The sequence below is a fragment of the Coptis chinensis genome, chromosome 5, assembly GCF_015680905.1.
Source record: "Coptis chinensis isolate HL-2020 chromosome 5, ASM1568090v1, whole genome shotgun sequence".
Lineage (NCBI taxonomy): Eukaryota > Viridiplantae > Streptophyta > Magnoliopsida > Ranunculales > Ranunculaceae > Coptis > Coptis chinensis.
The window spans coordinates 67,343,883-67,415,971 of NC_141460.1; the positions used below are offsets into that span (position 1 = coordinate 67,343,883).

The following is a 72,089-nucleotide window of genomic DNA, read 5'->3' on the forward strand; positions in this document are numbered from 1 at the left end:
TTGGTTTTTAGTTAGTGAATGATAAAAATACTTAGTTTTAATTCATTAAATTAGTTTTTATAGATTAATCTAGTTAGTTATCAATTTTATTAGTTGTTAGAACAAGTTTTGAATTTTAGAATAAAATACTTAGTTTATATTTCAATATTTAATTTCGAATTCAATCTTTCATTCATAGATTTAGTTGTTTTAAATTGATAATTAGTACTCATAATCTTAGTTCTAAATTAGTTTTAAATTCAGTTTTAATCCATTTTGAATCTTAGACTATTGTTAAATTAGATTAATAAAGTTAATTAGTTATTCAATAATGACTTGTTTTGATTGTTCTTGTTTTAGAAATGATAGTATAATGATTCAAGGTTAAAACCTCCATTAAAGGAGTTTGAGGAAGCCTTGATGAAATTTGATTGTTGTTAATGTAGAATTGTTTGTAATAATCTATTCCATTCTAGAAAGCAATTAGTTCACCATGAGAATGGGTTTGATTGTTTCACATGCTAGCTGTTAGTTGGTAGAAATTACCATGGACAATTAGGGATTAGAAAGACCCAATTGCTATGTGAAAGCATTGCAATTCGGATTACGGCAATTCCTTGCTAGTTAATTGAGTCAAATCAAGGTGGAATAAAATTTCCCCTAATTCCTCCTCATATTGTCAATTTAGTATTTCTGTAGTTTGAATTATCGTATCTTGATTAGTTGAATTACCATCGTAGTATAATTTCTATCGTTACTCTCATTGACTTTGATAGACTGATTATCGTAGTTAACGTGAATTCTAAAGAACTAGGAGTGGAACAAATTCTCTACTCTAAACATATTGCATTGATAACGAGAGTAGATAACTTTGATATATAGAATAGAAAATAGTTTTAGTTTTACTTACGTTTGAGTTTCATCGCTTATTCGTAGGTAAAACTATCGTTTTACATTTTATCATGAATCTCAATTAAGTTTGGCAGATGGAGTCAATCTCACAATGGACGAGATAGATGAATTCTTTAAAGATGCAAATAAATACCACAATTATATGGATGTGAACAACCTAGATGAGGAATTCGATGAGTTTCTAAGAGCGTGTGAGGATCCACCACCAACCAACCACCATCAACCTGAGTTACAACCTCCTGAAATCCAACCATCTACCATAACTAAGCCATCTATTCGTCCACCATTTCAACAAAACCTCAAAGTTGCACTAGAGTCTTTTGCCTCAAAGATCCTCTATAATTTTTTCAACCCTCAAGATTAAGAGTTTTTGCCTAGAACATAAACCCATGAGTACATCATTCCTGTAGTTGAGAGCCAAGCTTTAACTTAGTGTAGTGAGAAACCTAGTTTGTCTTATTTTTCATCATCTGAGCCTCATGAAAGACATCAGGATCCATACTTCATTATTTTCTCACCTAAAGTATCACTAGTTCATCTTTTGAGTCATTATAACTCTTTAAAACTAGCTACAACATGATAGTCTGCATATGTTCTTTGATGTATTACATAAATTTTCATTTATTCTTCTACATAATTACTTCCAGTTATACCACTTCATTCTGTTTGGGGGTGCATTTAGTATCATGTTTTTATGGCTAGACCCTTAACTCCTTCGACTATTAGTTTATAGTTAACCGTGCATCATCCATCTTGTGCCACCCCAGTTTCTTGCTTGTTTGGGGGTGTACACAGTCTTGGAGAATCTGACTTAAAACGACCCCACATTAAGTCTAGGGAATCTAACTTTAAAAGACCCATATAATTTTTTGTAACATACCACCTTTCTAGAGTATAGGCCAAACAAAATTTTTCAAACTTAAAAAGTGTTTTCAAATTTTGTTTGGGAGTAGCGTATTTTGGTCTTTCATTTTAAAACTTTTTGCCACCTTTTGCCTGTCATGTTTACTCTAGTAGAGTCTAAGTTAGTTAGTTAAGTAATTTAATTGTGCTATTGAATTATTTCATGAACCCCTTTCTCCCAAATTGTTTGGGGGTAGTATATTTAATTTTAGCATATTGTACGTTCACGTATTAAAATTGCATGTATAAATATCGAAATATTGATGAATAATGTAATTAGGTACCTTAATTTCATAAAATTTCACTATTTTGCTGAATTTCGGAAGCTAATCCTATAGGAGTCATGATATGTGCATGCTTGATTTGTGAACGTATAGTATTATTGTTTTATTTATGTTAAAGTCCGTTTATGTCCCAAACGCTATTTATTATTTCATGGAACTCATATAGGAGTTGCGTATGTTTTTATTTCTTTATATTATTATAGATTAACCTTTTTTTTCAAGTGCTCCAATTTACAAGCATGTTTCTATGGTACTCTCTATCCTTTATTTTCATTCCATACTTTGGGGACAAAGCATGATTCTGTTTGGGGGTGGTATAGAAACATGTTGTAAATGTTTAAGCACATATTAGGTTGTATATTACGTATCATTTATCGTATAAAAATGTTAAAAATCATAAAAATAATTTATACTATGCACTTAGTGATAATGATATTGTTTCCTTCTCCATGATAATATTAGTCTAGAAATCTCACGTAGTACTTGAATTAGGATTTAATTTTTGAAACTTAGATTAATATGTAGGTAATAGTCATTGCATTTTTTCTTGAACATCTTGCATAAACATCTATGATTGTACTTGACAGTATTTTTCTGAGACCTAGGTTAAAGTATATAAATATCCTGTGAACATCTAGCCTAAAAGCCTTATATGAGTGAAATATCTGAGTAATGACACAAGAGAGAAGTAAAATCCAAATAGAGAAATCACACATCCACTTGCTTGATCACCACATCATATCCTAAGCGAGAATTTAGGCCCTCTTTAGATCGATATAGCTAAAAATTCATACCTATAAATAATTATCAGTTAGTCGCCCAACTGAGCCTTTCATTTAGCTTTTTCACAACCACAAATCCTTTACTCATCTTTTAAACCAATAAAAATAAAAATAGGCCTACCCATCTTGAATGAGTCTGAGAAATAGGATGAGTAAAGAGAATAAAGAGAACGACCTGGGGAAAACCAAAAATTAGTTAGTTGCTTCAAAAAAAGAAAAAGAAAAGAAAAGAAAAGAAAATAAAATAAAATAAAATGAAAATGAAAATGAAAATGAAAACTCTAAAAAAATAGAATAAAATGAGTCAAAAAGCCAAAACAAAAAGGCTAAGGATGGAAACTAAGTATAGAAGCAAAGTAAGAACAAGGTTTTCTCTAGTTACATGTAATTGAAGACCCTATTATCTCATACTTGTTTATTTGAATATCCATTTCGTTTCTTCTTAAATCATCACCTCATCCCCGTATCACCTAATAAAGACCTCCAGCTCAATTAGGATTAATTTGGTGTGATAGTAAGTGGTAGATGTGTTTGATCGACCTCGGCTTTCTTGGATTGTCATTGAGAGTGTGAGGAAATGTATGCCCACTGCACACTGGAGTTAGCAAACTTAAGTGGAAAAGTCAGAGTGTTATGTGTCTTGACACATTCCTTGTGAGAACCTACTTAAGGCACGCTATCCAAAAGTTTTAGAAATGGACCTGCCATTGCATTTCATAGCATAGTTCATTGTATAGTTGTTTATCTTAAGATGATTTGATTATTATGCATGTATTAATTTAGGAGTTAGATTGATAATCCTTGTTTAACTGCTAGTAAGATGTATAGATATCTGAGATAAAATTAGGGGACAATTACTTTTATTTCTTAGTCATTATAGTATAAATGAAGTTTGTGAGTATCTTCTCTGGAAAACTCTCACGAGGCTATAACTTGTCTATTAGGGAATTCCCAGTAGTTTAAGGCCTTATTGCATATGGTCAATGCAATCGCACTCTGCAAAACGAGATTAGTTAGGACCACATTTTTTGCCACTTATCTATTTTTATTTCTCATCTTTGTTTGAGGACAAACAAAATACTGTTTGGGGGTGGTTGATAAGCACTTAAATGTGTAGTTTAAACCCTTTAATAGTATTCTATTTAGGCCAGTTATGTTTATAATAAATAAGAGTTAGTATTTTTTTTTTTTTTTTTTTTGTATTTCAGGTCTTGAAGTTGTTTATGCGCTTAAAGATGTCATTTTGCATGGAAAACGAGTCAAGATGATTGCCGAGGAAGTTCTACATTTAAAGCCCAAGAATCATGAAGAAAAGCCTTTTTCAAGCCCAGTCAAAGCCGGGAAGTCAAAGTCAATTCGGGTTGAAAAAAACAGAAAAGTCAACAGAACTTCAAATGGGTGTATCTTTGGACTCGGGCCTCGGAATTGGGCCTACTTTATGTCAAAATGACCGGCTCGGAATTGGACCTAGCCTTGACCTAATCAAAGTTGTAAAAGTGGATGAAAAAGGCACTAAAGTAATTTTTAGCAGATGTGGCCCCTTTAAACTTAACCTAATGGGCTTTGGGCTCACATTAGAGACCCAAAGTCCTCCTTTTTGGCCCATGCACGAAAATGTAACCCTAACCCTCTCCTATATAAAGAGGGTTAAGGCTAAACTTAATAATCATCTTCCAACACCTCTTTCTTTAGTGTAAAGTAGTTTAGTTTAGTTTAGGGTTAGAATTAGGTTAGAATAATTTAGTTTAATTGTAGCCTCCAGTATTCCCCATCAATAAAATTAAGCTTTAGTGTACTTTCAATTATTGTTCTTTAAATTATGTCTTCTATTCAATCTTTAGTTAATATGATTCCTATGATACAAGGCTAAACCTCCATTAGAAGAGGTTTATGAAGCCATGTGAGGATGCTTGGTAATTAGTTTTGTCATTGTTTTGCAAAAGAGTTTTAAGTTTGATTCTTATGATTGTTTAGAGATAAAGATCATAAGAGTTGAACTAGAGTTTAAAGTCACCATCAAAGAGATTTGTGGTGGAGCTAAACTCTCATGCTAGTAAAGCAATTCGATAACCAACCTAATGGTGGATTGAATCTTCTCTATACCCTTTCTCATCATTTAATCTACTATTTCATATCTATTATTTACTGTTTTCATAGCATATTATTACTCTCTCATTAGTGCAATAGTTAGCTAGTCTAGATTCGTTACAAGTACGTGCAAGCAAGAATGGAGAATACGATTACTCCCCTTTATCACATGATATTTGAGAGTATTATTATATATTGATATGCATGATTTAGTACTGTTTTAAACACTGTTTTTACACTATTAAATCTATAGTTATCAACGTACGTGAATGAAACACGAGCACCCAAAGACTTTGGGCGGGACAGAGAAAAGAGGGCAATCATGACAAAGAACCCCAAGAGGTGTTTTGAACTCCAATACACTCGATGGTATTCTATTAATGAGGAAACACGTAGTAAGGATAGCTTCACTCCATAGATATTGCGGAACATTCATCCCAATTATGAGCGCTCCTGTCATTTCTAGCAAATGTCGTATGTTTTTATTTCAACAATACTGTTTTGTTGGGGAGTAGAGACACATGAAGTTTGGTGTTCAATGTCATGCATGCTCAGCAAAAATATTTTCTAAGCTGGCCACTATAGGTGTATTCTCCGCCATTGCCAGACCTTAATATCTTAACCTTCTTCCCATACTGGGTATCCACCATTACATGAAAAATCTTAAAAATTTGAGTTACCTTATTTTTTTGTTTCATCATAAACATCCACATGTAACAGTTGTAGCCATCTACAAAGGTAACAAAGTAACGAAAGCCAAGTAACGATGTAATTGGGGAAGGTCCCCACACATTAGAGTGCACAGTGAAAAAGATGAAGAACTTCTTTTATTAATACTGGGTGGAAAAGAATACCTACAATGTTTTTCCAACTAACTCACTTCACATTGGAAGTTAGACAATGGTTGAGACACAAATAAAGAAGGCAAGAGGCACTGCAAATAAGGAAAGGAATTGAAACATGACCGAGACGAATATGCCATCGCATTATTTGAGATTTATTAACATCACGATAGCTAGTAGACAAATTTACGTGTGATAATAGTTGATTCAGAGATATGTTTAGCAAGTACAAGCCATCCACTTCACAACCACTGCCAATCATCTTCTTTGTTGCCAAGTCCTGGAAAACACAATAAGATGGATAAAAGGTCACATAATAGTTAAGATTTTTTGTGATACTCCTAACTGAAACCAAGTTAGTTGTGAGATTAGAAACATGGAGAACATTGTTAAAAGGAAGACTAAGTGAGACACTTATGGATCCTTTCCCTGTAGCAGAGAACAAGGAACCATTTGCAAAGCGGACTGTATCTTGTCCTGAACAAAGGTTATGGGATTGAAAGAAGGAAGACATACCACTAATGTGATCGGAAGCTCCTGAATCAATTATCCAGGATGGGGATTCAGATTTAGACATATGGAAAGCAGATGTATAGATACCTGAGTGTGCAAACATGGAAGTGGCAACAGGGGAACCTTCTAACTGTGACATGAAAGTCCTCAGACACTCCAAATTAGATTGGGAGAATTGTATTGGTGTCACAGGACTTGTTATGGCCGGGTGCTTTCGACGCATCATCTCGATGATTGGGTTTGAAACTAGAAGCGCTATGACATTGATGGTAATAGCTCTTTTTTCCTGATGTGAACTTTTTATTTTTTGTTTCCAGTGCCTACTTCTTCCTCTCCACATCGTATCATCGCTTCTTCACAACTGGATGAACAGATCATTTGTCTTCAAGGTAAATCATGAAGTAGTAATGTAATACAAGATAACATTGTTAGTTGTCACTACCAGTTAAGCTAACTCAGCTTCTTTATTGCTCTCAGGCTGACCATTATATATGTTACTAGCTAGGCTTGGAGGGACTTATCTTGTAGGGATGATAGTTATCTCTATAGAGATGAGGTAAACAAATTTTTATTTATGCTTTTCTTTTATACTTTTACATGTCGTTATTGTTTATTATTGAACTGAGCTAGAGATTATATTATTTTCAGTTTACAGCTGCACCAGGGGAACACCTCTGGTCGGTTGACACTTTATACTCGACATTGTTTTTGTCCTGTCCAACCGAGTATGAAAGGATAAGTAATCTTCAGAATTTTCAGTGAGTAGAAGCATGACCAAGAGCATTTCTAGAATTTTCAGTGAGTAGAAGGATAAGTAACCTTGTTTCCAGAACATGTAAACTGTAGAGTTTTTATAGTATATATTTTACACATGGCCGGGTTTTTCATTTTTGAATTGAATCAAACTGGCTGACTGAAAAATACCTTAATCTACAAAATTTGCACATTTTTGCGGCCCTAGACTTGTAGCTTATAAATTAATATAAGTTTTGCATTGTTATGATCTCTTATAAACATGGACTGAATCAGGATTCTAAGCTAGGGGTCTTGAGATTATGTGCACACCCCACCCCACAAAAAAAAAAATGCAATTTTTATTTTATTTTATTTTATTTTTGTCAGAAGGTCTAAACAATAAAGATCAACAAAACTATACATTTATTTCAATTTACAAAACTAGAGTGTGTTGACTACTAAGAATTTAATATGGACTGACGAAGTTAACTACTTAAGCACTTAAGTCATTAATTGATACTATTATATCTATATATATCTACATAATCTAGTCTACAAGTCTACAACAATTCAACAAATTGTTAACTTCTTATAATGCTATAAGTCTATATAACCCTACTATCATGTAGAGAAAAGTATAAAAGATTAACATTGAAAGTAAAAATTTACCTTGTTTTGTTTTTTTTTTTGTTAAGTGGAAATTTTATTGATAATGATAACGAATTTTACAAATAATTAGGACAAACGTGCAACAAGTTGCGCCGCATGTTCTTTATGAATTTGTTTTTTGTTTGTTTTTTTTTTTTTTTTTTTTGGGTTGAAGTCTGACGCTTGTTTAAGAATTAAGAGTGAAAGAAATGAGGGAGAGCTTACGGGTTTGTTATGGGTGATTGGGTTCGAAACTAGAAGCGCTATGACATTGATGGTAATAGCTTTTTTTTCCTGATGTGAACTTTTTATTTTTTGTTTCTAGTGCCTACTTCTTCCTCTCCACATCGTATCATTGCTTCTTCACAACTAGATGAACAGATCATTTGTCTTCAAGGTAAATCATGAAACAGTAATGTAATACAAGATAACATTGTTAGTTGTCGCTACCGGTTGAGCTAACTCAGCTTCTTTATTGCTCTCAGGCTGACTATTATATATGTTACTAGGCTTGGAGGGACTTATCTTGTAGGGATGTATAGTTATCTCTATAGAGATGAGGTAAACAATTTTTTATTTATGCTTTTCTTTTATACTTTTACATGTCATTATTGTTTATTATTAAACTGAGCTAGAAATTATATTATTTTCAGTTTCTGACTACACCGGGGAACACCCCCGCCGGTTGACTCTCTATACTCGACATTGTTTTTGTCATGTCCAACCGAGTATGAAAGGATAAGCAATTTTCGGAATTTTCAGTAAGTAGAAGCATGACCAAGAGCATTTTTAGAATTTTCAGTGAGTAGAAGGATAAGTAACCTTGTTTCCAAAACATGTAAACTGTAGAGTTTTTATAGTATATATTTTACACATGGCCGGGTTTTTCATTTTTGAATTGAATCAAACTGGCTGACTGAAAAATACCTTAATCTACAAAATTTGCACATTTTTGCGGCCCTAGACTTGTAGCTTATAAATTAATATAAGTTTTGCATTGTTATGATCTCTTATAAACATGGACTGAATCAGGATTCTAAGCTAGGGGGTGCGAGATTATGTGCACACCCCACCCCACACAAAAAAAAAAAGTATGCAATTTTTATTTTATTTTATTTTATTTTATTTTTGTCAGAAGGTTTAAACAATAAAGATCAACAAAACTATACATTTATTTCAATTTACAAAACTAGAGTGTGTTGACTACTAAGAATTTAATATGGACTGACGAAGTTAACTACTTAAGCACTTAAGTCATTAATTGATACTATTATATCTATATATATCTACATAATCTAGTCTACAAGTCTACAACAATTCAACAAATTGTTAACTTCTTATAATGCTATAAGTCTATATAACCCTACTATCATGTGGAGAAAAATATAAAAGATTAACATTGAAAGTAAAAATTTACCTTGTTTTGTTTTGTTTTTTTTTTTTAAGTGGAAATTTTATTGATAATGATAACGAATTTTACAAATAATTAGGACAAACGTGCAACAAGTTGCGCCGCAGGTTCTTTATGAATTTGTTTTTTGTTTGTTTGTTTGTTTGTTTTTTTTTTTTTTTTTTTTTTTTTTTTGGGTTGAAGTCTGACGCTTGTTTAAGAATTAAGAGTGAAAGAAATGAGGGAGAGCTTACGAGTTTGTTATGGGTGATTGGGTTCGAAACTAGAAGTGCTATGACATTGATGGTAATAGCTTTTTTTTTCCTGATGTGAACTTTTTATTTTTTGTTTCCAGTGCCTACTTCTTCCTCTCCACATCGTATCATTGCTTCTTCACAACCAGATGAACAGATCATTTGTCTTCAAGGTAAATCATGAAACAGTAATGTAATTCAAGATAACATTGTTAGTTGTCGCTACGGTTGAGCTAACTCAGCTTCTTTATTGCTCTCAGGCTGACTATTATATATGTTACTAGGCTTGGAGGGACTTATCTTGTAGGGATGTATAGTTATCTCTATAGAGATGAGGTAAACAATTTTTTATTTATGCTTTTCTTTTATACTTTTACATGTCATTATTGTTTATTATTTAACTGAGCTAGAAATTATATTATTTTCAGTTTACAGCTACACCAGGGGAACACCCCTGGCCGGTTGACACTCTATACTCGACATTGTTTTTGTCATGTCCAACCGAGTATGAAAGGATAAGTAATTTTCGGAATTTTCAGTAAGTAGAAGCATGACCAAGAGCATTTATAGAATTTTCAGTAAGTAGAAGGATAAGTAACCTTGTTTCCAGAACATGTAAACTGTAGAGTTTTTACAGTATATATTTTACACATGGCCGGGTTTTTCATTTTTGAATTGAATCAAACTGGCTGACTGAAAAATACCTTAATCTACAAAATTTGCACATTTTTTGCGGCCCTAGACTCGTAACTTATAAATTAATATAAGCTTTGCATTGTTATGATCTCTTATAAACATGGACGGAACCATGGTTCTAAGTTAAGGGGTGCGAGATTATGTGCACACCCCACCCAAAAAAAAATGTAAGTAATTTTTTTTTTTTTTTTTGTCAGAAGGTCTAAACAATAAAGATTAACAAAACTATACATTTACTTCAATTTACAAAACTAGAGTGTGTTGACTACTAAGAATTTAATATGGACTAACGAAGTTAACTACTTAAGCACTTAAGCCATTAATTGATACTATTATGTCTATATATATCTACATAATCTAGTCCATAAGTCTACAACAATTCAACAAATTGTTAACTTCTTATAATGTTATAAGTCTATATAACCTTACTATCATGTGGAGAAAAGTACAAAATATTAACATTGAAAGTAAAAATTTACCTTGTTTTGTTATTTTTTTTTTTGTTTTTATTTTTTTTAAGTGAAAATTTTATTGATAATGATAACGAGTTTTACAAATAATTATAACAAACGTGCAACAAGTTGCACCGCAAGTTCTTTATAAATTTGTTTTTTGTTTTTTGTTTTTGGTTTTTTTTTTGTTTTTGGGTTGAGGTCTGATGTTTGTTTAAGAATTAAGAGTGAAAGAAATGAGAGAGAGCTTACAAGTTTGTTATGAGTGATTAGAATTATACAAACTGACCGTTTGGACTTTGGGCCTTTGGCTATTTGTTTTAGTCTCATTAACTTATTAAACATTCAAAGACACATTTGACCAGTTTTAATGGTTTTGGACTCAAAATAAATGATAAATGATAATTTTGTAAAGCAAAAAGTGAATTAAAAAAATACGTTGGTTTATTGAAATGTCTTTTATTAGTTTTTTTTTATTATTTATTATTATATTTTCAATTTTAGGAATACGAGTATTTATAGTTTAAAGATTTTTATAGACATGTAGTGATATGATAGTGGAGCTTTTCTAATCCCCCCTTATAAACTTCTCAACATAAAACCCCATCGGGTAAACATCACTTTTACATTTTGTATTTGCAAGCCCATAAACGTGTAATTCTTGAAACCAACTTCTCATATTTTTTTGGGTTATATTTCGCTTGCTAGCTAGCTCGCCGCACTGGCTGTTTTTCTGTGTGTATTCTCTAAAGTCTAACCTGCCGGGTCAACCATAGTACAAAATATCAAGATATAGCTATATATCGATCTCTAAATTATGGATATGTATCGTGGATATATCCTCCTATGTAGAGATATTTTACATTGGGCCATCTGCAGATATCGTAGATATATCGCCAAATATCGCTAAATATCCAAAAATATCCCACTTTTCTTTCATCTTGATTCTTAAAACCCCAAATACAAACAACCCAATTCATGTCCCAAAGATTTATAACGTATACGTTTAGAACTTATGATTTTATAAGTTATTTAATACTCTGATTCAAACATAATTAAACACAGAAGGCAAATGAACCTTAATCAAAGCAGGCTCAAGGTTTCGCAGTCCTTGTAAACGACATTTGATTCCACTTCGTCGTATGAAAACAATCCTTGATAAATAAAAAATGTAATAAAAAACTTACATTCCATCACCAAACTGCTCATTGATGATATCCTTGGTGCTCTCCCCAAAATGCATAATTGCTTCATTCAATCTATTAACAATATATCAAGAAAAAAAAACACCCCCCTCTCCCCTGTTGTTTCTAAACATATTCCAAAATTAAGCAACCCCCAAACTTTGATTATATTATCTGTAAATAGCAGGTTCTTGAATGAGAAGAGAGTCATAAGACCTCAAAGGAGCCTTCATCATTTCATCAACAAGTTCATCAGACAATGAATCTAAACTTAACCGAAGAACCATTAATTTTAATTTCATTGCGAATCAAACCAAGAGAGAATAATTTGAAGAAACAATCGAGTGCGGGTTCGATGATCTTGAGAGAAGTGGTATCAATCAATTGCGAGAATTAAAGGTTGGAGAACGAATTCGGTATCGGGAACGAGAGAAGCCGAGAAGGGAAGAAGGGTCAGAGGAATCAATTAAGGTTTCTATGGTCGTCAGTTATATTGAGAAATTGTTTTTGCTGATAAAGGATGATTAAATATCACGATATTTAGAAAATGTCGACTTATTCCTATAATATCGCGATATATTGAGAATATTTACAGTTTTATACTTAAAAAATATCTATTACATATTATAGATATTATTATATCGATGGCTGAAATCTCGATATATATCGCGATACATCGGGATATTTTTTACTATGGGATCAACTATTCAACTGACACCCTATGCTTCACCACCTTATAGTTTATTGTGATTAAGCTGGTTGGCTCTTACCCACGAACATATATCAAGGTTGTAATTATTAATATATCAATATACACAATTATGTATAGGTGTATAACCATGGATGGTTTGGGTGGCCACTGGACAATAAGTTCTTTGGGTGTTTTGCAACGCCATGAGAATCTCAGAAGATACCTAGTACTTGGTGGCATTCAAGTACAATGTCATTTCTCAATATAATATAAGAAATTGTCTTCTATGCTGAATAGTTTAATGGATTTCAATAATTTTTTGAGAACTTCAATGGAATCAAATTGAAATATAATGAGCAAACAAGTGATCATATATTTAACAGTGTTAACAGTTAACCTGTCATTACGAGGTTACACAAAGAACAGGACATGTCCTATGAGCAAATATAGTTGTACTTAGTTTCCTCTTGTTTTATTTTATATTCTTGGTAGTCTGATTTCCTAGTGCATCTAGATGCATATATTTGTAATATTTAACTTGTTGGACACATCAACATGTTTTTTGCTCTCATACCCTTGTCTTTATCTTTATATTTAAAAGATTCTCATGAAATCATTTTGATCAATAATTTTAGATCCAAGTGTCATTTAAACAACCAAACTTTCGTCATGCCATGACTGCGATCTGTAACATCATGAAATCGGTGTAGGGTAAGTTATATAGGAAACATCATGTTATTCAGGACAATTTCATCATATCTCTCGGTGTCTTATTTATTTGTAGCAAAAAAAAAAGTGTCTTATTTATAGATGGAAGCAAGGTATCATAATTCTTTATGTTCCAGTCGTTCATCATTTCATTGTACGTTATACTTCTTTGCTGTTTTGTAAATTGGATTGTTCATTGATCACATATATCATCAATGAGATCATTTCTACAGCTAAACTGAGAGACCAAGATATCCAACAATTGAGAAAGTGTCTAGTCATCTACATATTGATATGGCAAATGTTTTCTTTTCTTTTGAGCCATTCGAATCTAGTGCTTTTCAAAATGGCTATGATTCTCTTCAAGGTGATATGAGGGAAGGACTGAACAAAAGAAAACAGGCTTATTCCTCTGCAGTAGAAGGCTGTGGAGTTACTGATCATATAACTTACAAGCACGGCTTCAACCAACATAAAGCTCCAGAGGAAACGATCCAAATTTCCAGATATCACGAAGAAATGTTTTCAGATTTTGAAATGCTTGATGAAACAGTTTACTCTCAGTCATCTCAAGAATCTCCGAAGCTAGAATCCATACTCCATGAAATTTCTGATATTGCTGAACACAAAAAGGAACAACAAATATCCTTAGCATCACTGAAGCTTCTAAGCAACTATAGAAGTGAATTAAGGAGGTCGAACGAGGATAAACTAAATAAGCAGCGCCCCACAAGTACTACTGCCGATGGCAGAAGATTATCAACTGAAGAAGTCCTGAGGGTTGCGGGAGCACGCTACATCCAATTATTTGTTGAAAAAGATGATGATCTTTCCATGCTTGGACATCCCTTTGGTTGTGCACTTTTTGGTCTCAGTGATGAAGAAATCAAGGATGTGGAGCTTGTCCATTTTCTTTTAGGAGCTGTAGAGAAGGTTGGTAACAAGCAGTTCGAGCGAGCCAGCAAATTGCTCTCTCAATGTTACTACTTGGCATCTAACACTGGTAATCCTGTTCAGAGAGTTGTTTACTATTTTGCTGAAGCTCTTCAAGAGAGGATTGATCGAGAAACTGGGAGAACACCCTTCGGTAAAAGAACACAAGATGTAGATGTTGAAGAAGCAATGATGAGTCTTAACCCAGCAATTATGGGATATTACCAGAGACTTCCCTTCTCCCAAATGTTGCAAGTTGCGGGAACTCAAGCCATTATGGAAAATATAGGCTTGGCAAAAAGGGTCCATTTGATTGACCTCAGCATTAGGACTGGGATGCAGTGGATAGTCTTAATGCACGCTCTTGCAGCAAGAAGCGAGTGCCCTGTTGAGCTTTTCAAGGTAACTGCTATTGGAACAACTTCGCAGCAGACTATTGAGGAGACTGGTAGGAGATTATCAGGTTTTGCTGAAACCATAAACTTGCCCTTTTCATTTAAAGTAGTGATGGTATCACACATGAAAGATATTAAGGAAGACTTATTCGAGTTACAAGCTGAAGAAGCCGTTGCAGTCTTCTCTCCAATGGTTTTAAGGACCATGATTGCGCAACCTGATCACTTGGAAGATCTAATGAAAGCTATAAAACACATCAATCCATGCATAATGGTAATCTCCGAAATGGAAGCCGACCACAATTCACCAATATTTGTGAGTCGTTTCGTTGAGACCCTCTTCTTCTACGGTGCCTTCTTTGACAGCTTTGATGCATGTACCGATCGTGACGATCAGAATAGAATGATGGCTGAAAAAATCTTCAGTAGTCAGGCAATACGAAACATTGTTGCAACTGAGGGACAAGAGAGGACAATACGACACGTGGGGATCAATGTGTGGAGGGCATTCTTTTCGCAGTTTGAGATGGTGGAAACAGAATTAAGTGAGTCATCATTGTATCAAGCAAGGCTCGTTCTTGAAAAATTTGCTTGTGCTAGTTCATGCTCTCTTGACATGAAAGGCAAGTGCCTAACTATGGGGTGGAAGGGAACTCCATTTCACTCTCTTTCTGCTTGGAAGTTTCATCAATCAGATGTGTCCATGTGTGAAACTGCTACCTGAAATTTCATATATAAGTCATAAGTGTGTGAAATTGGTTTCCTATTGTAAATGTTTTATCTACATTCTATAGCTCCGGACTTAGATGCTGGATTAAGTGAGGCCTTTATTAGTTTTTCTAACTTGTGATCTCTTCTCTCAATCAAATGGTATTTGATATGGACTTTCATTTTTATATAGGTCCGGATTAAGTGAGGTCTTTGTTAGTTTTTCTAACTTGTGATCTCTTCTCTCAATCAAATGGTATTGATATGTGTAAAGGGGTGTTTTAGTTTTCCTTTAGATGTAGTGAAGAAAGGGGAATGGGTTGAGGTTTTCTGGAGAGACCGAGTTCGCTGATGAGCGAGCTGCCTACGTATCCTCTCTTGGTTTTTTCAGGGGAGAGAGGAATCAGGTCTCACGTAGTTCAAGTAGGTGGTATTTATAGGCTTGTGGAAGTGTCTATCCTAGAGACACGTGTGTCTCTTGCACACGTGTAAGGTGGAGATTGTGAATGCGTGTTGGGCTGGTTTTAGTAGAAGTCGTGTGCTGATTGGGAGTTGGCGCGGTAGTTCCTATTTCCCAGTGGTGGAAAATACAAGTAAGATTTTGGTAATGATTACCCCTGGTGGTGACTTTATCTGAGGCGTTCTGTCTCTGGCCGTTTGTTCGTACTGAGACATCCTTGATCAACCTTAAACGTACCACCTACATGAAAGGAGCTGCTCACAGATCGGTCTTGGAGGTCGATGTCTTGGGTTCGCCTATATTGCGCGCGTATGTGTTCACAAGGGCTGCTCACATATCAGTCTTGGAGGTCGATGTCCTGAGTTCGCTTATGCTACGCGCGTGTGTGATATTCCTTAACGAGGATATTACTCCCCTACAATATGGACTTGCATTTTTGTATAGGTGCAATCGGGCTGGTATGACAGTACCTATTCAGATAAAATCTTAGCATTTTTGAGTATTGATGTGAACAGATCTAAAATTTTAAAATTCTGAATAAGTTGTTTTGTTATTGTTAGCACATACAGAAGATAAGTTGCGTTGCAGCTTTACATTCATTGCCAGCATGATCAGCGAGTAGAGACTTATACAAATGGATTATAGCTAACGTTGTTTCATTGTATTATCGGCATTATTTTTTATGACGTATGACTATTTTGTCTAATCTATATCAATATATCAATATCTATCTATATATTAATATTAAACCTCCCACAAATAATATTTTTCTAGCTCTCTTAAAATTTCACGTCATCAACTCCTATTAAAACGGATTTTAGAGCATCTTCAATGGTAATATATTGTTCTAGGTGTAGAGTGGGCAGCTCAAATTTTTCACACCAACTCATACTCTATATCAAGTTGACAACTCACCGCACTCTATTTTGGGGGTCAAATATAGAGCTTGATTTACTTTATCAAATGGCACCATAGTTCCGGATTTCGGAATTCTCGGAATTCCGACAAATCCAAAAATCGAAATTCATTAAATTTCGACCCCTATCATATTTGAAATATCGATTGATTTCGGAATAATCAATATTTCAACTCTATATTCGGAATTCCGGCTTTTTTAAAAACCGAAATATTGGGCGAAATTCCGAGGTTTCGTTCGGAATCATGAACACTGCTCTATACTAGCTGCCCAAATTGCCCAAATGAGTAAGTAGTGTTTGATCTTGATTTGACTCATCCATCTCAATTTCATGAAGAGATGAATTTACACCAAAATTAATTGTGCTAAAATTGGGATTATAAATAGGTGGAACTAAGTTTTTTTTTTTTTATTTGTAGAAAAATGTAAGGTAAAGTGGTAAGGTATATGGACGAGATATAGAGTGGTGGCAAAAAAATAGGAGTCGTAACACCGTAAGTGAATTGTGTTTATATGATAGATTTCATTATAAAACAATAATTTGGACACTACACCATAACAAAGATTTTCTAACAATTGCAATTTCTCATTTGTAATACATATACATCCGTTAGTAAGTTAATAACAGTGAGCTCCGTTACATAATTACTTAACCATTAGTAAATTATCGGAATTATTTGGTGACATTTATAGAGATATTAACTAACGGATGTAACTAATGTTAAAATCTAATTAGAAAATTTGAGACCAATTAAAAAAATAAAAGAAAGAAGGCGAAAATTTTAGCGGGATTTTTTCACTGGTCAGTACCCGGAAAAGAGTAAACAAAACAAAAGGGTAAAAGGGATGAACCACTGCCAGATGGGGTATTTCTTTTTCTTTTTCTTCTCAATCAATCTCAATTCTATTTCATATATGATAGGACTAATGAGAATTTGTTTTTTTGGTCGATCTACTAGGTTTTTTGAAGTTAGTTGGTTGTGTACCCAAAGGACAAAACTTTCATTATTTCAACACAAAATTGCTCGATCTATGGAAGAAAGCTTGCTTTAACCAAGGTAACAACTAATTATGGGTTCGATTTTTTGAAAATGGGGTTTTGGCTAAACATAAAAGTGTGTGATCTGTTCATTCAATAGTTGTTTGTTGTGCTTGTTTAACCTTAAGTAAGTTAGTTATTAAAAGTTAAGATCTTTTTAATTTCGAATTAGTTTAGTTTATTTGTTATTGTACTTTTCAGTGTTTGATTTTCTGGTTTTTGCTAAACGTGTTCTTGTACTTATCTTGAATGGCCTTGCTTTGTTCTTGAAGCCCTTCGTGATTTTAATGTATTATATACATCAAGATGATAAGTTTGATGGAAGAAGTCGAATCTGAAATTTTGTTTGAGTCTGGGGATGCTGAGCAGGTTTTTAGGTTGGGTCTTGCTGCTGATATTGCTTTGGCTTCTCGAAAAGCACTTACTGGGTACTTGTCTGGAAGTATTGCTATCATTGCTGACGCAGTTCATTCCGTGTCAGATGTCGTAAGTTTTAAGTGATTTATTTGGTGGAAAATAGGTTTGGGCTTGTATAGAATTTGAGTGATTGGTATTTTATTTGTTTTCTTAGGTGCTTAGTGGTGTGGCATTGTGGTCGTTTAAAGTTGCAAGGGCTCCTAAGGATAAAGAACATCCATATGGTCAGTTTTGATCCGTACCCACGCGCTACTCTATGAATATCTTTAGTGAGTATCAAATTATGTGAGTGTTTAACTATTGTATCTTTTATCCTGTCCAGGGCATGGTAAATTTGATACTCTAGGAGCTCTTGGGATTTCTTCTATGCTTTTAGTAACTGCAGGAGGTATTGCGTGGCATGCTATGGATATTTTACTGGTAAGGATCACATTAAGCGAGGCAATGAGGTAGACGTGTAGAACATTGCAGCCAGAAGTAGTATTTTTAGTTATTTTAGTTTTTCGAGTACTTTGATTGGTTTCTTCATAATGTAAGTTCTTGAAAATATGCAGGGACTTCTGGCATCAAATCCGGGAATGTATAGCCATGGCCATAGTGGAGGGCATCATCACGGGGTTGACATGGATCACCCCATCTTGGCTGTGAGCATGATGATTATATCAATTTCTGTTAAAGAAAGGTACTGACCAAATCTAAAGGTTTTAACTCTTAAATATTGCTGGTCTTGTTGGTCCAAAAAGTGGACTGAATCCGGCTAAAGTCAATAAAAAGCACATGGTGCCAATGTGTAAAATAGGTTTTTGTGTTGTCTTTCTGTTTTATATGCCAAGCATTCAATGTGTACTGATGTGTATAATATTGTAGGGGTGCCACCAATTAAGGGGAAGGAGGGCTGGATCATCTATATATCTTGATGTACTCATAAAGGTGTTACGTCTATATATGTAATTTTTGTTAGTGATACAACCGTCATGTTTATAATGAGTAGGTTAATTCATTATGTAGAGAATAACAATAGATTAGGGTTAATGTTGCAGGTAAATCCTTTCTTAAGTGTTAGTGATGCACATGACATCGGTGAAAAATGTTCGCTGTCAAATTCAGAAATTGCATGCTGAAGTAGCTGAAGTCTTCATTCACATAGGTAAACTTTTTTTCCTTCCTTACCAAAAGTCTTTCTTTTTGACAATAAAAGAAAATAAAAGATTATTTGTTCCAAAGAAATCTGGGTAAGTCTTCTATATAGTTTAAAAGTTTCATTTTATTGAAAAAAAGTTTAAAAGTTTCCAAATTTGTTGTTTTAAAATTGTTTTTCTCCCTTTCATACAATTTCATATTCTTGTTTTCTAGGTTACATTGACACGGGCAAGCGTGTCGGTGTCCGACATGGATACGGGGTGTCGGATACGGCAAGCAGTTGAAGATCGACACGGGGACACAAATAGGAATAATTAATTAATTTTTTAATAATGATAAATTTATTAAATTAGATGGTAAATCAGAAATTCGAGGTAAATTAAATACAATATGTGTTCGACATGGACACGGACACGTGGATACGTATCCGACACAGATTTTTTTCAAAATATGGCATGTCCATGTAACCTAGCTTGAGTGGAAGCTCCATCAATCCTCAATGTTCCTCATTATTGTTTGAAAGTTGGTAATTCAATGTACAGAAACCTCTATAATTGTAATGGCTTCTAGCTTCTACAACATTAAAATCAAGCTCTTTTTTGGGGTGAAGAATCGTTATAGGGTTAGGCAAACCCCTACCTATTATAATCAACCTCTCTACTCTTTGTTTACACTTTACACTAACAAAAAGAACAGAACCTTAGAAGATTCCTTGAATTGTTGCAGAGTCATTTTTCATTAACTTGTGTCTTAGAAAGAATATTTCTGTCAACCATTCTTGTCACTGGTCATACTGAAACATGCATGACCTTTCATGCTAGAGCTTCATGATCATGTGCTTGCATTAAGAGCAGTGTCCACATGGTGGTGTAAGAGCATTAGGTGTGTCAATATGCTCATGAGGCTGGACTTCCATAGCTGACGCATATTCTTGCTGAATTTGTACAATGCTTTATTGATATAATACTTGGTGGAGAGTTAATTATCATTGTTTTCATTTCTTCGTCTATAAGCCTTGTGACTTTGAACTTATATTTGTGAGGATGTCCTGGTAGATCCTGCAGTTTCTAGATTATCTCCTAAAATAATAGACCAACAAGCAAATTCGAAGAGATATTGCAGAAATCTGGGTTTCAATTCGCAACAAAAAGATGTTCAGCATGTCGTTTCCAAGGTTCTATTGTCAAAATTTCCCGAGGTATTATTTTATTTGTTTATTTGTACTTCAAGGCTCTTATCTGCTGTGATTCATAAACGTCTCTTGTATTTCTAATTTTTTCATGTTTATTTTTTTATTCTTCCAACTAACGGTCAGGCTATTTAAATGTTTATGTTAGTTTGCTTGTGTTTTGGTGGTTGTTCTACTGCAAAATCATAACAATTAACTAACATTCAAGGATGTACGAGCACACGTTTGCAAGTCTGCACACACATTGTAGAGAAAACTTTATCCATAGGGCATAGAAACTATCTGAAGGAGTGTATACTGTATGTGTGCCTACTCGAACTGTTATTAGTAACCAATCCTGGAGTTTTTCTGCCAGAGCAGTATGAGTTCTGCATGGTATCAATTTAAGTACCTGTATAGTAATTTATCATTCTACATTAAGCCTCATGACGTTATATGTCCCTAAAGGCACATGCCCTTGTGTCCCTTTTAATAACGGAAGGCTAAGTTAGTTAGTTGTGTTTGTATCCCTTGTGTTGTAAGAACATATAGGTGAGTTTGTAACTGTGGATTACAAGTTGTGTGCTTTTTTGTCACTGATGTGTATGGAATTTGGCAAGCTGAACCTTTTGCTACTTTATGTCATACTATGTACTCGCTGAGGTGGTGTTCACATCAACACTAGTTTTATCATCAGTTGTATCTGATTCTTATGGTTGAGATACAATGCCAATGTTTCTTAGATGTTGTATAAAATGTATCTAGTTTATGGCCAGTCCTTATTCCTCAGTTATATATGCTCTGACAAGTGACAACGTAAAAACCTACTTTGCAACTTTGTTTATTTGTATATTTAGTCAAACATGTATCTTCTTACCCTTTTTACTTGTAAATCCTCATCGTTTTGGATCTTTAACTTGCTGCTAACCACAACACTTGTACATAGCATACCAATTTAATTACAGTATTCTGTCTTCTAAGAAATAGTATAAATTACTGATTTCGTACATAGCATACCATTTTTTTCCCCCTTCACTTTCACGCCAATAGCTTATACAAGCTACTTAAGAGAAATCAAAGTTTACTAATTAACCATCTATCCACCTTAAATTTTTTTATGACCCATCTCTTGTAAACACCAAAGTTAAGTGTGAAAATTCAAAATATAACCTAGGTGTGGTTATCGGGTTTTCTTTTATTCTCGCGACAAGGCGAGATTGAGTTCCGTCGACTTCAAATTCATCTTGATATTTCCTGCAGCTATGGTAGCTTTGATAGAATCTATATGCTGGATGGTGGTAGCGAAGACTATGGAATCATCTAGTATTGGTCTTGGTATATATCAAAAGCCTGTTTCAAACTCTTGCTATGAAGGGCGGAAAAAGAATGACTCCCCTTTGTGTGATCAAATGGAGAGGCAAAATACTTCATGGTATCTTCCATGTGAATGAGCTGGCATCCTGGGTTATTTCATATTTCTTTTCTTCTCCCTTTTACAGTTGGTGTTTTTGTTTGTTTGTGAGCAGGTATGTACCACTTCAAAGTTGTCTCCCCAAACTTAGCTCTGAGCTTAAGTGGCCTGCTCCTTGGCCTGAAAGGCTTAGCAGTAAACTCCAAAGTCTTGCAACAGAATCAAGTGCTGAAGATATATACTACGATGATACTAAACACTAGTCTGCACTTGTATCAGACGTTTACTTGAATGCTCTTGGTATTAACTGGTTAGGCATTCGGAATGTGATGGATATGAATGCTGGTTATGGAGGGTAAGGAACGTTATAAAATAGGGTAGCATACTTGTCTACTTATTTGTGGATTATTTTGCGTGATTATAACTTTCTATAGCAATCCAAATTTGCACGCTGTTTTAATACTGTACATACTTATGGGTTACTTTATATGCCTTTTTTCCCCTTCTTGGTCTCTCTAGCTCTATTTCCCTTTTACATCACTCGAAACTTTTATTGAAGCTATATTAATATCCAAATCTAAATTTTCTACCTTCAGTTAGTGGAGTTATATGATTTCAGCTACTTCCATCTCTTCATCTAATGTCATACTCGTACACATATCAGTCTCCAAGATCTGAACGTTGCATGGAAATTACTGTTAATGAAAAAGTATTCACTGTGCCTAATAGGATAGATTGTAGAAGATACAATACTGTATGCAGGGACTCCTGTGTAAACCTGCTAATCAAGTGTATACTAGTGGTTGGTGTCTTTGAATTGTGTGACATAGTACCACGTCGACAAATTCTTTAGTGTGGAAAGATATATGTTTTAAACATCTTCCAAACTTGTTGATTGTTTTCATAATAACTCCTTGAGCTGTCTATAAGTGGCGTCACTGCAAAAGATGAAAAAAAAAAGTGATGACACAAGTTGGTGCTTGTACTCTGTTGGAAGCTGATTTGTCATTAGCTAATTTTGTACATCTGTACATTGGCTCCTTTAGTATATTTGTTTTTGTTTACTTTCCCATTGATACTTCTTTTTTAGGACGCTATATCACAATTGGGCTGTTCTTTTGTTTAAAAACCTGAACTGGAGTGAACTATCCTTCCACAGGTCATTCTACCTGAAGTCAAACTGCTTCTGTTTAACTCACAATACCAGAAAATCTCGGATTTAACATTTAATTTGACTTTTATCCTCCAGTTTTACAATTGGATTGCTTTGGGTTTTGATTAGATATCCTGCATACATGTTAGTGTGCAAGGCATAAGATTTTGGTTGTTGTGCTCATTGATAATGTGTTTTTTTTTTCTGGTTATTCCAGGGCTTATTCTGGTTTTGCTAACGTATTATGTCTTGGAACATAACATGGGGATAGATGATATTGATGATTATTGTTGTGTTTGAAGTGTGTTGTTTGTTGGACACTATGCTTAGCTCTAGGAGTGTCACTATTAACATAATCACAATATGAGATAATTGTATGTGAATTCAGTTACAGAATTTGACACATGTTCCCATTCTTTTTCAGATTTGCAGCAGCACTGATTGATAAGCCCCTTTGGGTAATGAGTGTGGTACCAATCAATCTACCAGATACTCTGCGTGTTGTTTTCGACCGAGGTTTGATTGGTATATATCATGACTGGTGCAAGGCTTTTAATACATATCCTCAAACATATGATCTCCTGCACACTAATTACCTCTTCGGAAATCTTACAAAGAGGTATAGAATTGCTACACTGACATTTTCAATTTATAAATTATGGATGAGTCTCAGCTTTGACCTATCAAAGTCAGTAGATAAGCCTGAAAGTTCACTATATCAATTGCTTTCATGCTTTAATCTTCACATAAAAAAAAATAACTATGAATTCGTTATGTCTTGGACATTTTTTATTGAAGAAAGGGTGAATGCTATGCTAACAAATTAATAAAATTAATTGTGTATTTCTACAAGAAATTATTTCCATTCTAATTAGTAAGTACGGCTAATTTCTAAACAAAATATGGTCATGATTATTGTCCCTTGTGTTTATTCTGATCCAAATTTTTTTGTGTTCTCTTTTTCATGATAAGGTGTGACATTGAGGATGTAGTAGTTGAGATGGATCGGATAATGCGACTGGGTGGATGGTTTCTTGTTCTGGATATCATGGAAACAGTTACTAAGCTAACTCCGATATTGTGTTTGCTGCACTGGGAGACTACCCTCTATGAAGGTCAGTACCTTGTTGGTAAAAAAGGTTTCTGGAGTCCCACAGATGGAAAACATGGATAAAGGTTCCATACTTTCTTTCTGCTGTACATTTTTATTCGTAGATAATAACTACTATTTTCTGTTGTTGTTTTCCTCTCTTTTTCCATTGTCTTCAAAGGCTTTTCCGGCATTGTTTTTTTCCATTTTATAAAAATAGGCTATAATCTTTCCATTTCTTTATATAGAAGTATGTGTATCTTTCTATTTATTTTTTATTTTTTTGTAAGCACTCAATCTTGTTGTAAGTATTTCGTGGTCTGTTTGATAATTAAGTTCCACGACAGTATGCTTTTATCATATGTATCTATGATATTCAATCCGAATACGTTATACTTATATCTTTCAAAGCAAGTAGGTTAGGTTTCATTTCAAACGATTGGACAGTGTTTGGGAACGTTATGCTTGACAAATTATTAGTAGCGAGACTGAGTTCCGTCGACTTCTGTTTATAGATTATTACACTGTTTTCAATTATTGTTTGTAGGTAAAGGTGACATTCACCGTATGTTGACGAGTCACAAGTGCATAATCAAGATGTCATATAGAAGAGTGAAGGACTACATGCTTTGGAGATATCGAATAATAGTTTGCAAGGTGTTGTAAAAATTGTACTTAAAATAGTTATGTCGGAGAAGATGAGATCTTTCATTTTGATGCGTAAGGATTGTTTACTCGAATAATTATTTAGCTTGTACTTAGGTGGTGCGGATTTATTTATACTTAAGTTTTACTTTCTTAAGTTGTTTATATGATACTCTAAAGTTCGAGACTTGAGTTGTAATTATTTAATGAAGTGTTGTTTGACTATCAATTGTTCCAAGTGATTAGTGATACATTGTGGAGTGAAAAAAGGTGCAGGTACGTGCACGTGCACCAGTACAGGTGGCCCACATATAAAATGGCCAGAGAAACAATTTTTTTTTTTATACAATGAAAATTCATTAGTAACGGATACAGAACCGTTAGCAACAGAATTTTTTTTATACAATGAAAATTCGTTAGTAACGGATACAGAATCGTTAGCAATAGCAAAATCAAAGTGGCATCTGTATCTGTTAAACAAATTTGGTAATTGTTTCTAATAAATTCTAACGGATATGTATCCGTTACTAAAATTAATTTCAGTGACACTTTATAACTGTTAGTAAATTTTGTAACGGATAATAAGTGTTACAAATATCCATTACTAATATTTGTTACGGTATTAATATTTTTTGTAACAGATGTACATCCGTTACAAATAAACTGTTATGGTGTAGTGGGAGTGTGGTGCGTTGGTGTAGAAACATTTTCATACTTTAACTAGCATCATCTTTTAAGTGGATGACATCACTTTGCACTCCAAATCAAGCTATTGTATTGAAGATGCTCTTAAAGACTTGATTAAAACAATTTGTTAAGAAATTAAAACGGGTTAGCGACGAAAGCATGAATCACGATTTGTTAAAAAATATTTATATGTATAGTTATGATTGTTAAGTAAGTTTTTAAAAGAGCCGAGTGTGCATGCACGAGTCTACTTTCTAGTTAATATTAAAGCTCCTACAAAGGGTATTTTTCTAGCTCTCTTAAAATTCCATGTTATCAACTCCAATTAAAACGGAAATTCCTCTTCTATTGAAAAGAATTCTAACACTTCTAATCAAAACGGAAATCATTTTTTTTTAAGGTTTCTTAATATATTACAATGTTAATAAATATTTAGTTTTGTGGATTTTGAATTTATTTATTAGTTATAGCAAACTCTACCAATGTTAGATACAACATGGAGTACCTACTTGACATTTCTGCAACATGGGACAGGTTAACATGTGTGTGTTTGAAAAGGAGTTCGCATCAAGTCAAGCTGTAGTGTAAGTACACATACAGACATACTACATAAAATTGTCTATATTTATGGTATACTATTTTTAAAGTATTTCCCCCAGTTTTCTAGCTTTACCACCACCCCCCCCAAGAACTTAGACCAATTAGCTTTACCCCATGTTATTTTATCTAGAGGTTTACCCTCCAAGATCACACCACATCCAAATCAACTGTTATCTTTTTGGTCAATGCATGTAAAAAAACTTTATTTCCCTTTGCTCTTTTAATAGTTTTCTAACTTTAACCCCCCTAGAACCTAGGCCAATTAGCTTTAACCACAGGCATCTAATTCAACCGAAGTTTGATCCCCATGTTTTTCATCTCTAATGCCCTTTTCTAGGTATAATTACATAAATACCCACCTGCCTTTGGCAAATACAAAAATGAATTCAAATCATCTAAAACATGTGTCATGATTTTGTGAACTCTATCCGGACGGCTACCATCAATCCTTATCAAATGACATCCACACCCTTAACATTATGAAATTACATAAATTAACCTCACGGTTGTTAAAAGCTAAGCTTTTACTAGGAGAAAACCAACCGTGAAAGGGCAATGAAGTCTTTTATGTGGTAGTGGTGTATGGCTTGGAGAAGATAATGCTACACATGATGGTAGTGATGGTGTATTTAGAGTTCAATTTTGACATTGTCAAAGATTATTTGAATTCTAATTTTGTCTTTAAAGTCAATTATTTATGTAATTATACCTAGAAAAGGGCATTAGAGTCTTTTCATTTATCTTGACCAAAAACATTACAGTCAAACTTAGTTGACTTGGATGTGTTGTGGTCTTGGGAGGTAAACCTCTAGATGAAATAACTGAGGGGGTAAAGCTAATTAGCCTAAGTTCTAAACCCTCTAGATGAAAGAACTGGGGGATAAAGCTAATTGGCCTAAGTTATGGGGGGTAAAGCTAGAAAACTATTAAAAGGGCAAAGGGCAATGAAGTCTTTTTACATGCATTGACCAAAAAGATAACATTTGACTTGGATGTGGTGTGATCTTGGGGGGGGGTGGTAAACCTCTAGATAAAAGAACTGGGAGGAGGAGGGGGTAAAGCTAATTGGCCTAAGTTCTTTGGGGGTGGTAAAGCTAGAAAACTGTATTTTCCCTAGTAAACATTGTTACAACTTACAGATAATTTTTAAGCCTCGGGCAGAGTGCCTCCTTGAAGTGGAAAACAATCCTAGAAGGCATATCGAGACATGAACCTTATTGTACCTAGAAAATTACGCTAGAAACTTAAATCAAGAAGAAGAACATGTCACATATATAAAATTCGTAATGAAGCGTTAAAGATATTGAGGCTCTAGCTTCATATATGAAAATAGGGGTTGAGTGCGACAATGTTAGATAGGTGAGGCCCGAATTTAAAATCAGTTGGTTTAGTTTTCATTGTCAGGCTCGAGGCCTAGGCATAAGCTATGTACCTAAATACCAAGAAGTGTCAGCCTAGCAGAATGAAATGTAGTCTATAATCTCGAGGAGGCCATCAAGGAGGCATATGACTTAATGGGGTGCTCTATAGTTGCTACTTATATGGAGCTTTTGTATCAGGATCTTAGTTGCCTGCATGACTCACTGCGGAGAGAATGGTGATGGGGTCTTCTAGATTTGTTGAATTAAGCATATTCAGGCTTTGGTGGGTCTTGGCAGTCTAGTAGTTTCTTTGTTGGGTAAACCTAGGCACTGCCAAAAGTTGATGCATAGGGTGAAACTTAATTCTCGTATTCTTATGAGTCAAGTAGTTGTATGTTTTGGTGCCTAAGTTTGATGCGCTCTTGTGTGCTCCTGAGCTAATGGCTTCATGGCGATATTAAGTCACTACACCATTTTTGTCTATCAGGAACAGTGGCAAAACTGATCTGGAACGGACTATTGGGCATTCTTGTTTTGGAACGACTACGAGGTGTTCCAGACTTACAAATTGTTCCAACTTCTCCCCACATAAGGAGTATTTATGTCATTCAACTCAACTATATAAAATAGATCAAGAAAGAAGAGAGGAAGCCCCTCGTTTCTCTTTTTAGCTCAGTTTGTCATCTTCATCTCCACCATCTTCTCCGCCATTGAAGCTCAATGGCGATTCGTACAGATCGTTTTGGTATAAGAAACCTCTCTCCCTCTTTTTCTGCAATTTCTCACTCTTTTCTTCTTCTTGTTCTAACTCACTCTATTCTTATGCATTTGCAAATAAGATAGTTGTCGTAGCTCCAAAATCATCTTATTTTTATTCTTTTTCATGCAGTTAAAATTGTGAATTTGCATTGTTTTCTAGTGAAATTCCACATCTTTTTTGTTTAATTTTTTATGTTAGTTGATTTAATGTTTTATAGATTTCAATTTTGTTAGCTTCATTTATTAATTGAAGTGTTTCGATGATCTTTGTATCATGAATCTGAACTATGGAATACGAAGTGGGTTTCAAAACTAATCCATAATGATGAGAATGGCGATTATCCGCATTTGCATTTGCTCTTTGTATATTTACCTGTCTAAGTTTGTTATCTGTGAGTATTGTAGTTTTGTTATATGCATTAACACTGTTTGGATCTTTTAGGGTTGTTTGAAATGCAACGATGTTCGCATTCATTTTGTCCCCATGTTCTAATTGAATTCAGCTTGTAAAAAGTGAATTCTTCAAACTTGGATTGTTTAGTCTCACCTCTCAATGGATTAAAATGGCCATTTGTCTTTCCCAAATGCAGTGATCGGTGCATGCATTGCATTCTCGCGTCCTACTTCAGAGCTCCTACAGCCCAAATGGTTGCTATGGGCAATCAACTTGGTAACTTGGTATGTCTAGATAGTAATGTTTCCATTGTTTAATTAGGTAGATTTGATGATCTGCGATTCATGTTAGTTAACTACATATTATAACTGCTTGTGATTGTGTGTCTAGATATGGCTTTAGTCGTTAAGGTTGGAAGGTGTAGGATTGCTTAACATATAATTATAATTATATTAGAATACTTCTAAGAATGATAAAATGACGTTCTCTGGGGTACATCTAAGAATAATGCTTAAATGACCTTTCTATAGGGAACTAAAATGTCACTTATGATATTGGCTTTTCCTGTTAAATTAAATATTTTTGTGATGTATCATAGGCAATAGATTAAGATTCATGATTGAATTTAACCTTTCACCAGAGTATACGGTTTGCATCTCATGTAGATAATCCAGCATTGCATCTGTTTTCTCCCTAAATTGCTTCTTGATGCTTAGTAACTAGTTTTGCTCACCTGCACTTGATTTCTATTATAGGAGGGGAACAATTCCAATGTGCTTGGTTCAATAGTAAATATTAGGGTTAGTTAGACTTACCCCCCCATTAATAGTTGCAATCCCCCCCCCCCCCCACCCCCAATTGCAAGATCCAACGGCTACGAGATGATTTTTTTTTTTTCAGATGAAGAAATCTGATCGTTGGATCTTACAAAAATGGGGTGAGGGCGGGGGTAAGTCTATCTAACCCTAAATATTAGGATATCTTACTTAGATGCTACTTTCACTGTTGGTGTGAACAATTGTGTTTTTGCTTCTCAAATAGGGCACTGAGGGCACACCTATAGAAATTCGACAAGTACTTTTGCACTGTTTGGATAGTAATGACTTAAATCATATAGAAGGAGCATTGGATGCTCTATCCAAGGTTCGTATGGACTTTACTGGATTTTTCTTCTCTTTATGAGCTAAATAGCTAGTATGGCGATGAAAATTTATTCTGACACAGATTCGTTCTGAGAAGGGTATGAACTTATTTTTGCAGTATAGTCACCCTTCTTATCATTTCCTTGTACATAATTGGATTTTGAACTTTTGTATGTTTTTTGATGGTTTTACTTACAATCAATGAAACTCGCTCATTATACCAGTTGAAGTGTCATATATGTACTTATGATGTGTGTTCACTAGCACTTCTATATGAATTGATTATCTACTGTGTCTTATATAACTGCTTCAGTGTTATCGTTTTATAGGATCCACTGCCATGGCTCTCACTGTTGCGTCATGATACATAGAAAAGGAGTCTTAATTGCATGTATTTTCTCACTGTTTATTTTTATCACGATGTTTCAGGTGAATGCAAATTTTGGGCATCCTCCCTTTTGGTTTTGACATTGTGGTATGCCTTTTTTGTGAGGTTGTCTATCGTTTGATTTTCATCGTTCGATTTCAACACTACTATATTTAGCTAGACTGATTTGCCTACTGATGAAAAAGGCGCTGAAAGTTGATCACATCAAGGTGGTGAGATCAGTAGCTAAACATCTTAGACCAACTCAACTTAGTACATCCCTATCAAAGCTAAAGCTGTTGGAAATAGCAAGGTATTAACTACAAATCCACTTATATCGCGGTAACTTGAAATTGTATCACTTGAGCTGTAATGCTTTTGCATTATCATTTTTCTATATATGCTTTAGTTTGTATATTGAATATCCGAATTGTTTCTACAATATTTTTAAGTTTGTAACAAGTGTGTCATATATTCGTGTGTTGTGTGCCAGGGTATTGGTGGATATATTGGGAGCTTACATTTTCAAGTTGTCATAAAAGATGGAGTGATTTGGATCAAATGGAACTTGGAAGGCTAAAAGTGGATCGCTCCCAATAGTGAACCATTTTGACTTTTGTATCGTAACTTGTGTTATAAATTGTAAAATACTTTTTATGTAAGTTGTGTATAAAAATAAGTCAATGTGGTTGGGCTTTATGTGTTGATGTTTGGGTCTTGTAACTTTTTATCCACAGTGGTCTATGTCTTATTTGCTAATAGTACTTACAGATTTTGAAACACAGGTTTTTAAGCTTTAGGTGCAATTTGAAAGATCCGTACCAATATTTTTTTTTGGTTCCTGTAATTGATTTGGAACGGATATGGAGTGTTCCAAAAATTTTATTTGGAACGGATCTAAGGTGTTCCCTGGTTTTCATTTGAAACGGTTGGAAAGTGTCCCAGAACAACTTTGTAACGGAGTGCATTCATTCCAAATTATAAAACAGGAACGCACCAAAAGTGTTCCCTCAATTTTGGAACGCAGGTAATAGGAACCCTTGTTGTCCGTTCCAAATCTCTTCAGGAATGGTTTTTGTCCTTTCTAAAACATAAAAAATGGTGTAGTGACATTCCATGGGATCATTGGTTCATCCATCTTTTGCCTCTGTACATTATTTGTGGAGGTCTTGTCTTTATTTTGAACTTCTTTCCCATATTGTTGTTTTGGCTGATTATTCTGCATGGGATTAGAATTCATTCGATGCACAAAGGCATCAGTACATTAGATATTAATTTTGTATTTCAAAAAGTAAACCCTCATATAGTTATATACCATGAAATTCATCCTACTACAGTATAACATTGAGAAAGGTCTATAACATAATATCCTTGAATTTGACCAGTTTGAGATTGCATCGTGACTTCAAAATTTTACTTTTGTAATACACTAAGGGGTGTGTTTAAAACCCGAGATATTGGCAAGGCGTCTTGTTCCAGTTTAAAACCCAGATTTTAAAAAAAAAATGCGTTTTAAACTACCCGAAATTTTGAAAATCTTCCGTTTTAAACTTTATTATTATTATTATTATTATTATTTAAATAATAATCTAAAAGAAAATGCGAGAAGGGGTTTTGAAGTTTACCTTTTTGAAGAGTGGGCATTAGATTGACTTATTGAGACAATTTTATTTTATTTTAGACTATTAATAATTGGAAATTTTAAAGTTATTAACTTATTTGTAGTACTTGATTATGTCATTATGGTTGGTAATTATTAGTATCTTATTTAGAGTCGTGTTTTGGTACTCAATCTAAAACTTATAGTATTTGGATGAATAATGATAATTTGATACTTTCATGTATTTGAATTTTCTTTCATTTGTATTATTATTATTTTTATTTTCTGTGCATATTCTTTTTTCCACTCTTATAACAATTAACAAATCAAATTCCTTATCTATCATATTCTTTATCATCGGTTTTTACCGTTTCTTTTACGTATTATACGTTTTAAACTCGTTTTACCGCTTTAAACTCGTTTTTTATGCTCAACGTTTTTTTACGTTTTTTTTCCGTTTTTTTTTCCGAGACGTTCCGTTTAAAACACGAACTAAGTTTTTTTCAAGTACACCGTTTTAAACCTGTACCGTACTCGGTGACAGTGACTCAAAGTGTCGTGTCTCTTAAAATAGAAGCGGACGTTTCTTCAAGAAACACAACAAAAGTGGAATGTTACTTAAAGTGACATTTTAATCTATTAATCTCTCCAACGTAATTACACCCCTCAGTGGAGATGCCCTTACTTCCATTAACCTAAACCTCATGCATCAATCATTCAATCCTAATTCATACATTAAATTCATGTACGTGAAAATAGGACCAAAAGGATCTATGAATATGTGCCACACGGTTCTCTTCTTGAATATATAGTAGGTGAGACTCCTTTCCTTGCTATCTTTGCAAATTCCCTATAATTCCATTAATTCATCACACGAAATAACATTTAAATCTCTTAGGAAGAAATGGGAGGACCTTAACTTGGAGACAAAGAGTAAACATTGCCATTGGAGCTGCTAAAGGTATGTTTATGAATTTTATTTAAATTAATACAATTAATTTGTCCAATATGATGTAATGAAAGATGACAATGCGCTGTTCTACAAGCATAGCTTTTCTCCACGAAGGCGTTAAGCCGAGCATTATTCACAGGTGTAGAAAGTTGTATAGACTTTTTAGTGTATAGAGCGCTACCCGCGCCTCGGGCATGGCTGATGCCCAGTACTTTGAGCGTGACCTGCTCTTTCTCAAGAAAGCAGCGAATGGTCGCTACCGTGTTTCTGAAGTCGGATGATCGCTTTGTAAACTCTATATAAACAATTGTAACCTATTTAGAATTTAATCAAGTAAATATACAACTGAATTGAATTGAATCCTCTGGTTCTACATGGTATCGGAGCCAAACCATTGAAATCCGCTGCGTATTACAACCTTGAATCCTTGAATCTCAAACCCAATTTTTTTCCAAAACCTAAATCTCAAACCCAAATTTTTCGTTTTTTTTTTTCCTACAATGGTTGAATCTGACAACAATTCTTCAAACGCCATTCATCACCACTACACCCCACAAGACAACTCCACGTTCCAAAAAACTCTTTCATTAGATGAGTCCAACTACACCATATGGGCTCCTCTCATGCGGATGCGTATTAGAGCAAGGGGAAAGATTGGTTTTTTGACTGGCGCAAAGGTTGAACCGGATATGAATTCACCCGAATATGAAGTTTGGGCAACAAATAATGAAAAGGTGAAAAGTTGGCTTATTGATTCTATGGAGATTTCTCTTATGAATCGATATATTCGTCTTCCTACTGCAAGAGACATTTGGGAGGCTGTGGAGAAGACCTTCTGTGATGACTCTGATGAAACTCAAATTTTTGAATTGAATACGAAGTGCTTTGAAGCGAAGCAGAATGGGAGACTTATTCCTTCCTATTACAATGAATTGGTGGCCATGTTCTAGGAGATTGATCAAAGGGTGACATCCCAGAATAGCAATGTTGCAGCTGTAGTTCATGAGACGTCAACAATGTCCAGATTGTGGGTTCATATGTTTTTGTGTGGACTGGATTCGGAGTATGATCAGGTGCATGGAGAGATTCTTCGCAAGGAGCCTAGATTTTCCTTGGAGCAAAGCTATGCTTACATTCACAAGGTGCAATTGGAGAAACAGGCTATGGGGCGCTCTGTATCCATTGAATCCTCTATCTTGACTGTTCATAGCAAGACCAGTACTCCACCCGGTTTCTCTGATCATTCACGCCACCCTAAAGGTAAATCCAATCCTTATGCAGATAAAAAGTGCAATGTTTGTGGAGAATTGGGTCATGGCAAGGAGAGATGTTATGAAGTGATTGGCTACCCTGATTGGTGGGACTTCGCAAAGAGGCCACGAAAGAATATAAGCAAGGCTGCCATTGCTAATGCTGTCCATGGACATCCAGACCATGTTTCGGCTAATGTAACTCAATCAGGTATGAATGGTAAGGTTATTTCGAATAGTACATGGATAATTGATTCAGGTGCATCTGACCATATGACAAATGACCCTAGCCTTGCGGAAAGTCTTAGAGTTTCACCTCAAACCGTTGTTTTTACTGCAGATGGTACTCCAACTCCGGTTAGCAGAGAAGGTTATATTATGTTATCTAAAACCCTCACTCTTGAATATGTCTTAGTTGTTCCATCCCTTGCTTATAACCTATTGTTTGTTTGTCAAATCATTCTAGCACTTGCATGTACTGTGACGTTCTATCCATCCTTCTGTGTTTTTCAGGACATTCTTACTCGACAAGTCCTTGGTTATGGTGTTAGAAGGGAGAAACTGTACTATCTGGATTTGACAGAAACTGGAGAGAAACAGAAGAATTCTCTGGGGCAAGCTAATCAGGTCAATAGCGTCGAGAATGCAAAAGAAGTTGTGTGGTTATGGCATCGTCGGTTAGGTAATCTTTCGTTTAGTTATTTTAAAAGGTTGCAACCTCAGTTATTTTCAGTTGTTAGTGATTCTGAGTTTCATTGTGAAATTTGTGAACTGGCCAAGAGCCACCATATTTCTTATTCACCAAGTATTAATAGACGTCATGTTCCTTTTATGAAAATTCACTCTAATGTTTGGGGTCCTGCCAAAGTTTCTTCATTTTCTGGAGTTCGTTATTATGTGACATTTATTGATGATTGCACTCGTATGACTTGGGTGTCATTACTGAAACACAAAAGTGATGTATATGGGATGTTTACTATTTTTTACAAAATGGTGGCGACACAGTATCAACAATCTATCAAGGTCTTTCAGTCTGATAATGGTGGCGAATTTATGAATGGCCTCATGTTTGAATTTTGCCGGTCAATTGGAATTCGTCATCAAACCTCCAATTCGGTACCCCCCCCCAAAATGGTTTAGCAAAACGGAAGAACAGACAGTTGTTGGAAGTTGTTCGTGCTTCCTTGTTTGACATGAATGTACCTCGATCCTATTGGGGTGAAGCAGTGAAATCAGCAACCTATGTTATAAACCGTACTCCCTTACGGGTAATTGAGTTTCATAATCCTTATCAGAAACTCCATACACTTTTGTCCATCCCATCCATGCCTAACTTGGAGCCTCGGGTGTTTGGATGTACAACTTATGTCCATATCCCACAACCATAACGAAGTAAACTTGATCCTCGTACGAAGAAATGTATTTTTGTGGGTTATGCTGAGTTTCAGAAAGGGTATAGGTGTTATGATCCCATTACTGACAAGATGCATATATCTCTTGATGTCTCATTCCATGAATCCGACCCATATTACTCAGGGGGAGTTTTCCAATCTTCCCTTCAGGGGGAGAGTGATGGTGAAGGGAATCCTGATGTCTTTGGGGAATTGGAACACTTGGAGGAATGATTTGAAGTTCCTGAAGCAGAAATTGATCCTGTAGCAGTAGAGACAGAAGCACATGATCCGAATGTATCTGAAACTGTAGCACACGAGCCGGATGTATCTGAAACGGTAGTACACGACATTTTCCCTTCTACATCAATAACTGAAGATCTCGATCAGCATGATCCATCTCAGGTACCTCCTATAACCGTTAATGAATCTGTTGGGTTAGAAAGTCTTGAACCTAGACAATCACAAAGAGCGAGTAAGGGAGTTCCTAAGAAACAATATGAACTAGACATCAAAGCCAATGCCAAATATCCTATAGCTAACTCTATGTCTAACCATAGCCTTTCTGAGTCACATGCACTTTCCATAAATCAATTATCTACTGTATCTATTCCTAGTAACGTGCAGGATGCTTTGAAAGATCCAAAATGGAAGAAAGCAATGAATGAAGAATTGGAAACCCTTCAAAAGAATATAACATGGGAGGCAGTTGATATGCCTGTTAGAATGAAGATTGTTGGATGTCGTTGGGTGTTTACTGTGAAGCTTAATGCAGATGGAACTATTAATAGATATAAGGCGAGATTGGTTGCCAAGGGATACACACAGCGTTATGGAATTGATTATGAGGAGACTTTCGCGACTTTTTGTGGCGAAAATCAATACTGATCCGATTTTAATTTAAACTGCGACAAATAAAAGATTGGCCCTTGCATCAGCTTGATGTGAAAAATGCATTCCTAAATAGGAATTTAGAGGAAGAAGTATACATGGATATGCCTCTAGGTGTGAAGAACCATCCCAAAGATGTTGGGAAGGTGTGTAAACTGAAGAAGGCTTTGTATGGCCTGAAACAGTCTCTAAGAGCTTGGTTTGGAAGACTTACACAGTCAATGAGAGTTTTTGGGTACAAATAGAGTAATTTTGACCATACCTTGTTTATCAAACACAAGGATGGTAAGATTACAGCTCTAATTGTGTATGTTGATGACATGATCGTTACAGGGGATGATCCGAAGGAAATAAATGAATTGCAGAAGTATTTGTCGGCAGAATTTGAAATGAAGGATCTAGGACAACTGAAGTATTTTCTGGGTATTGAAGTTGCAAGGTCTAAAAAGGGAATTTCACTCTCACAGAGGAAATATGTCCTAGATTTGGTTGCTGAAACAAGAATGTTGGATTGCAAACCAATGGAGACACCCATTGAGATGAATCATGGACTCGCCATTCATCCTGATCAAGTTCCTACTGATAAAAGAAGGTATCAGCGTCTTGTAGGAAGGTTAATTTATCTCTCTCATACGAGACCTGATATTGCTTATATTATGAGTGTGGTTAGTCAGTTTATGGATTGTCCTAATGAAAAACATATGGATGCAGTCTCTCATATCTTGAAATATTTGAAGAAGGCACCGGGCAAAGGTTTACTGTTTGGAAAGTATGATGTATTGGATATTGTCGGATACACAGATGCAGATTGGGCTGGTGATAGAACTGATAGATGTTCTACATCAGGATATTTCACTTTTGTCGGTGGAAATCTTGTAACTTGGCGTAGTAAGAAGCAGAAAGTTGTTGCCAGATCAAATGCAGAAGCTGAATTTCGAGGTTTGGCACAGAGAGTATGTGAATTGTTATGGATCCGTACCATCTTGATGGAATTCGGCTTCAAGCTTCAAAAGCCTATGGATTTACATTGTGATAATCAAGCCACCATTCAAATTGCACATAACCCAGTTCAGCATGATCGAACAAAACATGTGGGGGTTGATCGTCATTTTATTAAAGAAAATCTTGACAGGAAGGTTATTCGGTTTCTGTTCGTAACCTCAGAGGAGCAATTAGCTAATGTTCTTACCAAAGGTGTATCTCACAAGGTGTTTGACAGCTTAGTTGACAAGTTAGGCATGATTGACATGCACCAACTTGAGGGGGAGTGTAGAAAGTTGTATAGACTTTTTAGTGTATAGAGTGCGACCCGCGCTCAGATAAAGGCATGATGGAGCGCGACTCGCGCCTCGAGCATGACTGATGTCCAGTATTTTGAGCGCAACCTGCGCTCTTCTCCAATACAAACAGAGCGCGAGTCGCGCCCCATGTTTTTGAAGTCAGACCGACTGTTTGTAAACTCTATATAAAAAATTGTAACTTATTTAGAATTTAATCAAGTAAATATACAACTGAATTGAATTGAATCCTCTGGTTCTACAACAGGAACATCAAACCAAGTAACATATTAGTTGGAGACGGATTTGAGGCGAAAGTTTCAGATTTTGGGCAAGTTAAGATGGGTCCTGTAGGTGATCACTCTCATGTTAGTAGCCAAATCAAAGGGACACCAGGGTACCTCGATCCGGCTTATTGTTCAAGCTTCCATTTAAGTCCGTTTAATGATGTATATAGCTTCGGAGTTATCTTACTGCAACTTGTTGCTGCTAGACCCGCAGTTGATACAACTCGAACCAATTCTAGATATCATATCATTGAGTGGGTAAGTGATCATCCTCATTTGCCATTTTTTTTTTCGTCTTCGGCCTAAAATAACACATTATTAAGATATTGCTTAACATTTGGCGACTAATCTTTTGAAAACAATACAGGCAAGGCCTAGTTTGGAACTTCGTAGTGTGGAAGACATAATAGATGTGAACCTACTAACTGAACCATGCAACATGGAAACGATGCTTAAAATGGGACAATTGGGTTTACGATGCGTGGTGAAGGTACCCAAAGAACGCCCAACCATGAAACAAGTGTGGAAAGAATTAGAGGAAACTCTCTATTCGACAGATAATCACATCAACAAACAACCATCAAGAAGCTCTCGGCAATCATGGGGAAGTTCTCGAAGATCAGTAGATCGTGATACTTCTCAAAGTTTCGTGAGCATTGATGGTGTTGGACTTCAAAGGTTTCATGTAGAAATGGATAGCATGTCGTTTCAGAGTACAAGCTTAAGGTGTTTTGAAAACAACAGTAACAGTATTGATATGGATAAAAATAAGTAAGGGTTCACTAGTATTTAACCACCCCCCCTAATGAGGCAATTAGTATTTCGCCGGATATGGATAAAAATAAGGGTTAACTAGTATTTACCCCTAATTAGCCAATTAGTATTTTTCCGAAAAATTAGGGTCTATTTCTTTCCCAATACACACAAAAAAAACACAGTCAATCCAATTTGATGTTTTTTTTGTGTGTAGAGAGAAATCCTAATTGGCTCATCTAGTGGGGGCTCATCTAGTAGGGGTAATACTTGTTAACCCTAAAAATAATCCTAATCTTAAAAGAATCAGTGAGGAAACAAGTACAGATGACTCTGCCTCTAATTAGTGTGTTGACATTATATCAGTTGAGTTTTACGGATGATTTTAAGCGAATTAAGAACGATACTTTGTACTTGCTTATCATTTTGTAGAGGAATTAGTGAACTGGTTTTATTTTTCGTTTACTGGTGATCACATGTGCTTACAAATGCTCGGAGTTTTTGTTTGCCAATGGTGCGGCAGAACAAGTCCATATAATCTTATATATGTGTCTCAATAATGGTTAGCAATAGCAAACTTATCGTCTCACGAGAACAATCAGAGCCAACCATTCTATGTTTATTACCAGGATTCTGTAATAGAACAGAGAATTCATCAATTGGGTTTCTGGAAATTTAGATGATGAGAATGGATATGTCTTGATTTGGGTTCAATGTGTGCGTGGAGATGGAAAAAATGAGACTTGAAAAAATGACAAACACCGAATCAGGAGGTAAAATAATGAAATCTGGGAGAATAGACTATTTGTTGGAGTTGTTATTGTGTTTCGATATTACCGACTTACTATTTCACCTTATTCTTCACACCCATATTTTTTATTTGGAATTATTTTACCGTTTTATATTGTCACGAGTTAGAGATTGTTGACCGTCTCCCCGTCTCGACTCAGTAGTAGTGAAATAATATAAAAAAAAATGTTAGTCCCACATCGTCTCTTCATAAGGTTTTTACTAAGTATTTTTACTAGGTATTTATTAAGATTGGTACCAGAAACGGATGCCAAGGACTCGGACCCGAGTGGAAACACGACCCGCTGAACCCCCTCTCAACTTTGATTACATTGAGGGTGGTAAGCTTTAACTCGGAAAGTTTCTTTTGTTCTTTGATGTTCCATTGTTGTGGTCTACCATCACTCTTGGACTTTTAATCGGTTGTTTGTTGATACTTCGGTTTTTGACTCTGTTCCTACGGCTTGCTTATTTGATCCCTATCTATGTGAACTCGTGCTGATACATCATCTTCAACTCGAATACATTATTGAGTTCGAGCAAAAAGTTCATAACGAGTTGTTGGGACGTCTTTTACTATAGAGTTGTAAACGCCGTCCCTATCATAATTAATGCTTTCCTTGAAAGCATAAATGACAAGAATATCAGATGCATCTGGAATTTCAACAGCCGCTTTTCAAAATCTTCTCAACAAACTTTAACTTCGAAAGTTTTCTTTTGTTCTTTGATTTTTGTTGTTTATCACTCTTGGATTTTAGAGTTTGTCAATATTTTTTGACTTTTTTCCGGTTGTTATTTGAAATCTACTGAACTTCGGCAAACTTATAAACAAGATCTTTTACTATAGAGTTGTAAAATTATGGATGGATCTTTTCAACGGCCCGAAGCATGTTAAACCATCTTTTTCATCTACTTATAAACAAGATCCAAAATTATGGATGGATCTTTACGGACATGTTAAACCATCTCATCGACTATGAATAACTTGCAAAGAAGAGCATCGTCGAAAGTCCATAAGATCATATTGTTTCTGTAATTAACAAGATGCATCAAAGGATCTCCATCAATCTCATCAATACTTCTCGAATTCTGGCTGCTTGAAGTCCTTGTGATGAACAGTTATTTGGATTCGGAGAGAGAAGGGAGAATCAATACCACTCTCTATAGCAAGATTTCGAATTTTTTTTCTCGTGACTCCTTATCATTAACAACCTTCAATATCATCTCATGGAGACGTCATTTAGAAAATAGAACATTCTCTCGACGATGGTCACGACCGAACTGTGGACGTTTCGGCCAAGATTTCTTCGAAGGAGGTGGAGTGAGTTCTCGTCGACGCGTCCATGCAAGTGAAGGTGACCGAGCCAGTAGTGGAGATCGGTTCATTCGTCTCATATAGTGAACATCGAGAATACGCTGACGGCAATCTTGGACTATCCCACAACCATTTTCTTGACCTGTTGCAAGTGAGTCTCCATCTCCATGGCTACCATTGTCAACATACTTTGGCCGACAATGAGCTCTTGGATTGAGACTACAACTTGAGCGTTTAGGTTGTGAACTGGAACTGCTTGGTGAATAGTGCTGCTGTCGAGATCGGCGCATACTGTTATTGCGACGAGGACTTGCAGTGGCTTGCCTACCCCTCCTAGAGCTTGGGGTAGAAACTTTATTGGTTTTTCGTTGGTTAGGTAGTCTATCTTGCTGACCTATATGGATATTTTGCCGATATCCCTTAGTATGGTTCAAATCAGCTAAACCTGTTTTCTTCATGAGATCTTTTGTGAGTTGGCAATCCCTCACAGGGTGGTCAGCATCAAGGTCGGCAAAGGAGTTTGTGGATTCGCTTACGATTACACTGGAAAGTGTTGGCTTTCGGTGTTGCACAATTTGTTTACGCGAAGCCTTTTGTAAGCGACTCACACGGTTTCTCTTGGTGCGGGAGTTTGTGCTTGGAGTCTTTGACAGAGATGTTTCAGAGTTCAAATGTTCCCAAACACTTTTTGTCGTGGACCCTGAATCATCTTCGAGAAGTTGACGCGGCTGTTTCTTTAGATTGTTATTCTTGCTCTCCAATTGTTGGAGACGACGGTCGACCTGAGTTGATGAATCGGATACATGAATACCCACTCTCTAAGTCGCAGATGGGCGAGAACTATCAGACTTGGAAAGTGAATTCCCAGCAGAAAGTGAGTGCTGAACTTGTGCGGCAATAGAGAAACTTTCACTGTTGTTTGTTTTTCGAGAAGTCATTGACGTAACTTTTGTTTTGTGGTTGAGGGTAGGAGCACAGACGGCACCAAATATGTTTTGGCAAGATTTGTCAAAACACAACGGTTGGGTTGGAAGTGATCTTTTCGGAAGAGATTGCAAAGGGGATGGTTGGTGAGAGTTGAGACTGAACTTCGATTTGAAGTTGCCTACGTACCCAAATATTGTATTGTCTTAGGATCAAGTCTCGATGCGTAGTTTTGGAGAATGAACAATGTTGGATTTTATATGTCAGATTGGTGATAGTTACTTCCTCGTTCTCTAATATTCCAATCGTGGGATGAAATTGGAGAACTTGCTGGAGAACCGTCACACGATCTAAAATTGATAGAAGTGAATCTTGAATTTGGACGAAGTTGTGAAAATTGATTGATTCGGTCAAACAACTACCTCACAAATATTAAGACACGTATTTAATTGAATAGACTTTGTGTCATGTCAGTAGACTATAAATTGAGTCTGAGCATGAACTTTATTGTAGATAAGTTCTGAGCATAAACTCTGAACGTAAGTTTTTGGGCTCTGAGCATGAACTTTATTATAGGTAAGTAAGTAGATTAGTTATGAGCGTAGCCTCTGTGTGAATTTGTATTGAATTGAGCTTTTATTAAAACACATTTGTAGGGGCCAGAACAGGCCCCACCCATTTTTTTTTTTTTTTTGCTTCATACTTTCCCAGTTTCTACACACTTTTTGCCTTTACTTTACAGTCTACAAAATATTTGCTTCAACCCATTAAATGAGTTGCAAAAGACCAAAATTCTGAAGATATTAAACTGATTCGCAACTCTCCATACTTCTAGATTTCGACTATTGAATTTCCAACAGCTCCAGAGTGAAACTTTAAAGAAATTCAAAGATCCTGACACAAGACTGATCCAACAGAATTCCGACGCTTTATTGCAAGTCTGATGTTGTCTTCGATTTTTTTTTTGAAAAAGCTAAAGAAATCCCAAGAGTTCTGACATTCCAAACAGAATTGCGGGCATTGGCAATTTCTACACAACTCGATTCAGAATAAGAAAGGTGGTTAGGCAGTTCCTTTCGAAATTGGAGAAGTTTGGCTAGATGTCATATTGCAAGTTGAGGGACTTCATCTATCAAAAATTTTGCTTCCGGTGTTCAATGTTTATTGCAAGTCGAGGAACTATTACCATGGACCATGGACCATGGCAGCAGAAGCAAGTAGGATGTACTGGTGGAGTAAGACCCTGGTTTGAGATGGCCAATCCACTAGTATGAGAACCTTAATATCCAAGACGAGCAAGGTCTGAACTTGGTGCCGTTGTGTCACAAAGGTCAAGAGGCCTTCATTAAATCAAATAAAATATTCAATATGGATATATAAGATAGTCCAAAGAAACTTCAATCAACATACAAAACAAGGACTTACATTAGAATTACTCATCTCAAGTTATTTGGGCAGACTTGGGAAAGAGCAACAATATGAGAATTGTGAACTGGTACAAGTTTAGTCCCCTCTTTATCACTCTTCAGAAGAAATAGAAGGGAACAAAACAAAACAAAAAAAAAAATAAGTAAATAGATAAATAAATAAACAAATCAAAATTAAGAACTAAATGAATATATATTTAATGGAACCATGGCTAGCATGTTAAGATGACGAATAAACATCCAACAACACATTAGGATGTCTAAACCATGTTGACTTGCCAAAGACATCGTACAGCTTTAGATCAGCATGACTCGAATACCATGCATTGAGGAAAAACCAAAGAGATCACAAACATGCAAACAAGTGGTAGCACCTGAAGGATTTTACAAGAGAATCCATATTTGGCATCTACCAAGATGTAACTCTCATGCCAAACTAAAAATATAAGCTCCAATGCCTAATAACCTAAATTCAACTCAACTTAACAGCAATTGTAAAAATAGCGCAACGACACTGCCACCAAAGATAACCATGGGGTGGTGTGAAAAGAATTTTCCACAGGTTTCTAGCATTTAAAAGAAAAACCAAAATGTGACCTCAAAGTAGAGGCAAGGGGTATACACGCTAGTTAACATATGAATATATGATAGTACAGGATAAGAATCAATATTTATAAACAAACCTGAGTCCGGTAAGGATGTTGTTTCTGCACACTCAAAACGATCTTTTCAAAATGAAACTTCAGAGTATCCTCTTCCATTGGTCCTTGCAGATGTTGAAACAATTGTCTGGCACTGCCCTGATGAGTGGGGCATAGTATCCAAAAAAAATAAGATTAGTGAAAATGACAAATGACAAATGACAAATGCCAATAAAAAATATGAAAACTACTACTCCAAATCCAAAACACAACTCAAATTTTGTAACAGTTCCAAACATTCATACCTTCGGAATGCCTGGCAAAGTAGACGGATAAGATTGAGATGACCCTGAATCTTCCGCACTATCAGCCCCATCACCAGCGTTCCTGTCCATTAGAATTTTGTGGCGTTCTTTGCATTCTTTAGGGTTTCTATATATACACTATAAGAGTCAGACAGGAAAATCAAATTAGGATTTTCTATTTTTCACGAAGAGAAGAAACTAGAAGAATTTTGGAAAGTTTAATAACAGTGTCTTCGAACAGATACAAGAATAGTGAGGTAAATATTAAGGACTTGGGGTAAGAAATATAAAATCCAAATAAGGTATACCTTGAATTGCAGAGTGCTGCTGACGACATCACTAACAAGCTCCCAGTTTGGACCCATGTCATGTACAAGGACAACAAGTGCCTGAAATAATAAATTTAGGACTTCCTTTCACAAAGCACGACAAACCAAAAAGGAAATTAAGTGAAAGAAACATAGTCACCTGATCTTCAAACAAAGACCACGGACCTCCAGACACCGACTTCCCAGCAGGCGTCTGCCACAAATTTAAGCAGCCAAGTTATAATATATCAATAACAAGATGTCAAACTAATGATCAAATATGTAGGTCCAGGGAGCAACACGCTATTGAAGCGTAGACCTTCATATTTATTGGACTTGCTTGTGATAAATCTGGACATATTAGCCAAACTAGTAGGTAAAGCCAACAAAGACTGAAGAAGGAACGGTAATTTCAGTTCTCGATCCTATTACAATCTTCTAGCCAGCAGCATTCCTTACCCACCCCAACCTATAACTCCAAAGCTTTTATCGATGGCGTGGTGCAGTCGTGTACCTCCTAAAGTGCAGTTCTTCCTTTGGTGTTTACTACCTCAAGTTGATGAAACTGCAGACCACCTTATGTTACACTGCAGTTTCAGTAAAGGTGTGTGGCAAAAAATTCTACAACCGGTGGGCATTGATATCAACCAGGCTATCTGCCCTCATTCAGTAGTCTCTTGCCTTCATAGCTGGTTGTCGCCAAATACCACGGCCTATAGGAAATGCATTTGGCTTTTAGTTCCTTATGCCACATGGTGGTCTATCTGGAAAACAAGGAACGATGCCATCTTTAACAACAAGCCAGCATCTATTGAAACCACAATTCGTAACATTAAAGCAAACTTGTGGCATTGCACATCCATGCTTTCGGAGAGAAGGGGCTACGGTTTTGGGAACTTAATGTTAGAGTGAGGATCTGTTATTTCAGGTGTAACTTAGCTAGGATTTTTCACTTTTATGTTTCTTTTTTGTTCAACACCTCCTTTTATTGGTGAGTCTCTTACTCACTTTTTTCTTGCTTTCTTCTCAATAAGATGCCAATTTATTAAAAAAACAAGACTGAAGAAGGAAAAAAATTTGCTCGTCCAAAACACTCCTCCACAAGTGACAGCATACAATAGGATATTATTATTAGGTCAAATAGTGACATTTCATGAGCACCTTCGGGCAGATAAGGGGCAAGCGCTATGTTCTACGTGTGAGTAGGTAAAGTCATGAAAAATCTGACAATTACTGGTGGGGATAGAAAAAAGACTGAATACATAAAACGAGTTTACAAAGCAAGTATACCAGACTGCACCTGAAAATTCAACTGTCAAAAGTAACTAAATAAAACCAGAACTAATTAACTGACACAGGTTTTCTTCTCACATTATTTAGAGATATCAACAGATGAACAAATCTTGGAAATAAAAAAAATATATCAACAGACCTCACCCACATTTCCAAACAGATTGTTTAAGGGAAACAAATAAATAAATAAAATAACTCACTCGCATCATATTCATATGCAAAACCTCGCGGGTTCTCATCATCCGGTTTCCTGTCCGGTGGTATGCCTACACCAACGGAGGAATCCATAGTTCGAGATGAGACCATATTCAACATACAAGTCACTTAAATATTTGAAACCATAAAGTAAGTGTTTTTACATTTTGTTGAGCTTCCATGTAAATTTAGATGATGAAAATGGGATATGTCTTGGTTTGGGTTCAATTGTTCAGTTTTTGTGTGGCGTGGAGATGGAAAAAGTGAGATGTGAATAAATGATAAGCTCGAAACAGTGACATGGAAATGCAAACCAAACAAAAGCTGGATCGGTCAAATAATAGATACCCAAATCTTAAAACAATAAATTTACCAGTCAAAGCGAAGAGACTGATTATTGGAGTTGTTAATGTGTTTCGAAATTACCCATTCACTATTTCAACATATTCTTCAAAACACTCTTTTTTATTTGGAAATATTTTGCCGAGCACGACAACTTTGATGCCTACGAAGTCGAATTGGAGAGAAACTGTTTGTTCACTTTAAAATACCGAGTGAATTAATGATGAAAAAACACGTTAGTCCCACATTGTCTTTCCATAATGTTTTTAGGGTTTAGGGTTCGTCTACCCCGGGGATGTCCTCATAGGGACGCGATCCGAGACCGTTGGATTCGAAATCCATCGGTCCGAAAATCAAAAACATATTCACATTCTCTCTCTTCCTTTTTGTTTTTGATTTTAAGACCGTTGGATTTCAGATCCAACGGTCTCGGAACCCGCATCCCTATAGGGATATTCTCGTGGTAGCCCAAATTACGTATATTTAATAAGTTTCCTGTTTCCCTCTCCCGGGCCCAGCTCCCCCTCCCCCTTTTATTTTTGGTGATTTAATCGCATTGGGCAATCCCCAAAATATATATATATATATATATATATATATATAGGGTTTGGCAAAATGGCTACCTTGATGACTCTATTTGATGTTCTATTTTGATATACTTTATCTTGATGACTCACCACGCCCTCATTTTGTTAGATTACAATCCATCCAACGTCCAAATCTATTTCTCATCTACTAAAGAAATCAGGGTGGGTATAACGGTCATTTGGCATTTTCTTTCACAAATTAGATTTTGGAAAGAAAACACACGCCCTCTCTATTCATCCTTTTTTTTTTTTTTTTCACATAAAGATCTTTCTCACATTGGTCAAAGATGGAAAAAAATTCTAATCGAGAAAAAAAACAAATGTGCTTGAGTTACCACATAAGCTCGTCTTTTCCCACATTATCAATTACAAATCATAACAAGACCGAGAAAGCAAGAAACAAACCACCCGATGCTTTAGAACTACCTAGTATTGTCGGGTTAAGACTATACACCAAAGGTCTTTGCTTCCTCTCAAATAGGGAATGAGAAATAAATTGAAAGATTGGAGACACTACATGGAAACAAATTGGGAGGTCATCTTTTCTTTCACACCTCTTTGTGGCTCAATCATAATATGGAGCAACCCTTCTATGACTTTCTTTTTTTTCTTCTTTTTTGCTTGGGTGGTCGGAGCACCACCTTGATGGCGATCAAAAACGGCCTTCACATTCTCACAGAGCTTTTGAGTCAAGACTCAATGTAAAGCGGGAGAGCTCCAATGAGTTTTTCAGTTCTTCTCCCTGAGCTGTAGTTATAGGTACCGCACTAGGGTGGTCATCAAAGAACTTCTTATCATCCCGAAGATCAAGCTTTGTTCCAACTAGAATTATTGGAACACCAGGTGCGTAATGCCTCAGTTCAGGAATCCACTTTTTAGCAACATTTTCATAACTAGCCTTGCTAATGAGAGAAAACGCCAGCAAGAAAACATCGGCTCCACGATAACTCAGAGGTCTTAATCTATTGTAATCCTCCTGGCCAGCAGTATCCCACAGGCCCAAATTAACTGTGCTTCCATCAACAACCACATTCGCGCTGATGTTTGAATCTCTTTCGTCTTCAATGGGTTTTCAATGGGTTTGAAGTATATAACTTTGGCTCGATGTTTGAATCTCTTTCGTCTTCAATGGGTTTTCTTTTCCCGGTTCAATTGATGAGGAGAGAGAGAGAGGAGACGGAGAAAGAAAACATATTTCAATTGCTATTTCTTATTAAATTGTAAAATGACCAGTCTACCCTGCTCTATTCTTTTGTTAACGATAAACCAAAATGATCCGTCCATTGATTTTGTAAGATCCGGATGGTTAAGATGATATGTCAAGATAAGTCGTTGTCAAATGGAGTCAAAGGTAGCCATATATATATATATATATATATATATATATATATATATATATATATATACTTATGCTATATGTGAGTGTTCGTATTGTCTTATTTTAAAATTTGATCAAGTATAAAAGACATCCCATCAGATCCATCTTTTCAAAATAATTTATATATATATAATTCAATATAAATTCGATTGTGGACAATATATATATACATACTTAGCATAATATTAATATATATATAATATATATATATATATTAATATATATAATTAATATATATTATATATATAAGGAGTAGGAGTCGTTGTGCATGCAAATCACGTGACTGATGGGATGTCTTTTACACTTGATCAAATTTTAAAATAAGCTAAAGTTTGGCTTGTTTATTAAGTGAAGAGCCCAAACGCCCAACATGATAGCCCAACTGGTCCATGAGGGAGTTGGTTGTGTTCAAGTCTTGTGAAGTTGGAATTATGCAGGATTTATTCCTGACGGGCTTGGGTGGTGGCCTTTAGGCTAGGATTGGTTCCAACTTCCAACCACCCACAAACACATCCCTCATCAGTACGCCAAGTCACCGCTTTGACAAAGAAACAAAAAACAACCAACAACAACCAGCCCAAACGGTTATGATATTCCAAACGGAGTTGCAAACATTAGCAAATAACTATTGTAGTTTAGGGGTGTTTATGGGTCGGTTTCGGTTCGGTTCTTATAGATTTCGAGTTCGATTATATTTTTAACCATTCCGACGTTATTTCGGGTTTTTTCCTATATTTAGAAACCATACCTATTAATTAAGTCGGTTCCGGTTTCTTCTCGGGTTATATATTAGTATTGTTAAAATTACTTTTTAAATTATTTAACCGGTATACAAATTGGTTTTTAATTACACTTATCACTAATATTTTTGTCATCTCATAAAAAGTAATGGTCCTAATAAATTCAATAATCTTTAGAAGTTATCTAAAAACTTTAAATACATCTCATGGACAGTAAATATGTACACATATATTATACTATACGTACATGCCTCCTATATACCACACTATATTTTAATATGTAAAATAATAAGTATATGTACTACGATTGTTAGCATTGCACGTAGTCATTATCCTATACTAGCTAATATGCACGCATTCTGGGCGTCAAAATCTCAAAGTCTTGGGATGTGTTTGTTTAATGTTAACATGCAACTTATCTAAGATCCTTGTAATTGCCTAGTAACTGTACCATCTTCTTAGCACTTAGTATGGGAGAAAATTTTGAAACAACATAATTTATTTATCAGTTAAAACAAAATCATTTATTTTGTCTACATATTCACCGTCTTTTTTTTATCGCTATAATTTTAAGTGATAATATGGATAAATGAACAATAAACTACTACAATATTCATATGCAAATGGATATATAATATAATAAAAAAATTCATAGTATTCCAGTTTAATACACATTAGACTATATGCATGCGGGTCAAATAATCCCATCAACAGTGATCTTCTCTCTTCTATAGTCATCAACAAACTCCTCGGGTTCACATCCCTAACACTTCAAGAGTACATAATATTTTCGCAGTACACAAATTGTAGTATACTATGTGCATGTAGTGCACACAAATAAGAGTGAGACTCTGTGCATTTGTTCAACGTATAGTAACTGAAGAATCCAAAGTCTAAGCAAGGCAGAAGTGGTGGTGTTGAGTTTTATGTTGCAACTCCATAACGTTTGGAAACCTGCAGTTCATATAAAAGTTGGATTTAGATAGTGACCTCCAACCTATCAACACATTAACACAAAGATTCTACTTGTGATGGACTCACCCTTTTATTTGTCCAAATAACTTTGATAAAAGCTCTTGACTCACTCTGTTAATGAAATTTCTTTTAAGGATCTTTAGTTCCGCAATCTGCATAACTTAAAAAAAACTTAAAAAAAAAATTTCAAATAAATGTTGGATTTAATAAAACAAAAAAAATATCAGGATTTGCAGTCATGATTCATCTACATCCAATTTACTATTAAGAGGGGAAAAAAAAAAATTAGTTAAATTCATGCATCATTCAATTGGAATAGGAGAAAAAACAATTAGTTACATATAAAATGATACATAATTACCCCTATCGGAATGATGCTTTCTAGTTTCTACTTTCTACTCAGTACCACCATAAATTATCAATCTTCAAAAGGTTTCCATTTCAATTCCTACAATCCTATTCCTAGCCAAGTGTTGGGCAACACCATTGTAATTGTTTACGAAAAATGGTTTACATAAATGCTGTGGAGAATATGACGTTGTGGAAGCCATTTGCCGTCCTTTATGTATGACCACCAATACTGTAGAACTTTAAAATTGCATCAATAAAAACATTCCCAACCAAAAGAAGTAGAGGAAGGAGAGGAATGAAACACCACCAATTTGACAAATTTTAGAAAATCAAGTTGAAACCTCACAAAATGTTTAGTGCCTAATCCTAAATAATACAGTAACAATATTAGACCAACATAAAAACATCAAAAAGGGTAATTCTACCATAGTAATTAATCCAAGGAAACAGTGCATCCTCACCACAAATTAAGCTGGTACAAATTAAATGGCTAAAGGAAACATCAAGGTGATGGAAAAGGCCAAGCCCAACTAAAAATCATCATCATCCTCCGCGGCAATGTGCTTTGCAAGTTCCTGTTCCTGTTGTTGTCTCTCTCTCTCTCCTCTTCTTAGCACTTTCCTTCTCCTTTTTTTGGTTGTTCGACGGGAACCTCAGGGCACGCACGGCCTCATTGTGCATGTTGAGGCAGAAGGAAATCCTCGAGTTGAATGCAAACTGAGGCTCATTTGTAGAGTATACATCTCCAGTTTCCTTTGATACCATCCACCCATTTGCATGATCTATTGTAGCATCAATTGCACCGTCTCGAATTGCCTTAGCCACAATGCTCTCAAAGATCGGCAATAGGATTCTCATAATTCAACATCAATTTTTCAGCAACATCTTTTAGTGAGATACCCGAATAAGAGATGCTGATGTTACGTAACCCTGTCTTTATGACATTATATCGCAGCCTAACAATCAAGTTGTGGGTTCGATTTGAATTGAAAGTGCTTGCAAACTTGTCTGCAATATTTCTGAACAGCTCCAAGTCTCCCACACGAATAGCCTGAAAAATACATTCCACATTGGTTAGCTCCACAAGAATCACACTTATAAAGGTAAGGCATATAACTAATGACTCCTCAGCATACACACCAAACTTTTACAAACAATTGAAGGGTTCAGATCTAGGGTATAATATGTCAATATCCTAACTAAGACAGTACATGTCATCCATTTGCCAATATGGATATGTTCTTTTAAATTTTAGAAAAGTTGGAAAAATGAAAAGGCAAACACATCCCATCGACCAGAAGGAATCAATGCATGCTAGGACTTGAAGTTACTCTTTTGGAAGGGGGGAGTCCCCAGACCTCTCCAAACTCCAATATCACAAGGCAGAAAGTTTTTTAGAATACACAAAAAATTATTAAAATTAAGCAGGTTTGTGTTTAAGAGGAAAGAATATCTTAAATGACTCCCGACTTACATTTGTAAGCTCAAAGTATGGCCTCAAAGCCTTCTTCATTCCTTTCTGCATGAACACAATCCTCTCAGGAATTTCCCCTAGCAGTAGCCGAACTATCACAGCCCATTTGTTGCACTGGACTCGGAAGCCAAACACTAGGTGAAAACATGATTTTTTTTACTCCTGGCTCGGATAGGAATTGACTTGTACTAATAGTCAAGAATATATTTGATGGGATTTTTATTAAATTGATGGTCCATAACCGTCAAACAAAAAATTGATGGTCCACGCTCGTAAAGAAAATTTCCCCGAAATCCCAGTTGAAGCGCAAATACCTTCCCCCCAAAATTTTCGCTCTCATCCAATTTTCTCTCTTTCGGTTTCTATTTCGTTAAAATTGAAAACCAAAAGCTCGCCGTCATATACAATCTCCTTCCATACCTCGCAAGCAGCAGCTACTTCAGGACTCCATTTGCAAGCCTCGCAGATAAGTTTTCCGCCAAAGGTAACAGTTTCATCTCTACAGCAACTTCCGCCAAAGCTAACAAATTCAGCAAGCTTCAATTTCACCGGTTTGTTTCTTTTATTTAGAAAATATTTTACTTTTTCTTTAATTAGTATATTGGGATGATGCATCTTTCTCATGAAGTCAGTTTTCAAGTTTGTGTTCTACCCTTTGACAGTCATAATCCGCCCATTCTCTAAAACTCACAGGACTCTTCTAATTTATATTTAACAATGGTAAAATATATAACTATAATATGAAATTCATATTCTGAACTGTTAGGTGTGACACAGTAAAGTTTTATTTTTGGATTCAAAGAATAGAAAACCATATATTTTTCCATGTACTGTAACACCAACGATATGATTGTGAAATAACAATCTAAATACAGTACGAAATTGATGAACTTATAATGAGTCGAAAACCGGGGTAGATGTGTTTGGGGATGTATATAAAGAGTTTGAGTCTAAGGAGAAGTTAGCTGGGATTGGGAGTAGGAGATCAAATGTAGGTAATGTGGAGTCATGGAATACTGAATGAGACGAAAGGAGATGTGTTTGGGGATATTGATAAGGAGAGTGGAGGTGGTGGGGGGGAGGAGGGAGAGTGCACAAGAGATGAAGGGTTGGAGTATTGGGGATGATGATAAAGTAAATGATATTTTTAATATTGGTGGAGAGGAAGGTGGGATTGATGGGATTGAGGATTTGTCTAGTGAAGTCGAGGACAATAGGAATGCGAAAGAATGAGGTCCAAAGAGGAACTTCGAGATGGAGAAAAACAACTTTTACTTCAGTTGAAAAGTATATTTGCACGCAAAATCCTTGTTTTGTTTAGGGAACAATTGATTTTAATGAAGATGTAGGAAGAGATTTAAGACCATAGTTTACATTTGTGTACACCCTTTTATCATGGAAACTGGTATTAGTAAGGGACCTTTTTGAGGAGATGTATGATATAGGGTTCTTTTATGTTTTACGTTTTCTATTTATGATTTGGTTATGTATATGATATAGGTATTGGCTGGAATGGCATTAACTTAATTAGTTAATTGCCGGCGCAGTAGGATATTGAAAAACAATGTCACCGGTAGTTGGCGATGATTGCGCCAACACTGCTGTCAAAATAATGCAAAAATACACAGAAATAAATAAAACTAGGCATTATGAAGTTGAACCTAATACGTGCATGCACAATATCAAGAAACAAAGTAACACAAGTTAAGAAAGAAACATAATGAATATACAAGAAACTTACTAGTGCCATTGCTATTGGTGGACGAATTATGAGGAATACCAAACATCATTGTGGCTTGTTAATTCAATAAGTGAGAGATTGATGGAGAAGATACGTTCTACTACTCTAGTTATCTAGTTATCTAGGAATCATAACCCTTGTTTTTTCCCATTCTTGTAATGGGTTGCGTCAAAATTCTAACTTTTTAAATTGATCGTTTTGCATATACACTACTACAGCTAGTTTTGATCGAATTTTAGTTAGTTTGCATCTCCTAAAGGTTTGTGTTTTTTTTTCTTTGTTTAAAAAGACTTATTTGTTTTAAGAAATGAAACACATATCATTATCGTTGTTATTGATATACTATTGTTAATGCGAATTAATATTGTATAACGTTGTGACTTTTTATTGCTTTATCAAAAAATTTGAGTATATTATTATTGTTAAAATTGTGAGTTTTCACCATTCGTTTTACTGAGTAATGAAAGTTTTCATCCTTTAATTGGATGCACTTCTTGGTGAAGATGTTGGTTTGTCGTGTTGAGGGTGTTGTCTATCAATTCTAACAATTTTTTTTTATAAACTATGTTTTGTTCAACATGGTGAGGGTGTTGGTTTGTCGAAAATGTTATTAGTGTGGTGATTGTCTAATATAGGGGGGCAGAACTACTGAATTTAGAGTGAAAGTGAGGGGGTGCCATAAACATAGTAAAAAAAATTAGTAGCATATCGACTCATGAAATTTTTGATTATATGGCTTTCACTACCACAATTTTAATTTAATTAGTATGTTCTTGGTGATGTAATATTACTCATTTGTGCGTGTGTGCTGCAAGTTGTATTAGTTAGTTAGTATGACACTTTATTTGATATGCAAGTGGCATTTGTATTGATTTATTTTTTGTTGTAAAAGATGTCTACGAAAGTGCCAAGCAAGGCATGGATGAAGGCACCGACGTTATCTACGGAATACATTGAAGGTGTTCGTTCATTCATTAAATTTACCCAAAATAGTTTGGGGAAAAAAATTGACTGGTACTGCTGTCCTTGTGTTGACTGCGGTAACCAAGAGAAGAGATTAGCTGAAGATATTTTTTACCATTTGATTCGTAAGGGTATAACAAGCTCTTACACATCATGGGTTCAACATGGAGAGCGTTCTTCCAGAAAAAATGTCAATGCTAGTACCTCAACTTATGTCGGTAATGAAGAGATGCTTCCAAGAATGGTGGAGATGGTGAACGATACATTTGGGCATAGTCAACCTAATGACTTGGATGCATGTCTGGATGAGGTGGATGAGAATCAAGATGAAGATGATTCTCCGATGGTGATATTTAAGCTAGATGATATTCAAATCAATATACATGAGGATGTTCGGTACAAGAAATTGATGGAAGATGCATTACAACCCTTGTATCCTTCATGTGAAGGTGAACATTCAAAGTTGTCAGCAACAATTGAGCTATTGGGGATGAAGTCTAGACATCGGTGGTCCAATAATAGTTTCACACAGTTACTGGGATTCTTAAAGAGGATTCTCGCGGATAAGAGTACATTGGCTTTAAAACGGATAGTGCTAAAAAGTATGATAAAGGCATTAAGTTATGAAGTGTGAGGTTATCCATGCATGTCCAAATGATTGTATTTTATCTTGGGGAAGGAAAATGAAAATAGAGTTAGTTGTCCCACATGTGGTGCGAAAGCAGATGGAAGCCAGCTGATGAATCCAAGCCAAGGGCTAAACCTTTGCCAATGAAGAAGCTAAGATATTTTCCTTTAACAGAAAGGTTGCAGAAGATGTATAGTGTGCCGTGGCTTGCTGAAAATATGACATGGCATGCAAAATCAGTTCCAAACCAAAGTCATATCGGCACCCAAAGTGGATTCTTCTTGTTGGAAGTCCGTTAATTATCGGTGGAGCGATTTCTTTTGAGCCACGAATGTTCGATTAGGACTTGCAAATGGATGGATTTAATCCATTTGGTAACAACAATAGCATTCATAGTTGTTGGCCTATAATGATCGTCCCATACAATCTTCCTCCATCCTTGTGCATGCGCAAAGAGTTTGTAATGTTAACACTATTGATTCCAAGTAATCCAGGAGATGAAATTGATGTTTATTTGCAGCCGCTTATTGAAGAACTCAGAAACTTGTGGTCCAAGGGGGCTGAAACTTATGATTCTTGCAGTAAGAAGACTTTCAACATGAGAGCAATTTTATTGTGGACTATTCACGATCTTCCAGCATATGGTCATGTTTCAGGACGTAGAACAGCAGGAAGGTGCGCTTGCCCAGTTTGTAGTGAAGGGATAGAGTCGAAATGGTTAACAAATGGGAAGAAATTTTCTTACATGGGGTGTAGGAAATTTCTGAAAAACAAAACCATCCTCCTTCGAACCAAAATCCCAATTTAATAGGAAGGAAGAACATGGAGAGCATCCTCGTCGTTTGGTTGGTTCAGTAGTGAAGCAGAAAATGAGCAAAATTCTTTATGTATACGGTAAGGTGAATGGTAAAAAGAGGAAGAGGGGTTCAAACGAGATTAAGTTGACTGGTTGGTTGAAGGATTCCATCTTCTTTAAACTGGATTACTGGGAGGTATTTATTACCCTTTCTTTTTAATGTTCTATGTAATAGAGCACTGTAATTTATTGTTGACCACATCCATAAACTTCTTCTTGTTGCCACCATATCCTTGAACTTCTTCCTGTTTTTAGGCTTTTTCTTGTTGCCGGTACCATCCTTAGACTTCTTCCTGCCACTAAAAAAAGAAAATATCACCTTCCCTTTGGATTTTCTGGTAGTACCTCTATATCCATTTCCTTAGTGTTGGCCTCACCCATTGGCAGTTGATCAGACTTGTAGGTCTTTAGGGTAGCAATGCCAAGTCTCTGTCTTTAGGCCTCACCCTTTTTGTTTCTGTATTATGCTCTTTTGATATTAAAGTAAATGGTTACAGCAAGACTAGTTGACCAGTCTTTTATCTCAAGCATGTCCTGCTACTAGTTACTAGTATTGTAATTATATTTTGCATATACTAATACTCTTCTCACATTTACTACAGTATCTTCCTATTCCACATAATGTAGATGTGATGCACGTTGAAAAAAATGTTGCAGAAAATCTCTTCTCTTTAATCATGAACACTAGTGAGTCGAAGGATGGTATGGCAGCACGTAAAGATCTGAAGGCTATGAAGATCAAAAAGAAGTTGTGGCCTGTGAAAATTAATGGGAGGTTATCGTATGCTGAGGCAGGTGCTTTGCGAGCTGCTTGCAAAAGACTTTCTTTTGCATCTGTGTACTCTAACTGAATGGTGCTAATCTTCCCCGGATAAAACAGGTACTGGCAGAACTACAAAAGGAAAATTGGGTGGGGGGTATTAACACACTCCACATAAAAGAAACCAGTTATCGCAAGTCATATAAATGCTATAACACTACCAATTCAACAATAACGTTAATGAAAATAAGAACCATTACAAAAAATATCAATTCCAATAAGAGATCACAAATACAATGATTGATTGATTAAAACCCACTAAATAGAAGCCCCATTTTTCCTTTACCACTAAACAATTTGAAAAAGATGAGGGAAATATCACTTTCCTTGCTTTCTCATTCTTCAGTAGCAACAGTCCCTTCTCACTCACATAGATATCGTCTAGAAACTTCCTTATATCCTAGTTCTTGACATGACATGTATGTTTCATAGAAACGCATAAATCCTATGCCTGGAAGAAAAATAGAAACCGTAAACTTGTAAATACATCGCTGGCATTTTCTCGCGTTCTCGATTTTCCACTCCAATCAATAATTACACAAAAATCTGCCTAATCTCATATATGTTTTGAGCGTAATAATTTAGTTAGGTTTAAAAAACACAAAATTCAATGTTCTTCACCATACAAACTGTCACACCCCGAATTTCGACAGAATTGAAAAAACATTATTTGTTCCCGACTCTTCGATCTCCGAGGTGTGACGCACTCTCAACTCCCAAAAACCCATAAACAGTTTAAATATGCGGATAATAAAAACCAATAAAAATTTTAACTTAAACAAAAGTCTTCTTCATGACAAAGATTCAAAAATAAAATTAGGTTACAACTCTCATTTCAATAACTCTTTAATAAAATTTACAAATGAAATACAAAAACATTTTCTAGACTGAAATTCTATATCACCCCAAGGGAAAACAAAACAAATCCTGAGATGCAACGCTAACGCAAACCACAAGCAAAGAACCACTCTTCTTCAACACTAAACCATCAAAACTTATCAACTATGTTCATTGAATGAACATACCCGATAAACAAACATGCAAATCGGTTGAAGATTATAAAAATGCTGGTGTGAGTAGCTCTAAAACAACATATACTTATACAAATATATACATAATCCATAATGCAGTTAGTTCCTCCACCGAGGCGCCTTAACTTTCAACGACTAATATAACATACTTAAGTACAATAATCTAGGCAGGTAGTTCCTCCACTGAGGCGCCTTAACTTCCAACAATTAATATAACATACCATACGCATAATAAAAAGGCATTTAGTTCCTCCACGAGGCGCCTTAGGTTCTAACTAAAATACTAACCAGCCAAATCATATACAATCATCTATCTAAAAATATATCATTTACCAACATATTACCATAATTATATTAATTTAGACTTTCTTTATGTGTCCCTAAAATCACGTCGTATCTATGTCTTACCTAGTTTCCCTGGCTACCACAATCGCTACCCAACGCCGAACATGTACATCCACATGCCTCCCCTTACATAATGAACCACTCCGTGCGTAACCACCCTGAGCGGGATGCCGCACACCAGGTAAATCCTCACACGGAAGCAATTATGTAAGTAATGCTACTATTCGGCATAAAATATTGCGCATCTCGTTCTATTTTGCGAACGGAATAATCAAGCCACTATTAAATTACGACGATTGCCCAACACATGGGTCAATCAACATCTCATATATATACAACATCTTATATATCAACATCTTATATATCAAGCCACTATTCGGCTACGATTGCCCAACACATGGGTCAATCAACATCTCATATATATACAACATCTTATATATTAAGCCACTATTCGGCTATGATTGCCCAACACATGGGTCAATCAACATCTCATATATATACAACATCTTATATATCAAATACGCCGACACAGGGCAGATCACATGAGTTGTGGTAGTCAGGTTCTAGGATTTTCGTTACGTAATTTATTCAGGTGTCATACATTTATGACTCATAAACGTTTCACTATATCACGTGCATGTCAAATACATTATTGCACTAAGCCACAATATTTAGAAATGTCTCGAATATATCTCATAACCATTTTCATTCTTTCACGTGCCAATATATTATTGCACTAAGCCACAATCACGTAGGCAAATATTCACCAATCATATACTACCTCATAGTAGCATCTCACATATATAATAATGGAATGTTTATACATTTATTTCTCCTAAACATATTGCATTATATATATATATATATATATATATATATATATATATATATATATATATATATATATATATATATATATATATATATATATCAACATATTATATAATGTCACAATATCAACGTCGGATCTTAATTAGATAATGACCACCAAATTTATACAAGCTTCCACAAAGATTTTAGCATTTGATTTGTCCATACAATTTACAACATATAATACAAAGACAATTAAACCAATCCACGTCAGTCCACAATCATCAAAGCCCAATATATATAAGCTTTACACACTACTCACGTCAAATCTTAATTCGATAATGACAAACAACGTTATATGATGTTCGACAATATTTTATTATTATATTTGTCCATATTCTTAAATATGTGAAAAACGGGAAAAAATCAACATTCCAAAGTCAAAGGTCAACGGTCAAAGTCAACCTAGCATTTCCATGTTCGACAAGTTTAGAGTCATAGCCATGGTTCATGGCTAAGGTCAATGTGCATGGCTCATGGGCTCATGACTAAGGTAATGGTTCAGACCCAACTGGCCGAGCCCAACCCTTAGAACCCAAAAGTCTCAAACCAACTCATTTATTCTACCTGACCCAATTGGGGACATAAGGACTAGCCTACATAAATTAGAAACCGGCCCAAAGAAAACTAATTGAAAAAAAGTCCAAACAAAACAAATGAAACTGGCCCATAGAACTTAATCTAGAACCGGCCCAAACAAAACTTAATTACACTGGTCCAAAATACAAAACAAATAAAAAAGGGCCCAAACAAAACACTCTAAAACTAGCTAAGGCCCAACCACTTAAATTAGATTTCGCCCCAAAATGAAATAATAGAACCGCCCAAACAAAATCGCCCAAATAAACATTTAAACTTAGCTACGCCCATGACCGTGCCCAAGCCCAAAATAGCCATCTTCCTCATCAGTTCTCTGCCCACCACAAGCACCAAAATCCGGCCACCACAAGTTCCAATCGCCTACCCATTCCAACCAAGCGGTTGGACTCCTAAAGAAAAACCCACAACATTAACAAAATCGAAACCCTCAAATTCTTGAATCCAAACCCTTCATCCAATCTAGATCTCAAAATTTACGCCATTAATGGTCTGGTTCAAGCTTCCAACACCCCCATTTGCATCCCTTACACACTACATTAGTCACCCAACATCCAACCACACTTCAACAAAACAAATCAACAAAACAATCAACGAAATAAAAACGATATCGGGGTTGCTTGTTAACGCAGGGTCGACGCTCGACAAAGACACCAAACTTTAAACTTTAACACCCCTTCACACGCATACACCATCAACCCACACTCCATTCAAACACACAAAACCAAACCCAACAACAAAGTTTGGATACAAGTGGGCGATTTATCGTCGACGCCATTAACTTCTCTAAAAGCTCCAACAGTTCCCAATTATCCATCCCGACGTCCAACCCTTAATCAACCAAAAGATTTAATATCTAACGGTTTATAAACGATACAAACCGTCCAAATCGTTATCTGAGGGCAACTATTTGTTTTGGCTCGCCATTAATTAACTTCTTCTCCGAGCTTCACTTTGCCCCACATTATCACAAACAAAAACAAACATAAAGGTTCAAATGGAAAAACTAGACGATTCCTTGCTGTTGGACTCACGACGCCGCCATTGACGACTTCCGAGTCCCAACAGTTCCGACAGTTCCATATCTAATCTTTTCGAGTTCAGTTTTAACAACGACACTAGGACGCCGAATAAAAACAATATATAATGAGCAGTATAAAAAAAGAAACATAAGACAGTTTATACCGATATTCGAAAACTATAAATCCGGTGATATAGCAAAATAGCTACTCACCTTAATCCCAAGCTCCACGAATTTCTCCGAGTCCGAGTCGTCGCGCTCCAACGCTCCAGCAAACCAGCTTCTCTCTCTGCCTCCATTTTCATTATTTTTATTATTTTTAAAAAACCCTATTCTCTAGAAAAATGTGTTTATATACTTGGGTCCGAAACCCAAGCCCAAAACAGACCTGGGCCCAAAAATCAGGCCCACGTATCCAAATCCAATCCAGCCGATTTTTAAATAAATAAATAAATAATTAATAAATATGTATTTTAAATACGGGAGTTACACAAACGTAGAAAGTAAAGCCACCAATTTAATTTACCATCAACTCACTTTTAATTTTCATTATTCAACTTCATTATTGCCTAAGCTATTTAACGGATTATGTATACCATTTCAATTTCCAGTCCTTAATTGAACAGGGGACACAAATAAATTCATCAAGCCAAAATAAGAAACTCACCTAAGCACCCATTGCTCCATTTCTTTGAGCCTAGAAATGGGTATGATTCAGTGTTCCCACGATCTCATCCCATTATAATTTGGGGAAAAAACCTTGCGCTTCCTACTCTGCTTTCAACATACATAATGCCATTCAGTCTTGGATCATGTATAGTTTTACAACATACAACATTAGAATTATCCAAGCTTCAGTGTCAAATATGCTTCAAAACATTCTAGAAATTTCAGACTTCAGAAATCCAAAAGTATACTAAAATGCTAATGATGAAAGAATACATTGAGGACATTACGAAAACATTAAGATGTCCTAAAATCATACCATGATTGAGCCAGTTGACTCGCAATTGCCGAGTCCATGATTCATCTTCTTCAACTATCCTCTAAGAAAGCCAAAGTCCAATTATAGTAGGGGCAAAATTCAAAGCACCTGAAAGGATTGAGTAACTTCTTCCTCAGCAAATGTAGAACTTCAATTCTACTATACATCTCAACAAAAAAAAAATCAAAAAGAAAATAAAAACTTCTCAAGATTTATCAAACTCATTTCAGAATGTTCGGACAATCAGAACACTTCAATCAAATCAAGCTTCGTGTCATATTCTCGATTATCATTTTTTTTTTATAATACCCAATTTCCAACTTTAAAGTAGCAAGATCATCTTCATGATTGCGGAAATAGTAGAAAGAAGAAAAATCAAAAATAAAATTGACACTTACAATGTTTTCTATAATATAAAAAACGTGTAACGTGATGACGAACTTCATCAATCAAAGATTGATAAAATGTAAGGAAGAGAATATGCAACTTGACAAAGTAGAAAATAGTGCATTCCTTCCAATGCGCATGTGCTCTGCTGATTTAACTCAATGCTTCTAATCCATTCGATCACCAGCGATAGATGGTTACTTTTTTTTTTCTTTGGTCTTATGGGGAGAAACCCAAAATTAAAAGAATGAGAGTAGTAGTTTCATTGTAATAAGAAAAAAAATATATGAGAAACAGAAGAGATAGAGATGGGAGAGGAGGGAAAAGAATCGCTTAGTATTCTCTCGTTAGACCTTTCCTGTTCTTAACGTCTTATTAAATAACCAAATTATTACTAATTAAATGACATTTATAGTCAGACGTACAATTCAAAATGCGTGGAATTGGTTTTTTAATATACCGCCACATGAAAAGACTGATTGCTCCTATTCAAAGGTGTTAAGCAATATTTTTATTTAAGGACAATATCGGTATTGAAAATTTATAAAGGCATAAAAAGACAAAGTAGTCCTCATTAATAAATATCTGGGCATCTGATTTTATTATTCATCCAAGGGTATTATGCGTAAGAAAAAAAATCCGGATGAATTTAAAAGGCCACGATCATTATAGGCTATACTAGTAGTAGAGATATACATGTGTAATATATGAAACACATGCACTATATATAAATATTATCGTGTATATGTGTATCAGTTAATATATATCTCATGTATTGTATTAGATAATTTATAGTATACGTGTAAACATTCACATTATTATTAACATTTATAAAACACATATTTACATAGTGTAACATATTATAAAATATACATTTAACAACACACATTCACTATATGTTACTAGCAAAATGCACGTAGATGACAAATAAATATTTTTTAAAAAGTACGCTAACATCCGTTTGTGTTTTAAGTTTTTTTTTCTAAATTCTTTTATAAAATTATGTTACAGTTGTCAATTACTCGATTATAAATAAATTTTGTTGAAGACCCTATCTTACATGGAAAACATATGAAGTGAAGAACAACTATTTTGTCAAAATGTTAATAAGAAAAATACAATAATTACTCCATCGGTAGAGATGTGGAAATGAAAAGAGAAAGAAAAATACAAACACGCTTATATGAAATAAGCAAATCCCTTAAGAGTAACATTTGAGATCCTTGACTGAACTGCATTACTTTTAAGGCTCTGCAAAACATATAAAAGTTGGTTTAGAAACCATGTTATTGAAATTTGAAAGCTCGTCAAAGTCTCATAATTGCTGATGCACTAAAGTCTAATATTTGCCGATGCACTGGAACATACAGAGTTTGTCAAAAACCAAGATTGCACTGAAGCTTTTGTGCAAACCTTGCATTGGACAAACAACCAAAGTTCTACATAATGTTCACTACAGGCCGGGATAGCATAGCCATCACATTCAAATTTGTATGTACTTTAAGTTTCTCCAAAGTTGCACATCATAATCAAAAGAAACATTTTCCTGGAAAACTTGTAATGTATCAAATCCAAATTGCTATTTCATTGTTTAAACAAGGACAATGTCGAAATGAGAATTTGTGCTCCTAACTTTTGCCTAAAGTGAAAAGGCAATAAGCCAATAACAACGTACCTGTGGAAGTACTCAACGGGGAAAAAAACCAAGTAAGATGGTTCTCCTGTCCTCTATTGAAACACATGATAACATTACCAATATGCAGTGAAGTAATTTGAGGTACACCCATCACTGAACCAATATCACATCATATCACCCACTGAAATTCAAATCAAGTTCTGATTACATAACAGATTAACCAAATGAAATAAAAGTCGAAAAATAATTGAGGGGAAAAAGAGTATAACATATTTAAACATGGTTTACTCTCCAATAGAAAGCATAGTTTTCCAAATTATGGAAAATGAAAAGTAGAAAGCCTACCTTTCATCTCTTATACGCTCCCATATGTAACAAAAAAACGTGCTTAATACATTCACAACCATGTCCAAATGGTTCTAAACACATACTGATAATATAAACTTGGTCACTATAATCAAACACAATTTAACATCACATTAGGTTATTCAAGTCTCCAAATGCCAGTATATAATAAAAATAAAATGGAATAGAAGTGTCAACAAACTCTGATTTCTAGACTTGCCAACGATCGAGCATGAATTAAATGTGTAGAAAGGGTCAACAAAGTCTATCAAGTGCATGCACATAAAAGGTAATAATTTTTCGAATGCTATTACCTGTACCCAACAAAAAGTGGATATTACTTATACACAAAAAGTGATTTTATTTTTTTTTTGTTAAAGAAGTCTTATGCATCACAAAACACAAAAACAGATCTCTACTGCTATGACTTCGCTTTCATACAATAAGATAACACGTGCACCATATCACCAATGTTGGGAGGATGATCCCACGTTTTACACAATAATTTGTTTAGACAATGGATGAGTTCTACAAAATGGTTTGGATCCTAAGATAATAAATGAGTTCTCTCTTTTTTGCTTTTTGATTATATACCCCTACTTTTGCCTTTTACAAATTTGTCCTTCTCCATTACAAACTAGACACCCCACCCTTTCACTTTTGCTTTTGCTTTTACTTTTTGGTTTCTTCATGACTAAGGTAGGTTTAGGGAGAAAGTTTTCATAATTTGAGTTAAGGGTCTCCATATTTGGTATTCTGATTTGAGGACTTTGATCGTTGACTTTGACCATTGACTTTGACTAGTTGACTTTGACTTTTTCAACACTTTTCCACAACAGCTACTGGTCTTCATAATAAGCGTGATTAATACTCATTTTGGTGCTAAGAGGCAGCTTTTATAATAAATGGTCTGAAATACTCCTTAACTTGAAAAATGCAGTAAAAGCTATGAGTTGTCTTTTTGTTAAGTGTAACAGGGACTGTAATGTAGTAATATACGGATAATAAAATGCACATTTGGGAGTTGATCACCACCCCCAAATAGAATCTTGTTTGTCCTCAAGCAAGGATGAGAGAAAAAACTAAGATCACAAATGAGTGATTTATTAGCAGTTATACTAATCTCGTTTCGCAGTGTGCGATTGCATTGACCATATGCAACAAGGCCTTAAACCACTTGGAATTCCCTAGTGGATGAGCTTTAAGCCTCGTGAGAGTTTTTCAGTAAAGGTACTCACAAACTTCTTCTATTTAGTACAAAGGGTCTTGTTTCCTTATTTATTCTCAGAAGTTCATACATCATATCTCATTAGCGGTGAATAAGGACAAGCTACTTTGAACTTAGAATAATATATATATATATATAGTAATTTAATCATCTAAAGTTAAATACACAAAACATGAGCAATGAAATGCAAAAGCAGAGTCATTTCCGAGGCTTTTTGAGAGTTTCCTTAAAGTGGGTTATCACAAGGGTGTGTTGTAATCACAACTCTCTAATAGATTCACTCAAGGTTCGTTCTCTCAAGTGCAGTGGGCACTTATATTCCTTGCATACTCAAATGACGTCCAAATAAACCAGGGTCGATTGATCACGCTTGCCACTTACTATCATACCATGCTATTCCTAATCGAGCTAGAGGTATTTTCTTAAGAGTTACGAGGCAAGAGTGATGGTTTAGAAAGAAAAAGGATGGGAAAAACAAAATCTGATAAGTCGAGAAACTGGGTCTTCAAGATACTTGTAACCAGAGAAGAACCTCATTTTGTTCTTTTGCTTTCGAATTGTGATACATTCTTTTAGCCTTTTGACTTTGTGACTCCATATGATTTTGAATTTTGGGAGTTCTAACTTTGCTTTTGATTCCTTTTGTTTTTGATATCGTCTCCTTTTGATTTTGAACTTTTGGGAGATTCGATTGTTTTGACTCCATTGGATTTTTGGAGTTTTGGTTTTTGATAGGTCTTTCTTTTCTTTTCTTTATTTTCTTCTCTTTTTGAAGCAAATAAATGTTCTGTTTTTGTACAAGGTATTCTCTTATCTTTTATGATATCCATCAAGTTCTCAACTCATCAGCTGGGTAAGCTTTTTATTGTGTGTTGTAACGGGTTAGGAATTTTTGGTGAAGAATAAAAAGGCTTTTAGAAGGGGTGAAGACTTAAGAGGGGTAACTAGAGGAAAATTATCTTTTTGGGTTTTTAACATTTATTTGACTATATCGATCCAAAAAGGGCCTAAATTCCCTCATAGGATATAGCGTGGTGATCAAGCAAGTGGACATGTGGTCTTTCTATCCGGACATCCTTTGTGTCATCACTCAATAATCATTCAAATGAGGCTTTTGGCTAGATTCTCACATGATATGGGAACTTAATTATTCTAACCTTGGCTTCGGAAACTCACTGCTATATACAAATAAATGCTTATGCATGCCATTCATGAAAAGATGCAGAAACTATTGTATGTGTATTAGTCTAAGTACGAAGAACAAGTCCTTACTCTATTATTATAATAAGACTTCTAAATTTTATATTTATCATAGAAAAAGGAAACAAGACTTTTTTAATACTAAATGGAAAAATATTTTTGGTCTTTTTCAAAAAAAATTGGAAAGGAAGAAATATACTATTATATCTACTATATAGAAAATGGCTAGTTTTTGCAAAATGTTACTATACCAACTCTATGATAGAACTATGCTTGTCTTCAATGTATGAAGAGATAAGGAAAAATGTTACTATAGAAACATGAGCAAAAGTGGCGATACACCTATATTATGTTCTTCATGATGAAAATCCGCCACCCCCAAATAAGTTTAGGGCGTGGGTTGTTTGATATAGAACCATAATACATGGTTTATTATACTAGGGATATTTATTCTACTATAAAATCTTTTTGGGTTTTTGTATTTTTGAAAACATGAAATGCATGAATGGAAAATGGAAAATTTTGGCATGATGTATATGTTTTACCTTCTACTCATAAACCAAAATCCACAAGAAAACAACACAAAATAAAACAAACAGATAATATTAAGCATAAAATTAAACTTATACTACGTCATACATGTGAAAATTAAAGAAACATAAAAATAAATAGATCCAACTATACGGACACTAGGAATCCTAGTCAGAATCCGTGCGTGACTTATCTCGACGTCTAGAAGATCTGTCTCCTTGCTGACGTCGAGGCCTGGCATGTCTATCACTACGCGGGAGCGCGTCTCTGATGCTTTGCAATGTTCTAGTGACACTGTGCTGAAAACGTCACTACTCCTGCTGGAATGTCCACTACTCCTCTCTAAGGGTATGTTGTTCGCTATGATATTCCGTAGTTCCGCTATGATGTTACCTTGAGTTTCCCTGAGCTGGTGGAGATATGAGTGTAGAATCCTCTAGCCTCCATAGAGGAAGTGAATTCCATCCATAGGCTGAGTGAACTGTTGAGTGACATCTTCGACGAAGTAATCCACTTTCTCAGTCGGGCGTGCTTGCTCAGCGGCTCTGGCTTCAGGTGGAAGCTATGACTTCTGGACGCAGTGGGCATATATGGGACCTGTGGTATCATCCTTGACCTCCACTAGGGCGTCTGTGGCTTGGAACCCCAATGATGCATGATCTTGGTGACCAGCACTGGTAGAGGGGCAGTTGACTTCTTCGGTTTGCAGAGTTGCTCGAAGATAAAGGAGACGATGCAGAAAATGTTCTTATACTCTTGAAGAATCCATAAAAGATTAAGCATCGCCTTACCTATATCTGGGCTTGGCTTGGCCGAGCCTAAGCTAGCAGGTTATATGATGTCCATTGAGATAATGCTAGTTGGTTCCTTCATAGCGAACTCTAGTAAGCGCAGTGAGACTTGGGGTTTTTAACCCCCTCAGAAGTGTCTTTACCATTATCACGTCGATGGTCTTACCATCTGTTAGGGTGCAAGTGGATATCCAAATATTCGAATCCGATTCGAATTCGTATTCGAAAAATTGGATATTATCCGAAAATTTCGGATATCGGATATCGGATTTGAATAATTTTTTATGTCGGAATTGGTTTTGGATACGGATTCGGTTACTGCCATATCCGCATCCGAAAATATCCGATCCGATTTAAAAAATTAATAGTTATTATATAAAATTAATTAATTAATTAGTTATTGTATAAAATATTATATAAAATCATAAACTAATAATATAAAACTATAATAACAAAATAATAATAATAAATGACAAATATATATATTTATAATAGTTTTTATAGTGGTAAAATGAATTATTCAAAGCAAATAAATTTTTAATTAATATTAAATTTTGGATCGGATATTATCCGATATTCGATTCGGATATCCGAAATCGGATTCGGATAATTTTTTTAATATCCGTTGGATTCAGATTCGGATTCAGATATCGGTATAAATTTTCGATTCGATTCGGATTCGGATTTGGATATAGGCATATCCGAATCCGAACCTATTCGTTTGCACCCCTGCCATCTAGGGACTATAACAACCCCAATTTTTAAACAACATAAATTATATTATTTGAATTGAAAATAACTATTATATTATGAAGTATAGCTTGTTCTAGAATTTGTTTGGCTGTTGTTGATTTTTCAAAATTGTTTTTACTTAAATTTGTTTGTTAGAACTTTTGTAGGTATTTTAGAATCATTTTTGGGCTTGAAAACATTGTTAAAATGTACCCATTCATATAGGTATGGACCTTGGGTGTTTTTAGACCCATTTGAGGCCCATAGGTCAACTTAAACAGACTTAAAACCTTGAATAAACAATACCTGCGAATTTTCTCTGTAAAAATCTTATTATTCAAAAACAAAACTCTAGCCTCCATTAAAAAGAATATTTTTTATTGAAAGAAATAAAAAGAAGGGGGAGAATAAGAAAAGGGATTGGAGAAAATGAAGCATTGATATTCTTTTGCAAATTCAATTTCAAGTGAGTAGTCTAAACCTTATTATTTTTAAATTTAATTGATTAGTTATCATATGAATTATATTAGTGATGTATTGAATTTATTTATTGGAAATTTGAAGTGAAAAATTGTTATGTTGATCAAAGCCAAAAAAGAAAAGAAAATGGCATACTGTGTTAAGTTAGTGACGTTGAGATTTCTTTTGATATAAATGAGTTTATATGGTCGGTGGTGTCTGCATCACTTATTTGCTTTTGAAGTGGCTTATAGATATGAGAATAAACATTTGAAGTGTCTATGAATTAGAAATAGCTTATATATGTATGAGAACTAATTAGTTGAAGCGTCTATATGAATTATTTGCTACTGAAGTGTCTTATATGGTCGGTAATGATCTAAGGAATATTTGATTGTAACAACTTGTGCTAACCTTCATGATATTTAAAATATGAAATAAGTGGTGATGTTTACGTAGGAATATGTGGACTTAAATTCTGTAAGTCCAAGCAGGAACTGTTTTGACTACCTACGAGGTACACCTTAACTTATTGCTCACCTAGTTATAATAAGGCTAAGCTAAACTAAGTCAAACATTAATGTACATGGGCCTTAACCTATATATTAGTTTTGAATCTCTTTAACTATTGGTTCTCTTACTACACCATAACAAGGAATTTCTAACAATTGCAATTTCTCATTTGTAACACATATACATTCGTTACTAAATTAATAACAGTTATAATTCCGTTACAAAATTACTTAACCGTTAGTAAATTACCTGAATTATTTTGTAACGTTTATCGAGATATTAACTAATGGATGAGCAAGTGTGACCGATGTTAAATTATAAATAGAAAAATTGAGACCAATTAAAAAAAAACATAATGAAAATAGGGTGAAAATTATAGCGGGATTGTTTTCACCTCCCGCTCATTAGAATTAGGTCAAATGGTCTTTCTTCTTTCTTTTCTTCTCTTTATTTCTCAAATCTAATTCATGACTAATGAGAATTAGTTTTTTTTTTTTTGTTGATCTGCTAGGGTTGTTCAAGTTAGTTGGTTTGGTACCCAAAAGGACCAACCTTAATACGTCAATGAAGGTCTTTAGCAACAAAACCCTTGCGACAACGGAAGTACTCAACAAATCAATTATCAGGTCTCTCTTTTCAACTAGCTAGGGTTTCAAGTAGTGATTTTGTTTCATCTCTCCCCAATTTCGGTTATCAGGTATTTGTTTTTTCTCTATCTCTCACCTGATTTCTAAAAGTTTGATTTTCTTCTCCAATTTAAATAAAGCCCAGAATTGTAGTGATTTTCGTTGGTGAGAATTTTGATAAAAAAAATTGTTTCTTGTTTTGTGTTAGTCCCGAACGAAGTGATTTTCGTTCTATTTCAATTATGGTTCCAACATCTGAAATACATTTGCACGGTTTTGAATCTCTGTAGAAGTAGAGGAAAGGGCTCTATTTTTTGTGGGTTATAATTTTTTTTTTTTTTTTTTTTTGAAGAATTGGTGGTCAGTCTGCCAGAAAACAAAGTCTTCTGGTGGATTGACATTAGCAACAATATTTCCCTCCCTTTGTTTGATGTTGGTACTCTTTCTGATTTGGCAATTAGCATGGATGGTAGTAGTTAATGATAGTAGCCTCCTTTGATAGCAAAATTCTCGCATCTCGAAAGTTGCTCGAACCTAATATGTTCAAGATTCCACTTGTTTGTAGCAGTCTTGATCAATAAGAACTTGGTAGTTTGAATTGTTTGAAATTGAGTATTTAGGGTGCTCAACTTGAGTAGGGGAAAATGGTTATGGGGAAGCATTATGCTTGTAGTGACTTGTTGAACGTATTTTTTCTTTAACCTTTTCTTAATCTGAAATCACTTATTGTTTAGTTTATGTAAGTTTGTTCATTGCTGGTTTTGTTTTATTAATGAGTTACTAGTTGTGGTGTTAATTAGTTTGTTCAAGGAATGTCCACACCCAAATGACAAGTAACGTATGAAACACAGCCAAGAACTTGGACTTAAACCTAGTTAAGTTATGGTTCCAAAATCGACGAACTCAGATGAAGGTGGGTGTTCTTAGCTTTTATTTCTACTTTCTTTATTATGCACGTTTTCCAAACAATAATGGTATCCATGTGTAGTAAAAATAAATTTGTGGATGGATATGAATTAAGAAGAAGCTCATTAACTTGGCTCAACTGTTTGGTTGATACTCATTAATGACCAATTCTTGTTCTTCTTCCTGTTTAACCCTTACTTAATGCGATAACACAAATGGTGCATCAACATATTAGAATTTTGGGTGTTATGTTGATGCACACTGGGAATACCGTACCCACGTAACTTAGGTCCTCTTTTACAAAATTTAGATCCTGTTATCTAATTTTATTAAAAAGATTATATAAGCTTCACTTCTATTTTAAAGTTCATAGCATTCTATCTTGTTATGTTGTATGTTTAGGCACAACAAGACAGAAGCAATTATGTGATACTCAAAGCCGAAAATGAGAACCTAAAAAATGAGGGTTTCAGGCTAGAAGCCACGTTGAGGAGCAAATCCTGTCCTAACTGTGGAGGTCCGGCAATTCTAGGAGAAATGTCATTCGATGAACAACATCTTCGGATTGAAAATGTCAAACTTAAAGAAGAGGTATTATTTATTCCTTTACTCAATATTTTTGCTGATATATATAATACTAGCTAGGCTATTCAAGTGACAATGAATGGTAAGTGCATGTTAGTCTTATACAATTCCTAAGTGTATGCAATTGCAAGATTACTGCGGTTGTCTGAAAGTCTTAGTTAATTTGTTTGTGAAAATACCCTGTTATGTCTTGATTTTTCTGTTGAATGAACTGTTGGGTTTCTTTTAGAACACCGTAGTCACATAGCACAGGGTTTCTAGGCTGAAAGTGTTGTCTATGAGTTTGTAGTGGTGCCCTAGGCTTAGGCCTTGTACCTTTGGGGTTTATTCTTTCTTAGGCTTTGAACAAGGACTTGACTTTGGTTCAGGAAAATCAGGTGCTTCTATACCACTTAGTACTTTTTCTTATTCTTTTGTTTCTGTTGCTACACATGGCTAGTATCTTATTTCATTGTTCCGTGTTTATATGATTATTCTATTGTAGAATGTTGTTTTATTGTCTTATTTCAGTGGACATCACCACCAAGCTGTTTTTATTAGTCTATCTCGATTCTAGAGTAGGAAGCTGCTGGTGCTATTATAGATGTAAGTAATTCTTTTCACTACACCATTTGGGCTATTGATCAAGGACGGTATTGTATACTTTCGCTATTGATTTTGTTGGCTAGTTTGATTTTGAATACATACATATTAGCGGATTCTAAAATGTAATAAGCTAAAGCTGAGCTGTTGAAATGTGTTAAAATGATATAAGGTATATGTCACACCCCGAATTTCGACAGAATTCGGAAAAAATATTATTTGTTCCCGACTCTTCGATCTCCGAGGTGTGACGCACTCTCCACTTCCAAAAACCCATAAACAGTTTAAATATGTGGATAATTAAAAACCAATAAAAATTTTAACTTAAACAAAAGTCCTCTTCATTATAAAAATTAACAAATGAAAATGCAAATAACCTTATCTCAACTGAAAATCTATATCACCTCAAAGGAAAACAAA

The 72,089-nt window shown here is 35.2% G+C and overlaps 4 protein-coding genes and 2 pseudogenes across 9 annotated transcripts; 3 read left to right on the forward strand and 3 right to left on the reverse strand.

Annotated features, from left to right (window-relative positions):
* The first annotated feature begins 12,885 nt into the window (after window positions 1-12,885).
* LOC147498476 (DELLA protein RGL1-like) lies at window positions 12,886-15,305 on the forward strand. Its single transcript, XM_086560459.1, has one exon. It carries the CDS (start codon window positions 13,356-13,358, stop codon window positions 15,111-15,113), a length of 1,758 nt encoding a protein of 585 aa, XP_086416585.1. The 5' UTR covers window positions 12,886-13,355; the 3' UTR covers window positions 15,114-15,305.
* Window positions 15,306-17,203: 1,898 nt separating this feature from the next.
* LOC147498477 (metal tolerance protein 2-like) lies at window positions 17,204-24,761 on the forward strand. 3 transcript variants are annotated; one of them, XM_086560462.1, is made up of 14 exons: window positions 17,204-17,339; window positions 17,433-17,531; window positions 17,785-17,998; window positions 18,084-18,153; window positions 18,252-18,349; window positions 18,484-18,611; window positions 18,797-18,859; window positions 18,956-19,076; window positions 19,283-20,267; window positions 21,498-21,669; window positions 21,764-22,003; window positions 23,226-23,420; window positions 23,774-23,916; window positions 24,439-24,761. In XM_086560462.1, the coding sequence occupies exons 3-7, from the start codon at window positions 17,819-17,821 to the stop codon at window positions 18,810-18,812; spliced, it is 492 nt and encodes a 163-aa protein (XP_086416588.1). In that variant the 5' UTR covers window positions 17,204-17,339; window positions 17,433-17,531; window positions 17,785-17,818; the 3' UTR covers window positions 18,813-18,859; window positions 18,956-19,076; window positions 19,283-20,267; window positions 21,498-21,669; window positions 21,764-22,003; window positions 23,226-23,420; window positions 23,774-23,916; window positions 24,439-24,761. The 3 variants fall into 3 exon arrangements, with proteins under 3 accessions (XP_086416588.1, XP_086416586.1, XP_086416589.1); XM_086560460.1 differs by having other exon boundaries at window positions 18,970-19,076; XM_086560463.1 differs by lacking the exons at window positions 17,204-17,339; window positions 17,433-17,531; window positions 17,785-17,998; ... (4 more) ...; window positions 18,956-19,076; window positions 21,498-21,669 and having other exon boundaries at window positions 19,679-20,267.
* A 5,282-nt stretch (window positions 24,762-30,043) lies between these two features.
* LOC147498478 (putative serine/threonine-protein kinase PBL12) lies at window positions 30,044-38,269 on the forward strand. The gene is made up of 6 exons (XM_086563246.1): window positions 30,044-30,159; window positions 32,206-32,261; window positions 32,345-32,411; window positions 32,493-32,537; window positions 37,476-37,752; window positions 37,862-38,269. The coding sequence occupies exons 1-6, from the start codon at window positions 30,044-30,046 to the stop codon at window positions 38,267-38,269; spliced, it is 969 nt and encodes a 322-aa protein (XP_086419372.1).
* A 3,623-nt stretch (window positions 38,270-41,892) lies between these two features.
* LOC147498479 (chromatin modification-related protein EAF1 B-like) lies at window positions 41,893-46,088 on the reverse strand. 4 transcript variants are annotated; one of them, XM_086560466.1, is made up of 9 exons: window positions 45,609-45,799; window positions 45,450-45,515; window positions 44,276-44,720; window positions 44,117-44,170; window positions 43,957-44,037; window positions 43,649-43,786; window positions 43,386-43,502; window positions 42,701-42,798; window positions 41,893-42,615 (listed from the first exon to the last, which is right to left on the reverse strand). In XM_086560466.1, the coding sequence occupies exons 3-8, from the start codon at window positions 44,279-44,281 to the stop codon at window positions 42,712-42,714; spliced, it is 483 nt and encodes a 160-aa protein (XP_086416592.1). In that variant the 5' UTR covers window positions 44,282-44,720; window positions 45,450-45,515; window positions 45,609-45,799; the 3' UTR covers window positions 41,893-42,615; window positions 42,701-42,711. The 4 variants fall into 4 exon arrangements, with proteins under 4 accessions (XP_086416592.1, XP_086416590.1, XP_086416593.1 ...); XM_086560464.1 differs by lacking the exon at window positions 44,276-44,720 and having other exon boundaries at window positions 45,609-46,088; XM_086560467.1 differs by lacking the exons at window positions 44,276-44,720; window positions 45,609-45,799 and adding an exon at window positions 45,818-46,087.
* A 763-nt stretch (window positions 46,089-46,851) lies between these two features.
* LOC147498480 (rac-like GTP-binding protein 6 pseudogene) lies at window positions 46,852-47,657 on the reverse strand (annotated as a pseudogene).
* A 2,459-nt stretch (window positions 47,658-50,116) lies between these two features.
* Window positions 50,117-56,496, reverse strand: LOC147498481 (putative 26S proteasome non-ATPase regulatory subunit 3; annotated as a pseudogene).
* Between the last annotated feature and the right edge of the window lie 15,593 nt (window positions 56,497-72,089).

Coding starts and splice junctions, on each gene's coding strand:
- LOC147498477 (XM_086560462.1), top strand. CDS start 17,819: ATGATAAGTTTGATGGAAGAAGTCGAATCTGAAATTTTGTTTGAGTCT. Junction 17,999..18,083: donor TTCATTCCGTGTCAGATGTC/GTAAGTTTTAAG, acceptor TTGTTTTCTTAG/GTGCTTAGTGGTGTGGCATT. Junction 18,154..18,251: donor GGATAAAGAACATCCATATG/GTCAGTTTTGAT, acceptor TATCCTGTCCAG/GGCATGGTAAATTTGATACT.
- LOC147498478 (XM_086563246.1), top strand. CDS start 30,044: ATGAAAAAGGCGCTGAAAGTTGATCACATCAAGGTGGTGAGATCAGTA. Junction 30,160..32,205: donor AAGCTGTTGGAAATAGCAAG/GTATTAACTACA, acceptor ACGTGAAAATAG/GACCAAAAGGATCTATGAAT. Junction 32,412..32,492: donor ATTGGAGCTGCTAAAGGTAT/GTTTATGAATTT, acceptor CTGTTCTACAAG/CATAGCTTTTCTCCACGAAG.
- LOC147498476 (XM_086560459.1), top strand. CDS start 13,356: ATGGCAAATGTTTTCTTTTCTTTTGAGCCATTCGAATCTAGTGCTTTT.
- LOC147498479 (XM_086560464.1), bottom strand. Junction 44,038..44,116: donor GGTCTTTGTTTGAAGATCAG/GTGACTATGTTT, acceptor TTATTATTTCAG/GCACTTGTTGTCCTTGTACA. Junction 43,503..43,648: donor CTTTGCCAGGCATTCCGAAG/GTATGAATGTTT, acceptor CCCACTCATCAG/GGCAGTGCCAGACAATTGTT.